Here is a 72,089-nt window from a genome sequence, read left to right on the forward strand (position 1 = left end):
ACATTCTCCATGCAACATTACAATGACAGTATTCACAGTATAATACATCTACCAAAACATTTGAATGAAGGAATAATTGGCTACTTGATTCTATGCCATGAGTAAAACCAAATGCAAACAGTTGGCAATAAAGAAAGACAGCAGATAAGAAGGATAGATGATCTTTTCATCAGACACACATCACTTGTTTGATCAAAATGATGATCATTTTGTGACTCAGTTGTACCTGTGATCTGGCGAGCATGATTTTTACTTCAAGGTCCTGTGGGTCCATGGAACCACTGGATATGAGTAAGGCAATGACAAATATTAGAGCACAAACTATAGCACATTGAGAGTAGAAACATGGTCTGCTCTTTTTAACAAAGCTGTCAAATATGTTTTGAAAGATGGTTGTATATATTGAGTCATTGGATAAAATAGGACATATATACAAGGACATGTTTACCTCTGATCTGTTTTCACATGAAAAACATTGTCAGTCCCTATGCCAAGGAATGCTGCTGCCTTCATCACAGAATAATGACACTACAGAATGTAAAAGATTAACAGAATACTATAATCCAAGATTTCCCAGTTTATCTAAATGCTTTAAATGTTACTGTTTGGGCCAAAGGTCTTTATAATAAAATTGTTGTTCTTACTTCTTGAGAGGTGAAGACAGCAAGCCGTGGCAGAGCCCAGAGTCCTTGCTGTTTCACTTGAGGAAAGGCATGGTAACGTGCCACATTCATGGCAACCATGTTGGACATAGAGCCACCTGGACAGAAGAGGCCGTCGCCACTGGGCCAGCCCACCATTGATATGAGTTTGGTGAGAACCACGTGCTCCATCAGAACAAACACTGGGGCCACCTCATATGTGAATCTGTGCAGATATTAGATCACACTGAACATAATGTATATATGTGGAAAACAAGCAATGATGAAAAGAGTAGCATGGGAGGATGGTGAAATCTCATACAACTGTTTCTCAAACCCCAATGCAACTCTGATTTAAAATGTGTGAATCAGACCACTGGCAAGCCAAAGTAGAAAGTTACGCAACCCAAACTTGGTAAAAAAATAAACAAATGTCACACTAAAATTACTAGCTCATCTTTTGTGTCCTCATTTTAAGTGAGGTACACTTAAGGTACACTTGACAAATACTCATAGTGAGGTATTTCTAATGTTGGCTTATGTTTCTTTGCAAAGAGGGGAACTGGGTTGGTGTCTCAAGTGCAGATGACATAAGTTATAATTTCTTACTGGCTTGTATTGAGAGTTTCTGACAGGAGTCGACCAGCCAGGGCATGGTAGTCAAGGCCAGAAAATAGCTGATTGAAGAACCGTGGATGGTCTGAGACAGAGAAAAAAAGTAATTTCACATCATTTAAACTACACAAAATCCCAAGAGCGAAAACATGTACATTCCTGAAAAAATGTAGGCTGTCGCCGTTAATGCTTGGCATGGCAAATTATTGTTTAGGCTGTAATAAGTAGCACAATAAGTGATAACTGGTTGATTAATTGATTAATAGTAGAGTCATTCCATGTGAAATGAGCCAATGTTGGAAAAGTTGCCGCTCACATTTTCTTTATTCACTGATATTGTGGGCCTTAATTTAGCCATTTTGGAAATTTTAGACTAGCTTTCGGCTAACGACTTTTAGCCCCATAGCACCTGACCCACATGACTGTTTTTGCCACTGATTTGTGTGACTTTTTTTTTTTTTTTCAAATTTGGACACATCCTAAGGGGACAGTAAAAAAGAAACACTTTTAAGCTGTCAAAAAATGGGCTTGCACCTCATTCTGTTCTTCCATGATGATTATAAAGATTTAGGCCACATTTAGGCCATCATCATTTGACAGGTATGACAGATGTCAGGTGTCTGACACATCAATGACACTACAGTTGATTTGACATAGAATTAGCCAGCTTGAATGACCCAGTGTGAATCATCAGATGAACCAATTCATACATTACTATTGTGTTAACTTTTTGGCTTCATAAAGCACTTACTTTTCAGTAAATAAGTTAATTGTGATATGCCTATATTGTTTAAAATACAATTAAGTGCACTCCTGAAAAGATCTCCAATTTAGTAGTCAAAGTACTAAGGCGTTCAATTCAAAATAAAAGTCACTAACTGGTCTTGACGCTGTATTTGGCGACATCTCGGACTCTGGAGAGCAGCTGGTCATGTGACTCTCCACTGTCTCTCAGCTCCAAATCCAGCAGCTCCTCCAACTGCTCTGGATCATGCCAATCACACACCTGCAAGATTATCACCACACACACACACACACACACACACACACACACACACACACACACACACACACACACAAACATCACTGCATGTAATCAGGGTTCTCTACCTTGTAAGGACATACAGTCTATGCAGTTAAAGGGACACCAGGCAACGTTTTCGTGTTAATTACTCATCTTCGTAAGTCTGTATATGGTTAAATGACTTATTACAGGGCGAATGAAGACTCTCTCGCCCGCCCCTACTGCCTGTAGGAAGAATATCCCGCTTGCAAGTTCAGTGTATTGTACCCGGCGACCGAAGCAGTTTCAGTTTCCATCCTGCATCCACAGCACAGAGGGAGGCTAACGAAACGCTAGCGATTGTTGCAAACGTGTGTATAATGGCAGAGCCGGCGAAGAAGCAGCGAAAACCCTTGACAGAAGATGCAAAGAAAAGGAAAAGAGCTTCAGACCGAGCGAGGGGGAGTTTCGTAGAGAAAAAGCATCAGGCTTGCCTGGTGTCCCTTTAAAAGTGAAGGGGGGGTGGGGGGCTGCATGGTTGGTGAAATCAGTTTCTGCCATTCTATACTAGTGCAGTGCCCATTTATACATGCTGTAAAAAACCTGTAGCCCGATTACATGCCCGCAGGTAGGCGTGCTCTAAAAATAGGATGATTTTGAATAGGATTACTGAATGGGGAATACTAAATATTATATTATAATATAATAAATGTGCAGTGAGCAGCAGAGTTTCCGCTTTAAAAAAATGGTGCCGGTCAAAGGGACCGGCAGAGGTTTCGTTTTCCGGACATTTTGATGATATTCCGGTCAAATATCCTATTATCGCTTCTTAATTATTCAAGTTGAGGAAAACTGGAGACAGGCTATGTAGCTTAAAGCTGCAGTTGGCAAGTCTGACAGATTGAGGGGACAAAATGTTGAATGTTTACAACTCTCATGCCCCTCCCCCACTACCACCGAGCACCGTCTCATCGAGTTTGTGCTCGTCAGTGCACACCAGACTGCACCAGACTGTGATTGACAGTCAGATCTTACACAGCCCTGCTCTGATTGGACCAGAAGAACCGGGTGCTGTGGATTTTTGCAAAACAAATAACAGGCTCTAGGTGAAGGTAGAAGTGCGGGTTTTTTTCTAAAACCGGCTGATTTATGTTGTTCTGTCAGAGCATAGTGTCAGTTTCAGTGAATATGATCAAAAAAATCTTGCCAAATGCAGCTTTTAAGAATGATATAATCAGGCCGTATAGAACAGTGTTTCCCAAAGTCTGGGTCGCGACCCACGGGTGGGTCGCAGGAGATTTTATTTGGGTCGCCAGCACATTTTATGTTGTGTTATAGGCTATTATATACCATTTGTCATTTGATACCAGGAAAGCTAACAGTTTTCTATTAGGATGTAGTTTGCTAACTACCACAGTCATGGTTTTGTCATAAAAGCTCATGAAACTGGCGCAAGAAACTGGGGGACGCATGAAACTGGCGGACGAACGCATCTCAGAGGGGGTGCCAGAGCTTGGATATCTACCTCTCAAAATGAAACCGTTCTGTGGGGCGCCTGCCATGTACCTCGCAGCTGCAAACCACAAGGGACATGAATCCGCCTATTTGCACTACCATTAACAGATACCAGCTCCTCAACTTTACCGATTAAAATCTAGTGACCGTGCTGTCAACTAAAGCAGACATCCATAGACGGGACATAAGGCCATTCATTTTGCATGTAGATAGTTTCGATTGTAGATGCAATCTTTAAAGTTAATAGTACCTCCTCACATTCTTATTTCTGATTTAAAATGCACAACAGTGCATTATATTAGGCTACAATTTAAATGGACATTTTAAACACTATTCCTCTCGTTTTCTACCTCGCTATCTCCAAAGTAAAGGCACATTCTTCCGGCTATTGCGCAAAAGCCTCTTGTTCTGATATAACGACTAGGCTATACAAATATAATATAATACAACAATACAATATAACGACTTGAGTTATTTGCTGTTTACATCGGAATTGACGTCCACAGTGTTATGGACCCATTTGTCTGCAAAGCAACGTGGCCTACATAATTTTTTTTTAGAAATACAGGAACAGCTTAGGCCTGCTATGCTGACGAATGCGCAACATGCGAGAATTTCCCCAAACTCTCGGATGCGCATTAAAACGTATCTTTTCAGTAGTCATTTCCAACTTTTCACGCTGATGGTGCTCAAAATGCAACACAACCGTGTTCAAAGCAGGATTTATCTATAGAGATCCTATAGCAATGTATGGTTGGGGAATGCATAGAAAAGTTGGAGAACCTGTGGCCTAAAACAATATCGGTGGTTGCAGGGTAGATTTGAAGTGAAATGGGTCGCGATGGTCTGTCATTTTTAAAAAGTGGGTCCCCAGAAAAAAAGTTTGGGAAACACTGGTATAGAATGCAACATGTTCATTAGCCTAACTTAAACATGCTTAAAGGGGTGGTTCAGGATTTTGAACATAGGACTTCATTTCCAAGTTAGCAAGTGCGATATTTATCAGTGGAGACCGTTTTCAACACGTTTCATCCAGTCCTTCTAGTTGCAGAGTTTGCAGGTGCTAGGCTAGCCTGGCCTTGGCCTGTCTACGTACTTCCGGTCGATTTCTTTTCCCTACAGTACTCCGTCTGGAATAGGTTGATTCACGCTCGTTTACTTCGGCAGTTGGGCAGCCGACCAACCAGCGAACAGAGGGCGTCCCTGAGAGCGATTACGTACTCAGGCATGGTGTTTAGCTACGTCCCGCCCCTGAAGCAGATCGCTTGGAATACATCAACGTAGGGAGCGAAAATTATTTATATTTATGAAATCTTTGAGCAAATGTGAATAATAGTTTAGCCTATTAACAGGAGTGTCACGAACGAAGTGGAGTAGGATGTTATATCGTCAGCTAAACTTTAGTCATAGATTTTGTCACTTGAAATGGGCTACGAACGTACCCGAGTCAAACTCTAGTTTAGTAGGCTACATGGTCGCGTCAAAATCACTATTTTTCAAACACTAAGAAGGCTCGACATAACTTGAAACTTTGATCGAAGCATGCTGCAGAGAAACTTCTCTGTATGACGAAATGCCGGTTGTTAGTGATTGGTTCAAAGCGGTTCAAAGGAACTCCAATGATTTTAAACCTCAAACTGTGCCCTCCCACCCGGAAATAAACGAACGCCTATGGATCTAGGCCAGACTCTCTGCGAAGTCAGAGAGTCTGGTTTCCAGGCTAGTGCTAGGCTAGCGCAAGTCATCAGTATGTGTTAGCCTGCCACTAAAAACAGTCTTACCCACTCCAAAGTACACCGGAGGCAAATTCCAGACAATCGAAGAAGCATGTTAGTGTGTACTTCACCTCACTGTGTGTTCACTGTGTGCTCTGTGTGTTCACTAATTCACAGATGGGATAAATGCAGAGACCAAATTCCTTGTTTACACAAGTATACTTGGACTAGAAACCTGATTTACATTTTACATGTTATATGGCGCAGGAATCGTCATACCACCCGCCTGCATGTATCGAATAATTGCCTTTTTATAAGCAGCCTACATATCTACATGAACACGTATCCAACATGTGCCCAGAATTGGTGCAACATGTACTCATTCTGTTGGAACATGATGGATATACTCAGTACCCTCCAGAATTGGCACCTCTGCTAAGGTTGACTAAAAACCGGTATAAAAAACAATCTGTTGGTGATTTATTGTAATTTCATAATGAAAAAAATTAGGAAAAAATCCAACCTTGAAGGGAAGCAAATTTATCTTGAGAAAAAGGAAAATCTCATAAAGAAATAAATATCTTTAACTAAAACACGTTGCTCACACATATTGGCACCCCTGTAATACCTTCTTAAGCCTTTGCCAATAAAACAGTCTTACAAAATCACCCCAGATTGTCCAGATTCCTAGGTCCACACTTGTGCATTCTCCTCTTTGACTGAGATGGCAATGTCCGAAGCATGATTTTGTGTTCAGCAAACAATATTTGTTTTGATACATTTTAATAAAATGTTAGCTCCCAACAGTTGGTGGGTATGGAAGCATATGTGTAGCTTAATTCAAATGAGAATGCAATCTCCAATATGCAATTCAAAAATACATTACATTATCCAATTGCCTGCCCAACTGTTCTACATAATCAGCCAGAGACCTTAGTGCAGCTGCAAACTCCTCCACTGGGTAAGACGTAAACACAGAAGTGACGTAGCCTAGTTCCCGTCTTGACGAGTGACTTGACAGATTACAGATCGAATTGCCATTTGAATTTTGCAACACAAAGAGCGTGGCAAAGTGCAATGCAATCACGGGGGGCGCTATTTCTTTTCCATTTGAATAAAATGCCTCAAAACGATGGCAAAATTATTGTTTTCAGGCTGGCATTGTCAGTTTTGCCAAATATGTTTTCAAAATGCAATCCTACATTGCACTTTGAATATTAAATTGCAAAACGAATTGACAGTTAAATGATGAAACTGAATATTGAAAATTGAAATGCAAAATGAATTGCCATTTGAATTTTGAGACTGAAGTACCATGGCAAAATGGAATGCAATTCAATCCATGTTTATTCTATTTTTTAACCAAAATTATTCAAATTGATTTTAGGATTGCATTGTCACTTTGCAGATTAAAATACAATTTGTTGGAAATTATTGCAAATTGCAATATTAAATTACATAATGAATTGGCAATTGCATAATGTAATGTCTTTTTGAATTGCATATTGGAGATTGCATTCTCATTTGAATTAAGCTACACATATGCTTCCATAGGTGGGAGCCCAACAGTATTGTTTCAGGAGCACAGAAGACTTTGATTTGAGTTAGCTTGGCATGGTAGTAACATGTTATGGCCCAGTGCTGATGAAAGTGGGTTATGTTCATTCTCCAGGTTAATAAATTGATTATTACAAAAATGTTATAGCTTTTATAGCACAATCTCAAAGACTTAATAGAGTGGTGCAAGACCACATACCTTCTCATTCACATCTGTGGCTTTACAAATAGCCTCCTCGAAGATAACTTTGAAAGCCTCACTTAGAAAGTGCTGGCCCTTTGCATGGCTGAAGTCTGAAATATCTGCATCATGGCTATTAATTCCACTCATCTTCTGCTCTGGGTGCTTATGGAATGGAGAGAATGAGACAATTCACTGTAATTTACTGTAAATAACATTAATTGATTCATCACAATGTATGAACTATAAATAGATAAATGAACTGATAATGTGTAAAATGTCACATAAGTAAGATATTTTAAATGCCCAAGGAACTGCAGGCAACAGCCATTTGTAAAACAATATACATCCTCCATATGGAAATATTATAAACAAAACGATCAATGCCCTAGACATGCAAAAGTTGCTAGATAGTGACCAAGGTTGATTAAGTTCAAAGACAGCTAGAAGGTTATGACCTGACTATCAATTCAGAGAACTTTTATTATATCTAATTCATCATCAAGCACTCTGAACATCATTCATTGCACAAAAATATTCAACCTAACATTATAACCTTGCATTAACACATAGAAAGTGTTTAGTTGTAGCCCATGATATTTGGTCAATATCCTATATGACAGAGATTAATTTATTTCCACTGTCTTAATTAAAAGATCCTCACCTGTCAATGTGTTGTGTAGTCAGCTGCTGGTGGTCCACCTGGTATAAAGGTATTAGAGCAGTGATAGATGGTGATCGATTCCAAATATAAATACAGAACAGGGTAAAAAGGGTAAAAAACATTTTGCTTTCAAGCATTCAATTGGGTTGAGATTCTTGGGGGAGTGACAAAATCTCCTGACAGTATCCTGATATGTCATGTCTTAATGCTGTCCAATAGCTTGGATTATTGCCCATGAGAAATGTCCTCACCAACCCTATGTTTTTTGCATTAAAAAGCCTATTAAGCACCTTTCAAAATCTAAATTCTGAGTGGAATCCTTAAATGACTGTGCAGTGTAGGGCAATCCAAGAGATGAGATCCTAGGATAAGTTAGTTAATTGCTAACTCTTTAGACAGTTCGCCTGCAGAGCAGAGACTATAGATTATTTATTGTGATTCAAGTTCATCTTGGCATCTGTAGGTAGTCTACAGTAAAGGGAACTATCAAAGTAAAATGTGATCAACTTTTTAAAAACACTTTGTTCAATCATATTGTAAAGTCCCTAGACTATTTGAAGGTAGAGTCCACTTTTTGTGGAAAGTTTCTTCATGTTTGAACTTGATGTCCAATAAAATGACACCCTTGCCCTCTAGTTGAGCTTGATGTAGCCTACAATAGCCTACTTGTCTAGTTGAGCTTGATCCTGCTGTCCAATGACACCCTTACCCTTAGGCTACCCTCTGCTCCTAAAACATCATGCTGATTGGCTAGAATAGTTTATGGCTCAATCCAGTCTCTGTGCCATATACATGGGTGATCCATACACGATATAAAAGCTTACACTTATGCGTTGCTGGTGTTTTCCAGTGGGTTGGTGAATTTAAGTTACTGTCAAGAGTTCAAGGAGACTAGGACCCAACTCCCTCCACCACATCCACACATTATAATCACCACTATTAATGCTATCACACATCAGCAGAAAGCAAGATGGAAAGACTGTGGTGTCATTTTTCCCCCCATTGTAGGCCTATTGTTAGTTTGACTGCTCTTCACTGAGTTTTACATAAGAGTTGTGTAGGCTACAGCTGCATTCAAATTCTCAGATATCTGTTTCTGCGGCCTGGCATTACAGATGTAGCTTTCTAGGTTATACTCCAAGAGCTGTTATAGGAGAACTCCTGGCAATTTTAACACGGAGCTCAGTTCACAAAATGCTGTCGGTCGGAAAAAACGTGGGGGGAAAACGGTGCTGTCTGACGCGAGTTAGCCGGCTAGCGGATATAGCAGCCAAATTGAAGCTGTGCTATGTGGATATGTAGCCTACTGTGGCTGTGCCTGTGCCTCCTAACAGACTCAACATGTCATGACAACATGATCAGGGTCCTTACATGACACCACTGCGCGTGTTCAACCCAATAATTGTGAACAGTAAAAATTCTGTGTTTATAAATTAGTCTAAGCTGTCGACCTACCTGTTTCTATAACGATAGTCCCGGTCCTGGATTATGATTGGTTGAATCGCGTTTGACGCTGTTATAAAATCCAACACAAACATACCTGACTTTGACCGCATTTCGTCCCACACGTAAGCTTAGGCCTACTGCATATTGTCACGGATGTGTATGGGTACAATAATGATGGTCAGAACAAAAGATTATTGCAGAACATCACTATCGGGATAGCAGAACTGAAAATGTTGTATCCCACTGATCATATTAAATTAGTAGGAGGTGGAATATGACACCAGATGAATGGGTTGATAAGTGGCCTCCTGGCTTGGTGTAGGCTAATGTAGGCACGGCGCCAGGATTCCAGTTTTGGATGGGCCAGACCAATTATGGGTGGGCCTTAAAAAAAACTGGCTGTGCTTTAGCGCATCTCTCGAATAGACCTCTCGAAGGCCTATATGCTGTAAAAGTGGGAATCTAATATTTCCCCCAAACATAGTTTAGTTCTGTTTGTAGGTCGAATATTTCATTTGTTTTAGGTTTTCAACAATACAGCTCAATCACACTGCCCGACAGTTTTATGCAGGGCAGTTGAAAACATTCGGGGCTTAGCTTCTAGCCCATAGAGTCTAAACGGTTTTCATAATTCCCATTTTGCCTGACTTGCTGCTCACTTTTCATTAATTAATCCACTGACTCAAGCCTCATTTGCACCACATTGATTGAATATTATGGACAATAATATTTTCACAATTAGAGGATGTAATGACATTTAGCTATCTTGACATTTTCTGTTTGCTATTAGCAAGAGTGGCTTTTAAATAGCAATATGCATTATGGTTTGTTATGCTTAGCTTAGGGAGAACGGAACATTGAAGACTCACTCATTCGAACTAAACAAAGTAGGCCACCACTGTTTGGCCAGCTCCAGACTGTGGGCTAGAGGCTATACCTGAACTTGATAACAAACCTGAACTTGTAGGCTAGCCTAAATGACCAGAACAGGATAACTCCACCACCACCTTGTCATTGATGACTTCACGATTTCCTTGTAACGTATACCACATATCAAATGCAAACAATGATATGCCCAACCTCGCGCGCGCACGTAGTCTACGTTCCAAATTATGTGTTATTAAGGTAACGTTCATGTTAAATCTGCTGCATGAAGAAGAGTGAGTTCACCCGTGTTCGCTTGTATGTTAAATGCGTACATCTCATCTCAAAGTTTCAATGCGCGATCGGAATAATGGTTTCATATTTGTTAGTCAACTGTACAAAATACATTCGGGGCTGAAGCCCTGGCAAAATCAGCTGGCGACTACCCCTCCTGCACAGAACTTGTTCATTGACAACGTCATCTGTCATGTAAAACATGCTCCAAAAGAGCTCATAAAAATCAATCACACCCATAGGGAGGGAAAGTGAAAACCAGCGCCCCAAGTGGTTGCGTTCCTATCGAAGAGCAGCTCCAATGTTAAGTCCCATAGACCTATTTTTAAAAAAATACTGTGAAGCCAAATCAGCGATCTTATCCACCAAAAATATTTTTCAGTGTCTATACAGTAATAATCTTCTAACTGTGAAAATGTCAGACCCTATTTTGCCTTATTTAAAAAAATCGAAATTGCTCATTTTGTTTCATAAACGAACTACAAAAAAGCCACGTGACTTTACCCTTCGACGTTACTCACGTAGCATGGTTTGTTTAGTAGCCTGGTTAGCATTGCCACTTAACACTTACTGCCAGCTCATGTGAGTAGAAGCACAACACCAGTTATCCAGACATAAAGGTTATCACCACGCGGTTTACATCACCTTCCGTTATTACAAAAATATGTAAGCCAGTTAAGCAAATTGCCGTATTGATCAATTAGAGATTAAGCGCCCAAACCTGTGACGTCACATGCAACTGTAGTTTGTTATCACCATGTTACGACAAAAACTCAAAACAATTCAACTGATCCTAAAAATAAGGTATGACCACTTGAAGCAATAGAGGTGACCCCAGTGCCTAACATATGGAAGGCATTAAATTAAGATCCCAATGTGCACCGAGATATATTTTTTCTAAAAAAAAATCCCATCCCCTCCGCTAAACTCTAGGAACGCAACCACTAGATGGCGATGAGATTACTTTCCCTCCCTATTAGGCCCTTTAATGCAAATCGGATCAACGATCACAATATCAACAACGTTTGCTGCATTGCAAAAAAAAAAGCATTTAAGCCATTATTAAGCCATAGACATGTGCAACACTGTCCTTTACTAGAAATTATTTTCACACTTTCAGATCACTTGGATCTAGCCTAGCATACCGACAAGCTAACCTGACCCTCGCCAGATGAATTTCGTTCCGCTTAGCTCCGCCTAGCTTCACTCACATCCATCTGGGACCTCTTCCATTGAGAGTGATTTCTGCAACCGACTTTATGGTTCAGCCAATCAGGACGCAGGGCGGAAGTTTCAAAAGCCTGTCAGGACTCTAAAAAGTCCCGGTTTACACCAACCACTATTAAAGTGTCCCGGTTTTTCAGAGATTATAGCCCGATCATTAACTAAACCCATGTAGAAAGACTAGCGGCGTATGATTTCGATAATGTGTGCGTGTGTCAGTCAATCGTAGCAGTCTGCATAATCTTTGCAACCAATGTTACAATGTATCCGTAAACATTGCTGCATGCCTCTTCATATCTGCCTCGTTTTAACGGTTAGGCTACGCTACAACAATGTTGAAGAGAAAGTCATCATTCTCAAAATTACTGTGAGTTAAAGGAATTATCCGGAGTAAAATGCACTTTAGATCGATTTACGGATGATTGGGGGTACATACGTTGAGTTGACATCAAAATCATGTCATTCGGATGTGTTTTGAGAAAGTTCGATTGTACCGTTTTCAGTCACACAACTCGTAGCCTGGAAGTGAGCAGGGCATTTCAATTTCGCCGCTACAAAACGCTATTTTTATACCTCTTCTACAGTTCCAAACAACATAACACTTACGTGGTAGTGAGTAGAGGGTCCCTAAAGCCAAACCGAAGTATCCCGAGGTCTTTATGTGGTCGAATAGAGAGTCCAGAATGAATTTCATCAAGCCAGTACCTTTCCGGAAATGTTGCCATCTTTGCTGTAGGAGTATTATTGCTGGGTGTGTTGTAACATGCTCTGGAAATTCACAATTTCGTCGCCGTTTAAAAAAAAAAAACAACATAGTCCAGTATTTCTTTCGAAATTGAAATTAAGTTGTATGGACTGGACTATGTTTTTTTTTTTTTTTTAAAGGTACTGGCTTGATGAAATTCATTCTGGACTCTCTATTCGACCACATAAAGACCTCGGGATACTTCGGTTTGGCTTTAGGGACCCTCTACTCACTACCACGTAAGTGTTATGTTGTTTGGAACTGTAGAAGAGGTATAAAAATAGCGTTTTGTAGTGGCGAAATTGAAATGCCCTGCTCACTTCCAGGCTACGAGTTGTGTGACTGAAAACGGTACAATGAACTTTCTCAAAACACATCCGAATGACATGATTTTGATGTCAACTCAACGTATGTACCCCCAATCATCCGTAAATCGATCTAAAGTGCATTTTACTCCGGATAATTCCTTTAAGTTAGGCATACAGTACAGGACCTTTTTTTCTGACTGAAAGTGCGCAGAACTTGTGTGTTTGCGTACAATATTTCATACATTTTCTCGGGGGTGATACCCCCGAACCCCTATACCTTTTGGGCTTAAAGAAAAAATATCTGTCTGGGCTAATGGTTAATAGTTTTGTGACAGATAATAATTGAATGGATGTTTGATGGGTATTTAAGGTCCAGGGCCCAGTTTCCCGATTACGACGGAGACACGCTCTTAAGAGGGTTTTCTACGATTCATCTTACGATCGTTCGTTTGGTTTTTCCGACTGTTTCCCGAACATGCTCGTAGCGTGAACGCGCGTGCACTGCTCTTAAGACGCTCTTAAGGGGAGCTGTCCACGTTAATAGTTCTGAAATATCCTCTGATTTGATGGTGATGTCAGGTGACTGCACGTCACAGCTATAGGCCTACCGTTTAAGCTTCGGATCTACACATTAATTCACATCAATACGAAAATAAAAACACTGACATCTGCATGTAAGCATCCCAAGTAGGTTATATACACACAGACATGAATAATTGTTAGATTGTTGCACCATGCAATAGGCTACTTTTTCGCTGTGTCACTTAAAGAGGCCCTATGCAACAATTTTAGCAAAAATGACCTTAATTATGCAGGTTGAGAGTCGTTCTGATGGTTCTACAACACTTTTTGGGTCGTTTGGTGGGTGCTTCGTCTCCCCCTAGTGCTTCTCCGCGGAAAAACCGAATATGCAACTTTCTGGTCACGGTCGGAACACATCCGGATGTAACTCGGTGGAAATACTCGAAAATGTAGTCAGATTTAGTCAGATTGTAGTTTCTAAGAAGACTGCAAAACGGACTCCGACTTGGCTTTGTTGCTGTTGAAATTGTAAGTAGCCTACCTTTGGGTGAACTTGTTTTTGTAATGTGATTTTTGCTCGACCGTTTTATTGTGAGCCCTATGTGTTTAGCTTGGTTTATTGATGCTAGCTCGCTAGCTATAGACCTCTGAAGTTCGCCTACAAAAAAGCTGCCATCTTTGACATCCGGTATCTGGCGATTTTTCCTATGGGAAAATAACATGGGGATTTTGAATTATCGCACCTGCTAAACTCTCGCGGGGATGAAAAAGTCTGAAATGCAGACGTTTTCCTGAACACACTTTTGTCCTCTGCCTTCGAGTGGATATTGTGATCTCCAGTACGTGAAGGCGGCACACTTAGATTTTTGCTACCCCAGAGCTAACTTTCAATGCAACTTGCCATAGGTAGTTAGCGTCAATTAAGAACTGGATCTCCTTATATGGGCAAAGATGGCCGTTTTGGTTCTTTTTTGTAGGCGAACTTCAGAGGTCTATTGGGGGTTTAGCGTAGCAGTCACTTGCTACCGAAGCTGCAGGGGGAGCTATGTCGTGAATAATGCGAGCCCAAATCAGGCGAAAACCCAGAAACAGCGAAGGAATAACCAGACCTGCATAGGGCTTCTTTAAGAACACGTTTGAAGATAAGAAGTCGAGTAAAGTGAGGAAATGTGTAGGCTTAGATTTTGATGCAGTAGGCCTACAGACTAAACCACATGTTCCTTTCTCTGCTTGTACCCTTATAGGCCTAATAAAATATAGCCCTCACTTAGCAAAGATAATGGCAAACTATTCTGGCAACGTCTCGTTTCATAACTTGATTGCATTTTTGTCCGCTTTTCATCACATTGTCATGACCATTAAATGTAGGCTATGCTGTTTTGCACGCTAAAATCTAATTCATCACAGGTAAACACAATAAAGAATGGGAACGTAAGTTGGATTATGTATTCTAAGTTGTAATTCCTCTGTATGTCCTGTTGGTGACCTCAGTGAGAAGTACTGTTAAGACTCTCTTAGCCGGTAACGTCAACTCTGGAGCACTCGTAGATCTACGAGTGTTTTCAAAACGCTCTTAAGCTACGATGGTTTCGGGAAACAGTCGGCAAATCTTAAGACGTTCGTAAGAGGGACTTTATGACGCTCTTAGGCTTAAGATGCTTTCGGGGAACTGGGCCCTGGGTTGAGAGTTATTCATAGAGTTTCATGTAGGCTATGTAGTGAATGTAAAGATTGACAATAAGAATTAAAGCTAATTTGGTTCATGAATATGAGTTAGGCCTATTCCCAGATCTGGTAAAATTTATCGAGAGAGTATAATTAAATATTGCCCTGCTATGCAGGGTTTTTTTTTTTGGATGCATTTGAGAGAGTTGAGAGACAAATTCGCCATTGAACACACACGAAGCAGAAGAGCAGAGGGTGTGAATGATCTTCTTGCCTGCAACACGAACTGCTTCAACTCACCATTTCTTAATTGCATTGTACAGATAAGCGCGACATCTCACCACACTTTAAAAAACATACTAGCCTATCTGGGTAGATGCACTTTGGTTTATTATTTTGGGGTTATTTCATCAGAACTCTAGTCATGTTATTTTATATTTTTCTCAACTTATGTTGAAAAGGAGAAATACTGATTTTCACAACTAAAAGGACATTATGAAGGAAAAGAAAAACAAGGTCATACTGTCTGATCAATTGATGTTTAACTAGATGTACCGCAGAGCGGTACAAAATATGACCGCCACCCAGTCCAGCACATTTTTTCCACAAAAAGAAATCACGCTGAAAGGCCTATATGATTCTAACTGTCTCACTAAATTGCATTATCCACACTCAATTCTCACTGGTATCTGCTAGACAACAAGTACCAAAACATGATTAGTTCATAGATGTGTGTGTGTGTGTGTGTGTGTGTGTGTGTGTGCGTGCTTGTGTGTGTGCCTGCGTATGTGCCTGTGCATGCAAGCGTACATATGTCTACTGTGTGAATATGTGTCATACGTATGATTACTGTGAATGTATGTGTGTGTGTATCTGTTTGTGCACATGTGTGCACATGAAATGGGTTAACATGACCCCTGGAGGCAAACATATGGAAAAAAATGGTCATCCTAGGCCCTACAGTTCTCAAGATATTCACAGAGAACTGTGTCTGCCCTACCCTCCTTTCGGGGGGTCCAGTCCAGCGGGGGGGCTACAGATCAAAACGAAAAATGACGGTTCCATGCTATCCATGTAGGGGTACATGCCCACCAAGTTTTGTGTACCCCGGTCTTTCAGTGTCCCGGGAATCCTTGTTGGTGTACGTCACTAAATGTACACATAAATTATTTTATTGTAAGGCCACCCATGAACGAAAGTACACAAAACTTGGCATGCATTCGGAGGGTGTCATAATGATCCTACACTTTTAATTTTGTGCAGTTTTGACCTTGTCAACCAGAGATATTGCGATGAAAACACCTAATTTTTTGCTTTTAATTTTTAACTAGGTGGCGCTATACATGAAATAAGTGGTAATGGGATGGGTTGACATGCCCTCTTAAGACCAACATACATAAAAAAGGTGGACCTCCTAGGCCCTACGGTTCTCGAGATATTCACAGAAAACTGTCTCCGGCCACCTACAGGCCAGTTGGTGTATAGTAACAAATTAATTTATTGTGTGGCCCCCCATGAACGGAATTCCACAAAACTTGGCGTGCATACAGAGGGTGTCATAATGATCCTACACTTCCAATTTCGTGCAGTTTTGACTATGTTAGGTCACAGATACCTTCGATTACAACACCTAATTTTTACTTTTTTGTGTTTAACTAGGTGGCGCTATACATGAAATTAGTGGTTATGGAATGGGTTGACATGGCCCCTTGAGATCAACATACAAAAAAAAAAAAGGTCCTCCTAAACCCTACGGTTCTCGAGATATTCACAGAAAACTGTGTCTGCCCTACCCTCCTTTCGGGGGGTCCAGTCCAGCGGGGGGGCTACAGATCAAAACGAAAAACAATGGTTCTGTGTCATCCTTGTGGGGCTACATGCCCACCAAGTTTCGTGTACCCCGGTCTTTCAGTGTCCCGGGAATCCTTGATGGAAATTTGGGCATGCGAAAAAGAAAAAAAAAAAGAAAAAAAAAAAGAATCTGACTAAACCTATTTGACCGCAGCTTCGCTGCGCGGCGGTCATAATAAATGCCGGGCTATGTTCTGAGTAAAGACGTAGCAGCAACACAAGTGTTTTTTTTATTTCTCTCTCCTCTTTTGAAAGGTTCCTTAAAAAGGCAGCACTTTATTCTACATTATAACTAGATGTACCGCAGAGCAGTACAAAATTTGACTGCCGCCCAGTCCAGCACATTTTTTCCACAAAAATAAGTCTTGTCAAATTGTGTTCATTTCCTACTTTGTTCCTTTTTTGTGTTTGTAATTGAGTGTGCGCAGAGTGTGTGGTTGTTTTTGTGTATATGTGTGCTTCTGTGTGTGTGTGCCTATACATGTAAGTTTCTTTTTTGTGTGTGTGTGTGTGTTTATGTGTTTGTGTGCGTGTTTGTGCGTGTTTTGTGGGTGCATGTATGTGTGTGTGCATGTGTAGTGTGCTAATCAACTACTTTCTTGACAAGTGCTTCACAGGAGAGGCGGAATCTCACTGGCACCACCAATGTGTAGCACCCATCTGAGTGATGCACAACAGCCATTATGTGCCAAAATGTTCACCACACACTAGTTTCATGAAGGTGGAGAGTGAAGGAGTGAATGAACCAATTACACACTGGGAAGATGATTACAAGGCCAAATTGAATGAACCAGGTTGGGAATTTAGCTAGCAAATCAGGGAACCATCTACTCTTTGCGATAAGTGCCATGAGATCTTTAACAACCATGGTGAGTCAGGACCTCAATTTAACATTCATGCAAAGGAAAACAGGCCACAGGGAAGAGTGCCACCTATTGGCCAGCCACCAACAGCACTTCTAGCAGGAACCTACTCTTCCAAGGAGGTCTCTTATCCAAGTACTAACTAAGCCTGCTTAGCTTGAGTAATTAAGCAAAGTCATGGTATCTGTTGGTCTGGCTGCTGGCTAAAAACAAAAGGTGAAAGGCATATATGATTCTAACTGTCTCACTGAATTGCATTATGCACACTCAATTCTCACTGGTATCTGCTAGAAAACAAGTACCAAAACATGATTAGTTCATAGATTTCACATGTAAAATACATTTTATACAACCCCACTCACATCTTGCCTGTTCATAATTGGCCCCCCATGAACGGAATGCCAAAAAACTTGGTGTGCATTCAGAGGGTGTCATAATGATCCTACACTTCCAATTCCGTGCAGTTTTGACCATGTCCGGTCAGAGATACATATACCTGTGATTACAACATCTCATTTTTGCTTTTTCATTTTTAACTAGGTGGCGCTTTACATGAAATGAGTGGTTATGGGATGGGTTGACATGGCCCCTTAAGACTAACATACAAAAAAAAAAGGTGGTCCTAGGCCCTACAATTCTCGAGATATTCAGAGAAAACTGTGTCCGCCCTACCCTCCTTTCGGGGGTCCAGTCTGGCGGGGGGGGGCGACGGATCAAAACGAAAAACAATGGTTCTGTGTCATCTTTGTGGGGCTACATGCCCACCAAGTTTCATGCACCCCGGTCTTTCAGTGTCCCGGGAATCCTTGACATAAAATTACACATGCTGGAAAAAAAACGGAAGAAAAAACTATACCTAACTATACTAAACCTATATGACCACCGCTTCGCTACACGGCGGTCATAATAAGTTCCCCTTACACCGACAACCAAAATCAATGGCCAGCTTCAGACCGTCGAGCCAGGCCAGGCTAAGGTCATTTGGAGGCCACCTGGTGATAGTTGTCCAGGTCTACAAGGCTCATATCCCTGAGACCTTTGTGTTCAGACTATCAGGCTATTTAGGATTAGCCTACACCTCGACACACCCTCGCTTGTGAAAATGTCACCAATACCGCCCATTTTCAAACAGGACATTAGTAGAAAATCACGTATCCCATGCTATCTAAAGTCACCTATTTCCGCACATGCCGTATTATTTTTCCCCCTTTCACATGTATGTGTCACTTAATATTAATTTCTATACAAACAAGACGGCGGATTCCTAAAGAAATGCAAGCACCCACACCAAGTGTATCTAAGGTACATATTAGGTATGTACCAAAAATGACATTTTACCGTGACTCGAAGAGCTGTAAACAGTGTTGTAAGGCTGCGTGTACAAATCCGCTTGGAGCTCCAGTGGAAATTTGATTTCGCAACAAGAATTCTCGGTCTAACCCTTGGTCTAACCATTGATGAGTATGAGTGGGCGGAAATAGGGCACCCACCAGCCCAGCACCAAACTCCCAGCACAGTAAACAAAATAGGATTTTGAAGGCAGTAAATGCTCCCGTTAAGAACCAAACCAGATTTTGTTCAAGTCTACACACCTATGGCTACTGGAAAATTTAAGGTTCATTTATCAAATGTTATTTTGAAGTATTAAAAAACATCTTTATTTTAGAATTTCATAAGTTCACTTTTTACTGTGCTACATGGCGACCTCTGGACAGAGTTACGGTACGTGTCCATTATCGTAGCAAAGCCCACCACACCGCACATAGCCCATTGATTTCCTATGGAGAGCGGCAAGGCGCCGTTAACTTATCCACAATGCACCTCGGGAAGGCGGCGCAGCCATTCGAGCAGAAGCGGTGCGTCGAGAAGTTGGGCTCTGCCAAAGTCCTTTTAGGCAAGTCCCTCCACTCGGCGGCCATATGACAATGCTTTTTGGGCACTCGTCGGGCATCCATTTCGGCAGAAATGCGCGTGCGCAAGGCTTCACGACACCAATCTTGCTCCAGCGGCGAGATCACAACACATGATTGGCACGATGTCTTCACAACACACCATATGATTGGCTCAATGTATTCACATCACACCACATGATTGGCTCAATGTATCCACATGTCGACGTTTTGCCGAGGAAGGGGTGGGATATGTGTAGACAATGGCCATATTGGCGTGACAAACTAGCCCCATGCATTTCTATGGAGTATTTTTTGAGTGCTGTGTCTCCACATTAGAAAGTCTCTGGCTCTGCTGGACACCTCGGGAAGGCGGCGCAGCCATTCGAGCAGAAGCGGTGCGTCGAGAAGTTGGGCTCTGCTGAACTTTAAGTATAAAGTCTCTGCATTTAACCCAATCGGTGAATTAGTGAAACACAAACAGCACACAGTGTACACACAGTGAGGTGAAGCACACACTAATCCCGGCGCAGTGAGCTGCCTGCTACAACGGCGGCGCTCGGGGAGCAGTGAGGGGTTAGGTGCCTTGCTCAAGGGCACTTCAGCCGCGGCCCACTGGTCGGTTACAAGTCCAGAGTGCTAACCAGTGGGCCACGGCTGCCCACTTTATGCAAATGTGAGCGGTTAACACGAGGCGGTTTGCCATTGAAAGTACATCTTCGGTAAAGAATTTCTCTTCTTTGCTCTAGTCTACCGGTCCGGAACAATAGCCTGCCAGAAATATTTGTTCTGCTTGATAATCGTCTTGGATTGGCACCTGGGAATGACAAGGACCACCCCAGTGATTACTTTGTTTTTCCAACAGGGAGTGTTCATGTGCTTTGCCGTCAGAATGTGTGATAAACACGGATGCCACAACAAAGGTTTAAACATACGCTCACTAATCCTAAATAAACAACTTTATTTGCTTAAAATAAAGACGCTTGTGAAAGAAAGATATGCAGCTTAGATAGATATATAGATACTTTATTGATCCCCAAGGGCAAATTCAAGCTTTCAAGTGACAAAAACGGCAAAGTCCCAAGTTCACATTAAAACTGTTTGAAAGGCCACATGGACTACAAAGGAACTACAACGTAACGACAAAAGTAATGACGAGCCCCTAACTGGGCAACTCTGTTAGCAAAATCTAGCCCTAGTTTCTGACTCACACATTACGTGATGTGAATGATGCGGAATGATGACGTTTTCACTGGGAAAAAGGTTTTTCCGATGCCCATGAACGCTAGGTTACCGTACACACCGCCGCCGACTTGAGCTGCAAAAGATTCAGGAAGTCATTCATTTTCAATGGAAGTCGGCTTTCTCTCAACTGCAAGAAGCGGCAAATCCGTCGGCGTTGTGTTTTGGGCGTCTTGAGCGTCAAGCAGAAAGTTGAAAGTCAGTCAACTTTATGCTAATGAGCTATGACGCAGTTCAGCGGCAAACAACAAGCAACGTAGAATGTTACCACGTCAGAGTTGCCCAACTGTCAAAAGCTTCTCCGTACTTTTTGAAAAGCGTCCTTGACAGGGCGACCAAGTCGGTGGCAGTATGTACATACAGTTAAGTGCAGACGGACGAATCGGGCCCTTATAGCCTAGGCTAATTTATTTCAGAAAGTCAAAATCATCTTTTTCATTTTTATTGTTTTTGAGTTGAGGCTCATAATTTTTTTTCAGCATAGACTTATAGGCCCTGCTTAAGCAAATCAAAAAACACCACCAGGCTACTTATAAATGAAACGTAATAGTAGTAGTAGTAGTAGTAATAGTAATTACTGGGGCCTAGTAATAACATTTTGTTTTATTTTGAGTTTGAGCGAGAGTAACAGACAAAAAGAAAACCCAGGTGCAATCATTAGGCTAATGTGTGTTGCTAATGTGCTGTTTTAAATATTCATGTTACAGATCTTTCCCGAGTCTCTCTATTTCATCAAGACAAAAATCCATGTCTCTTTGAGAGGTCTGTGGAGAGATGACAATCATGCGGAAGAAGTTGACCTGTCCATTCAATGGTTGATATCCCACCATCATTCTTCCCTCCTTTATCATTTGTTCCTTTATGGCTGGGGCCACCTGCCAATAAAGATTTGTGGCGTTATTACCACTTGTTTTTATTCCAAACAGATAAAAAATACACAAGGGATGTTTTTATCTCCGTCACAACCCGATGAAAGGGCTTATGTGGGTTGTTTGCTTATACTGCCTGCATTCTCTTCCCCTCGGACTGTTTCAATTTAGCATTGTTAAAAGAAAACAGCAAACATAATGTGAAACATGTTCTGTTATGTTTGCCAGTCTATATGTTCAAACATGTTATTTTTGTCCCATGATGTCACCTTACCTTTGACAGTCTGTCTTGGTAATCGGCACTGTTCTCCTTCCCCCTCAGACTGGGTGGTATGTACCAAAAGCAAGTATTCACAAATGTTGGCTGCTCACCAGTGGCCCATAAAAGCAACAGGTAGAATAAGACAATGTTTATCACAAAGTGACACCAGACTTGTATTTCTAGTTATTGGGAGTTTCTGGCAGATAACAAACTTGGGCACGTTTCCCAAAACCATAGTTGCTAACAAAGTTAACTTTGTTTGTTGCAATGCAATTTCTCATTGCCAACCAACTAAGTTGCTAACAGGTTAGCAACTATGGTTTTGGGAAACGCACCCCTGATAGCCATCTTCAACAACCTGATGTAAACAGATGTGGAAAAAACTAGTGTTGTTTTGGGCAGGTCAAGACATTCACCTCACTCAACAGTTGAAATCCCTCTCTTTTCTTGATTGCCTCTGCAAGGTACCTGTTTAGAGGAAAATAAAGAAATGTGGTTACTAGCAGTAAGACAAGGCACGTTTATCCATATAGTGCAGTTCATACACAGGAGTAATTCAAAGGGCTTTACATAAACAAAAGCAAAGAAGAATAGTAAATAAAAGCATACAAGGGCAATAGTTAAAATAGTTTAGAATGAAGTAAATACTATTAATAAGACTATAAACAAAAACATAAGTAGAAGAATTAAAAGACATCCGATTAATAGGAAGTGCTTTTGATCACCTGAGAACATTATTCTTAAAGGGATACCAGGCAGTGTTGCGCGGTCTGCCCGAAATTAAGCGGTCGCCCGCGGATGACCGCGGTCACCCGCGGTTATGAGTCATAAACAAAATATTTTAATGATATTCGGGTCATTTGCGGGCGGGTCAGTTAAAATTAATTAAATATATATTTTCTACAAATAGGCCTACTTAAAATATCACGAGAAAGCTAGCATCAATACAGTAAAGCATCAATACAGTAAAGTCAACAGTAAAGAAGCAAGACGCGAGTTAAAATAATAAAGACACCCCTTCAGGAAAAGCGATATAGGCTATGGTTATGGTCTAGGCCTACTTCTTGCGAAGCCATTTAAAAGTATGACAGCCAAAACGGGCAGCCTGCAGGAATAAATGTTATGGCACAGACTACACAGCCATATCTACCGGTATGTATAGGTTCGCGCATGCATAAAAGTTACCTTAGTTCGTTGTGTTTGTGACTTTAAACAGTGGATGTGCTTTAGTAAAGCTTTGTGTTTCATTCAGCATTATAAACCAGTTCTTACGCTAACGTTTTGACCAGCAATGTATCTCTCTTGCCTACCTCGCCTCACCATTTCTGTTTTCGAAAGAAAGATGTATGTCCATGGCCTTCAAATCTTATCCTAGTGTTCTTATCCTTTGTGCGTTGCGTGCGTGCTTGCGCTCTTATTCTCATTCTTTCTCCTGCGCAAACATTATGTCCTGCATGCTTACTGCGTGTAGTTCTACTGCATCAAGTTTCGTAAATAAATTAGTTTGTTTTTACAGAAATGGCCTACTGTCACACTGCATGCAGCCTATAACCAAAAGCACACATTTTGTAAATAAGCGGGTCGGATCGCGGGTCGGGTATAATTTTGTCCTAATTAATATTCGCGGTCCGAGTTGCGGTCGGGTTGATTAAAATATCGGGCGACCGCGGGCCGCTTGTGACCAAACCCGCGCAACACTGATACCAGGCAAGCCTGATGCTTTTTCTCTATGAATCTCCCCCTGCCGTCTGTACGTGTCGATATGTGTGCGAGCCCTCGTTCGGTCTGAAGCTCTTTTCCCTTTCTTTGCATCTTCCGTGAAGAGTTTTCGCTGCTTATTCGCCGGCTCTGCCATTATACACACGTTTGCAACAATCGCTATCGTTTCGTTAGCCTGCCTCTGTGCTGGGGATGCAGGATGTAAACTGATCCTGCTTCTCGCGATGTCTGAGACTTTGTGAGACTGAAGGTCGGCGGGTAGGATACACCGAACTTGCAAGTGGGATATTCTTCCTACAGGCAGTAAGGGCGGGCGAGAGAGCCTTCATTCGCCCCGTAATGAGTCATTTAACCATATACCGACCTACGAAGATAATTAATTAAAGGCACACTATGCAGGTTTTTTAGCTTAATATGCAAGTTTTAGCTTAATTTACCTTCATTTAACAGCTTCAGAGTCATTGGAATGGTTATATGACTTTTTTCGGGTTGAATGGTGGCCGTCTCACTTCCCCCTAGCGCCTGTGAGCGGAAAAAAACACCCTTGCAACTGTGGGCTGGCGGGCCGACAGCCTCAGTGTCAGGAAGTATAACGAGTGTAACAAATTGTTTTACTGCATTCAAATACACGCCAGGCACCGGCTAGAAAAAGGTAGCGATGGAGTTTCTCAGACATTCATCATGACAGAGCCAGCGAAAAAAAACCAGAGAAAACAGTAAGATAATTGCCAATACTGCATAGTTTACCTTTAACACGAAAACGTTGCCTGGTGTCCCTTTAAACCAATTTGAAACTGACTATATTTTGGTTCCACAACTGAACCGCATAGCTTCATCATGTTTACTTCTAACAGCAGGTTTTACCAAAAAGATATTTCTTCTGACACCTGAGAGGTCTGGAAGGTTTGTACTGCTGAAGCATGTCTGATAGGTAATTAGGTGTTGTTCCATTAAGTGATTTACATATGTAATGATCTGGGGCCGTATTCACAAAGCCTTTTATCTTACCACTAGGAGTACTCCTAAATCGCACTAAAAGATTTTAGCTAGGAGTTTTCTCTTAAAAGTTATTCACAAAGCCTTTCAGACCTACTCTTAGTAAGGAAAAATGACAACTCCTAAACTAAGAGTGAGTCTTCATTGCTTCATTACTCATGCACGAGCTTGACTGAAGTGACCACCTTGATTGGCTGATTATTGTAACGCGGGAATGATTCCAAACACCTCCCTTACGATGATGAGTGACAGGTGACAGGTCTGAGAATGCGTGCGCTACACAAGGACGGAAGATGATGAATAACTGAATGAAAAGGCCTAGCCTAAATGAATCAAGAGTAAGGCAAAACAAATAGCCTAGTAGCCTAATGAAACATGCGGATTGATCCAGTATCTTTGCAACATTATTAAATTAACCTGTCACCATAGGCCTATGCTTACGTTTGCAAAGAGGAGAACATTTTAATTTGATTCACAATGAAACATTACATTTAATTTACATGTTGACAATGAGTAGTTTTGGTTGTTGTTGGTGGTGTTATTGCATCCCTGTTATGCCTACAATGCAAAATTGTTCCCTCATGATTGGAAACTCCTGTAGCCGCATACGCATTTCAAAACATCGCAACGTGAAATGCCACAAAAAGGGTTTGTGAATAGGTCTTAGTGAGTTAGGAGTCCTCTCGACTTCTTTTAAGCTGTCCCAGACTTAGGTGCTACTTTTAGGTCTAAAATGCTTCGTGAATTACTTTTAGTAAAAAAAATTAGGAGTCCTAAAGTTAGGAGTGACACACCCATTATTTTTAGGAGTTGCTCCTAAATTCGCCAGTTAGGAGCTACTTTTAGCCTTAAAATTCTTTGTGAATACGGCCCCAGACCTCCATATGACTGCTGAGGTCCTGGGGAGTTTGACACAGATGGTTTGCTTCAATCCCACAATGTCCATGTGCAGACGAGTGTTTTAGTTTAGCCAAGTTGTTGATGTCATCAACTTGTTCCGTCTGTACGGCTACTGAGCACTTATTAGAGGGTCAGATCAATGCCGGCAGAAAAAAGGTTAGGTGATGAAGAGAGAGGCAAAAGTTTTCAGTTTTCAAAAGGTTTCAAGACTTTGGCCCCAATCCAACTGAGTTATGTGCTATTTGGTCTGAAATATTCTCTGCAATTCCAGAAAAAGGTTAAAATTGTGCATTTTGTTTTAACCCAGCTTCAAGGTGATTTGCCATTTAGTTCTGAGAGGCTGACTCACGTAAAGTTTCAAAACTAACCACTAAAGTTAACTAAGTTTGTAAGTAAAATAACAGAATGAAAAAGAATAGAAATCGCCAGAAATGATAGGTCAAGCAGCAGGAGTATGAAAAGTGCCCTACTCGCTTGAGTAAGAGGACATATTTGATTTAATGTCTTAGATTTATTTATGGCTACATAAAGTTTTTGCTGTAGATAATGAATTTGATTAACAATTTCATTTAAACATAATATAAGGGATCATTATTGTTATTATTATTGTTATTATTATCATTATTGTCATTATCATTATTTGAAAGCAATACAAGTGTTACATGAACTGGACCTTGTCAGGGAAAGGGCTCTCTCTACCCTCTCTGCAAGGCCTTTGGTGCCAACTGCTTTCCACATCAGCCATAGTTTCAGACAGTCCACCTTTCGACCACACTGGATAGTCTTGTCGCCTGTGTCCAAGCTCATGTCATAGAACTTATCTTGTTGAAACAAGTATGTGGCACTGGCACAATGACATTTTTGAAGCAGATTCTGTCACAGAGGGGTAAAATGATGCTCAAAAACGGCTGTTCAACTGACGAGTAAAACTTGAATGACTTATCAGGGCTCTCTTACCGCAGTGTCCCTAACAAGGAATGCAGAACACTGCAGACCTGTTGTCAGCATCTTATGTTGGTTCCAAGTCACTGAGTTGGCTCTTGAAACACACACACACACACACACACACACACACACACACCAATAACAAAATTACAAATTGAAATATTTCCAAAATGTGTTCCCCAAATTTATAACAGTAAAAAGCCAATACTATAATAAAAACCTGTAATTCTGTCTCTATTCACCTTTCAATTCCTTTCACAAGATGCTTATGTTTTTTGGAGAAGAGCACACTACCGCCATGAGCAGCCTGTCAAGGGATAACAAGAATACGATTATAACCACTGAACTTATGGAAGTATGATACAGCCAATGGAATTAATGAAAGGGACTTACATCCACATGCATCCATAGGCAATGCTTTTCACAGATGTCGGCAATAGTTTCCAGGGGATCAAAAGCTCCACGTATAGTTGTGCCTGATGTTGCAGTCACAAAGAAAGGGACTGCGCCCTGAAATATATGTAGATATCATGGATGCAATCAGATCTAGGACTACTGATGATACATTCTCCATGCAACATTACAATTACTTTACATTACATTTGGCTGACGCATTTTTAATTTTTAGCCAAAGCGACTAACAACATGGTAAACAGTTTAAGTTTTCTCTCAACAATTTTAGGACAATTTAAAAACGGTAGAGTACATTAAGAATAAGTGCATCAGTGAGTGCTGTTTTTAAACAGTTGAGTGTCAGTTCAAGACAGGTGGTAAGTGCTAGGATCAGCAAGACTTGTTGTAAGTAGTGCTATGAGGAGATGTTCACAGTATTCACAGTATAATATATCTACCAAAACATTTGAATGAATGAATAATTGGCTATTCTATGCCATGAGTAAAACCAAATGCAGCCGTGGCCTGCTGGTTAGTGCTTCGGACTTGTAACCGGAGGGTTGCAGGTTCGAACCCCGACCAGTAGGAATGGCTGAAGTGCCCTTGAGCAAGCCACCTAACCCCTCACTGCTCCCCGAGCGCCGCTGTAGCAGGCAGCTCACTGCGTCGGGATTAGTGTGTGCTTCACCTCACTGTGTGTTCACTGTGTGCTGAATGTGTTTCAAGGATTGGGATAAATGCAGAGACCAAATTTACCTCATGGGAATAAAAGAGTATATTTATACTAAATGCAAACAGTTGGGAATAAAGAAAGACAGCAGAAAAGAAGGATAGATGATCTTTTCATCAGACCACACATCACTTGTTTGATCAAAATGATGATAATTTTGTGACTCAGTAGTACCAGAGACTTTCTAATGAGGAGACAAAATCCTTCATAGAAATGTGATGGCAATTAAATTATTAATAATTTTAACCGTAAAATTATTGCTATGTGGCCCTTCTTGGTTTAAAACAAAGACACCCTCCCCTCCCCCAATCAAATGCTAATGTAGTGGTTCAGGTACACAGGACAAAGGATGTTACCTTGATATAATGTATCCATGTGTCATGAAATGTAAATGTATTCATGTTCGGTATCATTGTGATAGTCTCAGTACAAGGATTGTAATGATTTGATTGTGAGAATGTTTGGAACATTCTATAAGTGATATTTCTGATATATAAGATATCTCTCCTCATGCTATTCTGATAAGAATGGATAGGTGTGTGAGTAGGTGTGTCTGATGCCAACTGGAGAACCAATCATGTGGGCTTGTTTTGGCGCCATTTTCTTCTCTGTTTAAAGCATTTAAAAGTAACTAAACTGCAATGTTTGTGAGATTTAGATTTTTAGACTTGGACTTAGACTAAGACGGAAGTAGAACGGAAGAGAGGAGAAGTTGGCTACAGGCCAACCTACAGTGGGTCCCAGTTAAAAATTGACACTTCATTCACGATCATGGTGAATGGTGAAATGTAAGTACAACTGCAGCCGCTTGGGGGCAGCATAGTCCGCTGTGGAGTTCCACGGTCGAACCAGACGGCGCATTCGACAGCAAGGGCTGTGATTGGCCGAGTTTTCAGTGCGTTTCTCTGTGTTTTTAGCAGCCCCTGCAACATGCTAGTCCACTGTAGCCTAAGCCTTGTACATAATGTTAAACATAGTTTTGGATTCAGTGGCAAGATTTCTTGATTGTACAGTGTCTGTCTCTCAGTAATGTTTTAAAATGAGAGCTTCGTCAGCTGGCAGTAGGCTACTTTGTCGGTAGTCATGAGAAGTTCGCTTGCTAACAGAACATAAATATGCTGCCCAGAAACCTTGTGAATAGTTCTGATTTTTTTTTACTACACTAACGAGGTTGAAATATAGACTTTGCCTACAGCATCTCCTTAACAGTAATGTTGACAAAATGACAGCATTCATATGACAAAGAAAAACGAATTCGGTCACTCAAGACTGTGCCACAGCAACCAGTGTAGGCTACAGTCCTACCCAATAGGCCTACTCGAAGCAGATAGCGTTGTCTGACGGTCGAGTGGGTTAATGCATGTATTTCCAGAACAGGTCTGCAACTTTCAGGCAGTTCTGAGTTCGAATCTAGGCAGGAGCAGAGCCATATAAAGGCCTAGGCCTATTGTTATCATGTGTTGCTCCTGGCAATACTTGTTTATAAGACGTTTGGTGATTAATTGATAGCTGTTTTTGGGACACGTTAAACGTTCTTTATAATGAGCGCATCCGGGGAGTAAAACGACTGTTACGCGCTGTTACAACTGTAGGCTACAATGATTGCAATACAAAAATATGCGCATGTTAGTTTAGTTAGTTTTGCACTTTTGCCTCATGTGTTTTCAGGTTTGAGGGCTTTTTTGGCAAGATTGACCTTGGTTAGACTCTGCATATGTTATTTCTCCGTATGGAAAATAAAGTCAATTTTCGACACACGTCTGTTATTAGTTCAATAACAAGTGTTGCTTGTTAAAACATGTGACTAGTGAAACTCAAATGATTTTAGAAATATTTAGCCAAAGCCAAAGAGTGTTAGAGAAGGAGAGACGCCGGTGCAGCTCAGATGTCTTCTTAATTTTCTTTATTCTTTAGTAAAAGGTGCAGAACATTATTAAACTTTGACTAACGTTTCGATGTTTGTTAGTCAAAAACATCGACACATCGAAATGTTAGTCAAAGTTTAATAATGTTCTGCACCTTTTACTAAAGAATAAAGAAAATTAAGAAGACATCTGAGCTGCACCGGCGTCTCTCCTTCTCTCTAAAATATCTGTCCTGGCCTGGTTGCAACGGATTGTGGCCAAACGACAGAAGCGCGGAGAACCCTCCTTTGTCTACCAAAAAGTGTTACTTTGTGCCCCGCGCTCCCCCACTGTTTGTGAAAGAAGGGGATGGGGGAGGGGGGCTTAACGTGAAAAAGCTTAATGTCACAAAACGGCAACGAGTCGTTTTAGGCTACAGGCCTTCATAATGGTAGGCTACAGGAAGTGGGGGGAGGGTATGGGATGACCAGAGCAGTCATCTATCGTCTTTCCAGGCACACAGCTCGTTATATAGCCTATCGACTGCCTTAACAGATAGGCTTTGCTCTTGGGTTTGGCCTTACAGCGAACTCAATGCTCTTGTTGCTTGCAGTTTGTTAAATAAAGCGATGCAGATTACATTATTTATTTCTGATTAATTGCATCTTTTGATGTATTTTGCAACATTTGCTTGTTAGGCTGGGCTACTGTCAATGTCCTGTACAGGTCAATGTTCGCAAGGGGATGCGAGGCCCTGTGCGAACTTGACACATGCAAGGCCCTTTTCACTTACGTGCATGAAATCATGCGATAGCTTACTTTACACATAGCCAAGGCTACCGTCGGTGTATTTTAATAGTAGCCTAGTCTAATAAGCTACACCAGCTTGCCTTTAAGAGGGGAAATTCAATTGTATAGCCTATAACATTAGCTGAGTCACATATTTGGCCATATGGTGTTTATCATAGGCTACATCACGAAACCAAATAGTGTAACAAAGGCGAACACTTTAACAGGGGGAATTAATTGGGCTTATCACCCGGAGAGAAGAAATACTCTTTTCTGATTGGCTGGCGGGTGGCCTTTAATTCTGAATAACAGGACACCGTTCCATATCAATGCTTATGAATGGTAACTATAACAACCATAGTAGGACGACGGTTGCAGCGCTCTAGAATCTTTTGGTTGCAGGCTTCCCAACAATGGAATCAACTGTAAACAAGCTAACTGTCCATGCTAAAGTTGTACAACATGCAACACGCTGCGCGTCGGGGAGTTTTTGCCCCTCGCCCTCGTCCATTAATTCCGTATAACAGGACACCTCGGCGGCCGTTATCCCTTACATGAATCATTGTGCTGAACGGTATTTGTCAATGAGCAGAAACACACACGACATTCAAACTATTCATAAGATGTACTGGTCTGTATCTATAGGCTAACATTGGACAAATAAATGACACTGACTCGCCATATCCTGACTCAGGAAAAAAAACATTTTCTTGCTTTGCCGCAAACTCAGCAATGAAATCATAGGCCAGTTTGCAGGTAGCCTAACGTCTTTTTCATAGAAGGGAGAGCCCAGTCTCTCCTGTGACATGGAAGTGCGCAAATAGTTTTTAATAGCCTGTTCAACTTCGAAAAGCTTCGTTCACCCGATGCCAGTCACTGATCGCAATTTCAAAGTTCGGAAAGCTTCATCTTTTTAAGTTTTAAGTGCAGTGGCCCCTATCTGCCCCCTTTGGAATTATATCTCGAGCCTATTATAAGGTCCAGTGCGTTATGTCCTGGGATTCGGATGTGCTCAAAAAGAAAAGAAAAAACACTTTTTTATAGATGGTTATGAGGAGCAATGTGAGAGAGAAATTTGATGATCATTGATCGTTGTTTTGGGACGTTAAGCCTTTTCCATAGGCGTCAGTGAAGGAGATTGAAGAATGACCATTTTTTTATACGAAAATATTTCTTAACTACAAAAACTCAGTGTCTAAAAACTCAGTATCATTCAGACTCAACCCTCTTGTTGTTTTATTATCTTTTTCGTTGTCGTTTGAACGTTGGCAAGCAGGCATGTTGCGGTTGCAATTTAAGTGAAATTTCTACAGTAGGCCTACAACATGCTGTTAGGCTGGGCTACTGTCAATGTACTTGTACAGGTAAATGTTCAACAATTGCTGGTGTACAGGTTATATAATCAATTAGCTAAATCATTTGTCCAGCTGTTTAAACATTTTTTCCGCAAAAGGTGCTTTGATATATTTTCGGTTTGAACGTCGGCAAGCAGGCATGCTTTGGTTGCAATGAATGAGGATAATTGCTTTTTTTGCATTATTTTGAATATGACTCGCTCCAGTCTCAACAGCACGTACTTTTTCCACACGCTAAGTTCTAACACACATAGGCCTATCCCCTCTCGCTTTCTCTCTCTCCATCCCTGCACACGGTGCTTTCTTAAAGGAGCTGCACCATTTTACAACAATTGCATCTACATTTTCATATTAGAATGTTTTGTCAAGTGTAAGCTTAAACTACCGTGATCAATTTAAGTTCCCGTGCCCCCGCTGCGTCATGGAAGCAGTAAGTCAGTCGCATCAAAAATAGTAGTGGCACCCAAGTGACACCTTGTGGTTGTTTGTTTCAACTGCAGTTTGTGCCATTTCTGCTGAGAAAATGGGGTGCGTGATTCATGAAGGAACCCGTCCAAACTTAACGGGGACCCACTGTAGGCCTTCCAGGCCTGGGCTAGGCCTACATAGACCATAGACCATTTTTTTGTACCCTTTCTGCTTGTAACAGAATAAACTTGATTCCTGAGTTTTTCCTGAAGTTCGCCAGTCTAAGATTAATATTAAGTAATTATTCACCACAATTGATCTCGCCGCTGGAGCAAGATTGGTGTCGTGAATCCTAGCGCACGCGCATTTCTGCCGAAATAGATGCCCGATAAGTGCCCAAAAAGCGTTGCAATATGGCCGCCGAGTGAAGGGACTTGCCTAAAAGGACTTTGGTAGTACCTGTGATCTGGCGAGCACGATTTTTACTTCAAGGTCTTGTGGGTCCATGGAACCACTGGATATGAGTAAGGCAATGACAAATATTAGAGCACAATCTATATCACATTGAGAGTAGAAACATGGTCTGCTCTATTTAACAAAGCTGTCAAATATGTTTTGAAAGATGGTTGAATATATATTGAGTCATTGGATAAAATAGGACATATATACAAGGACATGTTTACCTCTGATCTGTTTTCACATGAAAAACATTGTCAGTCCCTATGCCAAGGAATGCTGCTGCCTTCATCACAGAATAATGACACTAGAGAATGTAAAAGATTAACAGAATACTATAAATAATAAAGATTTCCCAGTTTATCTAAATGCTTTAAATCAGGGGTGTCAAACATAAGGCCCGGGGGCCAGATCAGGCCCACCAGCAGGATTCATGCGGCCCCCCCAGATGTTTTTGGTAGGAAGAGAACATTAGAGAAAAAAAAGATATTGTAATATGTGTAATAAGCAATATCTCTATGATATGATACATTGATTAAACCATCCTTAAGAAGGAAGTAGCTGAAAAAAACTGACATGGATGTAGGGTATTTTAAGAGAAAAAGAGCAGTATATGACAGCAGTACATGATTTGTACTAGTTTGCTCATAAGTGGGTCTAGTAAAGAAGTATATCATCTAACAACACTCCTATACCCATGCAGAGAGATGATGATAACCACAACAATGACGGCCCTCGTGAGGTCTCATTCCAACAAGACCGGCCCACTGCCTGATATGAGTTTGACACCCCTGCTTTAAATGTTACTGTTTAGGCCAAAGGTCTTTATAATAAAATTGTTGTTCTTACTTCTTGAGAGGTGAAGACAGCAAGCCGTGGCAGAGCCCAGAGTCCTTGCTGTTTCATTTGAGGAAAGGCATGGTAACGTGCCACATTCATGGCAACCATGTTGGACATAGAGCCACCTGGACAGAAGAGGCCGTCGCCACTGGGCCAGCCCACCATTGATATGAGTTTGGTGAGAACCACGTGCTCCATCAGAACAAACACTGGGGCCACCTCATATGTGTATCTGTGCAGATATTAGATCACACTGAACATAATGTATATATGTGGAAAACAAGCAATGATGAAAAGAGTAGCATGGGAGGATGGTGAAATCTCATACAACTGTTTCTCAAACCCCAATGCAACTCTGATTCAAAATGTGTGAATCAGACCACTGGCAAGCCAAAGTAGAAAGTTACGCAACCCAAACTGTAACTCATGATGTCTACCCAGGCTTGGTAAAAAAATAAACAAATGTCACATTAAAATTACTAGCTCATCTTTTGAGTCCTCATTTTAAGTGAGGTTCACTTAAGGTACACTTGACAAATACTCATAGTGAGGTATTTCTAATGTTGGCTTATGTTTCTCTGCAAAGAGGGGAACTGGGTTGGTGTCTCAAGTGCAGGTGACATATTGTTATAATTTCTTACTGGCTTGTATTGAGAGTTTCTGACAGGAGTCGACCAGCCAGGGCATGGTAGTCAAGTCCAGAAAATAGCTGATTAAAGAACCGTGGATGGTCTGAGACAGAGAAGAAAAGTAATTTCACATCCTTTAAACTACACAAAATCCCAAGAGCTAATTAATAACAGCGAAAACATGTACATTCATGAAAAAAATGTAGGCTGTCTCAGTGAATGCTTGGCATGGCAAATTATTGTATAGACAATAAATAGCGCAATAAGTGATAACTGATTGATTAATTGATTAATAGTAGTCATTCCATGTGAAATGAGCCAATGTTGGAAACGTTCACGCTTATGGAGTGAGGATTGTCTCAAAATGATTTAAATATATATAAAAGGATATATATACATATACATACATTTATAAATATCCAAATACAAAATACAAAAATAAAAATGTGACATATAAATAAATAAACAAATTTATATAAATAAACGTATCTTTGTAAATATATTTTCGAGATTTGAAAATAAATATGCTTGACTTTGTATGTGGAATCTGCATTTGTGAATCTCCTTTTTGCTTTCATGTCGATGACGTCATTTTGAGACATTCCTACTGCACACCAAGATCCACAAATAAATACCACTAGATTTGAATGCAAAGACACCCTCCACTGAACAACCAGCAGATGGCAGTGTTGTACAACTTGTCAACTGATAGCAACTGAATCTTTCCGACGCTGTTTTCCCTAGTTCAGTTCAATCAAGTGGTCTATGACTAGCAGGATTAACGACATGGAAGACACTGGATTAAATGGATGGGTAAGTAATAACAACTAGCCAGAACAATTTATTATCGGTTTCGATGTGTAGTGCCGTTTTTAATTTCATAGACTGTATAAATAAATCCATTTAGCAATATTGACATTAATGGCAGTCTGTCAGATTATAGATAGCGATCTCAGCTGAGCTGGCTCTCATGTTACGTTAACTTAGAAGCTATGTTAACATCTGTAACGTAAGATCGGCAACATCTGTAAAACAGCGAACACGAACACAGCCTGTCACTTGAGTTGCAAGACACAATAACTTTAGGGAAAATGACATTTTATTTTAAGGGTATGGAGCTAAATTTGTCTCAATAATATTTGTATATGCGCAGAGGCGGATCCACAAATATTTCTTGATTTGCATGTGTGTTTTGATATCTACAAATAAAAAAAATCATATTTGTAACTCGTATATTGATTTTTACAAATATAGATGTGCATTTGTAAATAAAATGCCATTTGTAAAACCGAAAATTTCATTTGTGAAATGTGATTCTGCATTTGTGGATCACCAGCACACGCATTCTTTGCTTTCCAAAGTTACGTGTTTTTGAGACGTTCTTCACATGAAAGTCACACAAATCCACACGTAAATAGGCCTACTTTAATTCACCGGCACACAGAAATCGCAATCCAGTAGATGGCGACATCCACAAATATTTCTTGACTTGCATTCGTGTTTTGACATCCACAAATAAAAAAAATCATATTTGTAACTTGTAAATTGTTTTTCACAATTGTAGATGTGTTTTTGTAAATGAAATGGCATTTGTAAAACTGAAAATTGCCTTTGTGAAATCTAATTTTGCATTTGTGGATCACCAGCACACACAGTTTTCGTTTTCGCATTTGTGGATCAGCATTTGTGGATCACGTATTTTTGAGACAAACTTTGCGCAGAGAAGCCACCCAGATCCACAAGTAGCCTGCTGACACTTTCTAATCCAGCAGATGGCAGTGTTGTTCTATGGGACTCATAACCAAAGATTCTTTGCTCATAACACACAGAGCTAGCGAACCTAGTTCTTAAATCTAACAAGTTATGCCTTTTACAACAAGCTTTTTGATGGAAAAGTGGTGTTTAATTTCCATAATCTTTGTTTAGTAAACACATAAACCGTCAGTTTGCAAGCGAAATCAAGAATTACGATCTTTGAGTTTGTTTATAGTTACCTAGCAACCTTTCACACTGTCAGTTCTTGCAGTTAAAAAAAAAAACAACAGCTGGCAATGTTAAAACAGCTGTTCAGGTGGGCTCATAGAATTGGAACTGTATATGAAATGTTGCGCTGAGCCTGACCGACAATCCTTGGGGTCAGAGCTCACTCCTCTAACCACTGTGCTACCACATTTCTTGTAGGCCTACATTACAAACTGACGGTTTTATGTGTTTTTTTTTACTCGGTAATGAACTGCAAGAACTGACTGTGTGAAAGGCCCAATTGATCTTTTTCCAAGTTTACACTGAAAAAGGAGAGGTAAATAGGCCTATTATTTAGACAGAAGTAGCTATTGCACTGGTAAATAGATCACATAAATTCCCATTGATAGACTGTATAGCCTACTGATAAGCTTGCTAGCAGGCAAACTAACTTAGCTAACGTTATATTATCACCATTTTTTCTTTTTTCTACCTGTAGGCTATAAGTTAACCCTTTGTTCACGGCCTGCTTAAACACAGCGCATAAGATAGGCTACCAATCACTAATAAGGTCGAGATTTCACTCAAGCGTCTGATGTTCATAACTCTGTTCTAGAATCTTTGGTTTTAACACTTAAAGCCTCGGTTGCTAGGTAACTATAAACAAACTCAAAGATCATAATTCTTGATTTCGCTTGCAAACTGACGGTTTTATGTGTTTACTAAACAAAGATTATGGAAATTAAACACCACTTTTTGATCAAAAAGCTTGTTGTAAAAGGCATAACTTGTTAGAACTAGGTTCGCTAGCTCTGTGTGTTATGAGCAAAGAATCTTTGGTTATGAGTCCCATAGAACAACACTGCCATCTGCTGGATTAGAAAGTGTCAGCAGGCTGCTTGTGGATCTGGGTGGCTTCTCTGCACAAAGTTTGTCTCAAAAATACGTGATCCACAAATGCTGATCCACAAATGCGAAAACTAAAACTGTGTGTGCTGGTGATCCACAAATGCAAAATTAGATTTCACAAAGGCAATTTTCAGTTTTACAAATGCCATTTCATTTACAAATACACATCTACAATTGTGAAAACCAATTTACAAGTTACAAATATGATTTTTTTTATTTGTGGATGTCAAAACACGAATGCAAGTCAAGAAATATTTGTGGATGTCGCCATCTACTGGATTGCGATTTCTGTGTGCCGGTGAATTAAAGTAGGCCTATTTACGTGTGGATTTGTGTGACTTTCATGTGAAGAACGTCTCAAAAACACGTAACTTTGGAAAGCGAAGAATGCGTGTGCTGGTGATCCACAAATGCAGAATCACATTTCACAAATTAAATTTTCGGTTTTACAAATGGCATTTTATTTACAAATGCACATCTATATTTGTAAAAATCAATATACGAGTTACAAATATGATTTTTTTATTTGTAGATATCAAAACACACATGCAAATCAAGAAATATTTGTGGATACCCCTCTGCGCATATACAAATATTATTGAGACAAATTTAGCTCCATAGTAAAACAGCGTCGGAAAGATTCAGTTACTATCAGTTGATAAGAGACATGTTGTACAACACTGCCATCTGCTGGTTGTTCAGTGGAGGGTGTCTTCGCATTCAAATCTAGTGGTATCTATTTGTGGATCTTGGTGTGCCAAGAATGTCTCAAAATTACGTCATCGACATAAAAGTAAAAAGGATATTCACAAATGCAAATTCCACATACAAAGTCAAGCATATTTATTTTCAAATTTCGAAAATATATTTACAAAGACACGTTTATTTATATAAATTTGTTTATTTATTTGTATGTCACATTTTTATATTTGTATTTTGTATTTGGATATTCATAAATTTATGTATATATATCCTTTTATATATATTTAAATCATTTTGAGACAATCCTCACTCCATACCCGCTCGACCCACTCACATTTTCTTTATTCACTGATATTGTGGGCCTTAATTTAGAGTACACCTAATCCAATTTCAGAAATGTAACTGTAGGCCATTTAGAAAATTTCAGACTAGCTTATCTCTGATGATTTTTGGCATGTAAACAGTCAACATAGTTTACATTGTCATTTCAAAATATTCTTTTACCATTCCAAATTTTATATCATATATTAAGTTTTCAGCTCCATAGCACCTGACCCACATGACTGTTTTAATCATTGATTTTTGTGACTTTTTTTTTCCTTTTTCAAATTTGGACACATCCTAAGGGGACAGTAAAAAAGAAACACTTTTAAGCTGTCAAAAAATGGGCTTGCACCTCATTCTGTTCTTCCATGATGATTATAAAGATTTAGGCCACATTTAGGCCATCATCATTTGACAGGTATGACAGATGTCAGGTGTCTGACACATGAATGACACTGTACAGTTGATTTGACATAGAATGAGCCAGCTTGAATGACCCAGTGTGAATCATCAGATGAACCTATCAGTTCATAAATTACTGCTGTGTGAACTTTTTGGCTTCATAAAGCACTTACTTTTTTTGAGCAAATAAGTTCATTGTGATATGCCTATATTGTGCACTCCTGAAAAGATCCAATTTAGTAGTCAAAGTACTAAGGCGTTCAATTCAAAATAAAAGTCACTAACTGGTCTTGACGCTGTATTTGGCGACATCTCGGACTCTGGAGAGCAGCTGGTCATGTGACTCTCCACTGTCTCTCAGCTCCAAATCCAGCAGCTCCTTCAACTGCTCTGGATCATGCCAATCACACACCTGCAAGATTATCACCACACACACACACACACCTTGTAAGGACATTTATACAGTCTATGCAGTTAAAAATGAAAAGGGGGGGGGGGGGGGTAAGCATTTGGTAATGAATGCTGAATATTATGATATAATAAATGTACAGTGAGCAGAATTTAAGCATGGCTGCATGTCACATCTTTTGCAGATCAAAATGACATACGCCTAACAGCTGTTTTGAGTCCAGGCTATATGTTTAACCTATTGAATAACTTGATGAAAGAGAAGACAAACCATTTTGTGGAATGTTGCATCATCATATGAAATTTGTAACAATCAGCACACTTTCATGCAGCTAATAAACGGTTTCGAATCAGTTTATTGGGAATAAACCGAATATGCATGTGTCTTGTACACTGCAAAAAATGATATCTTACCAAGTGTACCTTATTAAGATAATAGCGGCAGGTTCAAACACACCTGGCTCCACAGGAAACAAACAAGCTCCCCAAGAGCCTTTCGTGCAACTAGTCCATTGAGCACATTAGTGCCTCATCCAAGCTATAAACAGCCAAATGTTCCCAACAATTGGTGGGAGCCCCACAGTATTGTTCCAGGAGCACAGAAGGCAAGGTTATAATTTGATTTGTGTTAGCTTGGCATAACATTTTATGGCCCAGTTCTGTTGAAGGGTTATGTTCATTCTTTAGGTTAATAAATTGATTTTTACAAAAATGTTATAGCTTTTATAGCAGAATCTCAAGGAAGGTAGCTTAGACCACATTTCATACCTTCTCATTCACATCTGTGGCTTTACAAATAGCCTCCTCGAAGATAACTTTGAAAGCCTCACTTAGAAAGTGCTGGCCCTTTGCATGGCTGAAGTCTGAAATATCTGCATCATGGCCATTAATTCCATTCATCTTCTGCTCTGGATGCTTATGGAAAGGAGAGAATGAGACAATTTACTGTAAATAACATTAATTGATTCACCACAATGTATGAAATAGACAAATAAACTGATAATGTGTAAAATGTCACATAAGTAAGATATTTTAAATGCTCAAGGACCTGCAGGCAACAGCTATTTTTAAAATAATATCCTCCATATGGAAATATTATAAACAAAACTATCATTGCCCTAGACATGCAAAAGTTGCATAGTGACCAAGGTTGATTAAGTTCAAAGACAGCTAGGCTAGTAGGTTATCACCAGACTATCAATTCTGAGAACTCTTAGTGTATCTTATTCGTAATCAAGCACTCTGAAAATCATTCATTGCACAAAAATATTCAACCTAACATTATAAACTTGCATTAACACATAGAAAGTGTTTAGTTGTAGCCCATGATATTCAATATATATGGTAGGCTACAGATTAATTTATTTCCACTGTCTTAATTAAAAGATCCTAACCTGTCAACGTGTTGTGTAGCCAGCTGCTGCTTGTCCACCTGGTATAAAGGTATTAGAGCAATGATAGATGGTGATCGATTCCAAATATAAATAGAGAACAGGGTCAAAAAGCGTTTTACTTTCAAGCATGCAATTGGGTTGAAATTCTTGGGGGTGTGACAATATCCCCTGATATTATGATGCAATGTCTTCGTGAATAGCTCGGATTATTGCCCATGAGAAACTTCTTCATCCCTGTGTTTTTCCATTAAGAAGCCCATTAAATAGGGCCCTATATGATTTCCGCTATGCGGGAAACGCGGCGGATTCACTGAATGCTACACATGAAAACGGAATTATCTTATAAACATGGAATTGCATGGACAAATGAAATTTTTGCGTAGTTTACATAAAAACTAAAAGCATATAAGTAGGTATCTACCTAACCCGTGGCCGAAAGACATTGTTAAACGTAATCATATCTCGAATATTCCAGTTTCCCGTTGAATAATTTCCCGTTCACGTTTGTTGATTGGTGCGTGACAAAGATAATAAGTGATCAGTGGCTCCCGGCAACGGTGGCTAAAAATGAAACTGCTTGACTGCTAGATAACGGTGCTGAACAATACCCCAATGACTAGGCTACTATGAGTCTGAAAACAACTACAGTAGTTTGCATTGACGTGACTCGCAAAAGTTAGACAGAAATTGGCAGATTCGCAAGATTCGTGAAGCGTTTTTTTTTTTACTTGCGTAGTTTACATAAAAACAAAAAGCATATAAGAAGGTATCTGCCTAACTCGTGGCCGAAATACATTGTTAAACGTAATCATATCTCGAATATTCCGTGCGTTTGTAGATTGGTGCGTGACAAAGAAAATAAGCGATCAATGGCTCCCGGCAACGGTGGCTAAAAATGAAACTGCTTGACTGCTAGATAACGGTGCTGAACAATACCCCAATGACTAGGCTACTATGAGTCTGAAAACAACTACAGTAGTTTGCATTGACGTGACTCGCAAAAGTTGGACAGAAATGGGCAGACTCGCGTTTTGCGTTTCAATAAATCATACGAGAAACGTTTTCATTGCATAGCCTAGCCTACTAGAGAGCTCTATCTTACCGTAGTAAGGTAGACAACAAGCTACAACCCGGTTTTCATCCGAAAGAACCGTGTACATATGTGGATAAATAAAACGCATCCCTGTGAGCATTCTGCTTTCAGCCGAGCGTCTAGGGACCGTCTACAAAGTGCAAAACCGAAAGTGGATACAAATACATTTAAATAGCTTCACTGTTATTGAGCCTAGTGCTTTCAAAATCATAGCACACAGCTAGTGCTTCCCTAGCAACACACTACACTTGCCAATTACGGGAATAACGGACTCACCCTATTTATAATATATTTTTATTTGCTAGTGAGGCCCTAGATGTGGGTTATGATTTTGGAAGCAATAGGCTCAATGACAATGAAGCTATTGAATTTTACCCCCATTAAAAATATATTATAAATAGGGTGAGTCAATTTTTCCATAATTAGCTGCTGTAGCATGTTGCTTGGGAGGCCCTATATGTGTTTTTGATTTTGGAAGGAGTAGGCTCAATAACAGTGAAGCTATTGAATTTTTCAACCATTAAAAATAGATTATAAATAGGGTGAGTCAGTTTTTCCCGTAATTGGCAGGTGTAGTGTGTTGCTAGTGAAGCACTAGCTGTGTGCTATGATTTTGGAAGCACTAGGCTCAATAACAGTGATGTATTTGTATCCACTTTCGGTTTTGCACTTTGTAGACGGTCCCTAGACGCTCGGCTGAAAGCAGAATGCTCATAGGGATGCGTTTTATTTATTAGTAGGCCTACATATGTACACGGTTCTTTCGGATGAAAACGGGCTGTAGCTTGTTGTCTACCCTACTACGGTTAGATAGAGCTCTCTATTGTGCAATGAAAACATTTCTCCTATGATTTATTGAACCGCAAAACGCGAATCTTGCGAATCTGCCAATTTCTGTCTATTACCGAAGTTCGCAAAGACACATGTATCGACCATAGAATCAAAAGGAAAATTTAAGAACAAAATCCACTGCGGGCAAATCCCTCCAGTGACAATGACAAAATCAGTATATGAAAGACGTGAGCTTGTGGAAGATTGTAGCAGTGCAGAAGCTGACATAGGCCTACCACTATGTCAGTTTCTTGAAACATTGCAAGCAGTCCCATTCCGAGACGCGAATGTCAGCAGCCTCAGGCAGACGCGCACACACCTGCTGTGGGTCTTGACCATTCAAAAAGTGCTGCAAGAGATTCTAACTGACGAGAGAGCACAACATCAAGCGCTTTACCATCATGTAGCCATACTTCAATGGAGATGTGTGCTAAAGATGGTAGGCTAAATGCTCTAAAAAGCAACACATATTTAAAATGAAACATGAATACAAGAAGTAGGCTACTTTTAAGTTGTGGAAAATGTTGAGCTACAAAGTGCCCTTTTATTGGGATCTAAACTTGCAGCCTATGGACATGTAGGTCCTAACTTGTTTTTGCGATAGAGAGATTTGTTGAATGTTTGGCTAAATGTTGGAAAATTGGCTTTGCTGAATATTTAAGCAGTCTTCACCTATAAAAACTCAGACAGACAAAATTCAGCTTTTTTAAAGTAGCCTAAAAAAAAAAAAACATCCGAAACAACTAAAATTAAATCCGAAAAAACGGAATTTGAGACTAAATAAAAACGGAATTTTGAAAATAATAAAAACAGATTTCATAGGGCCCTATTAAATTAAGCACCTCTCCTTTGGGTCAAAATTCTGAGAAGAAAGAATGCTTTATGCTTGTATGGCAATCCAGCAGATGAGATTCTAGGATAAGTTAGTTAATCGGTAACACTTTACTTAGACAGTTCGCCTACAGAGACTTTTCTTCCCTATTTTTTTTTCCTTGAGTGATTTAATGTCAATGATTCCTGGGACACTGAAGAATCATTATGACACCCTCTGAATGCATGCCAAGTTTCATGGCATTCCGTTCATGGGGGGCTATAGAATAATTATGACCGCCGCTAGCGAAGCGGTCATATAGGGATTGTCAAAGTTTTTTTAGTTTTTTTTTTGTCATCTACTTCCTGAATTTTTGGTCAACGATACCCGGGACACCGAACCACTGGGACACATGAAATTTGGTGGGTATGTAGCCCTACTAGACTTTTACGGACCCCCCCCCCCCCCCCCCCCCGCGCGCTGGGCCCCCCGAAACCCAAAAAATGCAGTTTTTCCTAAATAACTACCTGAACCGTGGCACCGAGGATGAAGACATTTTTATGGTATGTTGGTCTCAAGGGCCCACATCAAACTAGCCCATAATCACTGCATGGGAATGCAATATCATTCTGCTTTAAAGCAACACCAAACAGTTTTTTATATCTTAAAATAATGTTTCCAAAATCGTTTCAGTGGTTCATCAACTCGTAACAGGGTGAACGGCACTTCTGCATTCGCTTCGCGGCCCTCTATCGGCTATAACCGCACTATGTAAGTTTGCCAGATCGGGTAGCGGGTTTGTAGTTCGATGGAATGAGACATGAGAAACTACAAATTTGACTTGCATGATGTCGCAATACATCGTACTTTCACAAAATCATGCAACATATTCTACCTTGTCTATGGACATCGTTATTTGCAAAGCCTTTGCTGGATAAACAAATAGCGTGCGTGCGACAGAGGAAAAGTTCTTTGGTGTTGCTTTAATCGCCCCTCTCTTCAGTTAAGATGTTCAGAACTGCACCAAATTTTATGTGTATGATTAACCTGACATTCTCTGGGGGTATGCCAAGTTTCGTAGAATTTCATCCTTGGGGGGATCTGAAAAAATGTACATTTAGTGACTGTACACTCAATGGCCTGTAGATGGTGGTGCACACATATACACACGTACACACACACACACACACGCACATACCATCAGTATCGGCAATTAGAACGGCCGATACATAATTACAAATTCAGTAGGATTAAAGGAAAACCAAATATTAATCATAATAATTTGGCTGCATTTCCAGTATTGGCGTCACGTAGTCGTTTGTCCACCAGATGGCGCACCGTTGCAGTGAGACTTAATTTTGTTGGAAGTTAATCTAAAGTGGGTTGGAAAGACACTACGCTTCCTATAAGGACAAGACTGTAGTTTACCGCAGAGAACGTCTAAGGGTAGGATGATTTCTGCATGACATGTAATTCCCATTTCTTCTTGAAGCCGAAATAAATCTGAGAATGTTTATCCGACATGCTTGGTTTTTATGCAGGTAGGCTACGTTAATCTTAAGTTATATCAATAGCCTAGGACGTAGGTAAAATAATGTTACCATTAGCATTGGTTGAGTGATGGAGGCCAATTTGATTATCGATGTATTTGTAGAAAATCATAAATGCGGTTATAGGCTATGTCGTGGAAAATTAACCACTTTCTCGAACGTCCAATCTCAATAAGCACTCTGATGTCAAAGAACCCGAAGGAGAACACCAAGACGAGAGATGCTGAAGACTGTTGTTCTTTATTTGCCGTCTTGCAGTGAAGATACAATTCTAACAGCGTCAGGACTGGACCGTCAGGCAAGAGAGCGATGGGTAACAGCTGCTTCCCCGATGAGATCTGATCTGAATGTGCCTGCGCTCTATCTTTTATGCTTCTAGGGGCCTGGGAGATGTCTCTTTCTCCTAAGAACCCAGGCCCCTTTTTAGCCAATCAGAACGTTTCTCGAACTTGGGATATTGGTGGAAACTCCTCCTCATTTAGACATTAAAAATATGTATTGGCCAGGTTCTATGTGTAATTACTTGTTGCTAGGTAGGGCCTGTATTCATTTTGGCTCTGTGAAGCACTGTCACCTAATTTTATTTCCTCTTTTTACCTGCCTTGACATTTCAATCTTATGACTTCCAGACAGTCCAGTCTTATGACTTAGTCTCATAATTTTTCAGCAAATGTTGCATGACATTGTACAAACAGTATTACATCAATTTTCTGGTAAATCAAATCAGCATACAAACACATGTATATGATCAAATAAAATCACCACACATTAGATAGTATTACATCAATTTTCTGGTGAATCAATCAGCATACACACACATGTATATGATCAAATAAAATCACCACACATTGCACAAACAATATTACATCAATTTTCTGGTAAATCAATCAGTATACACACACATGTATTTATGATCAAATAAAATCAGCAGAATGCACTTAGCCAGGTTATATTGTGTAATTACTTGTTGCTAGGTAGGGCCTGTATTCGTTTTGGCTCTGTGTGTCACTTTCACCTAATTCTACTTCCTCTTTTTACCTGCCTTGACATTTCAATCTTAGTCTCATGATTTCCAGACAGTCCTGCCTTTTCGAACATGAGATATTGGTGGAAACTCCTCCTCATTTAGACATTAAAAATATGTATTGGCCAGGTTCTATGTGTAATTACTTGTTGCTAGGTAGGGCCTGTATTCGTTTTGGCTCTGTGAAGCACTGTCACCTAATTTTACTTCCTCTTTTTACTTGCCTTGACATTTCAATCTTATGACTTAGTCTCATAATTTTTCCAGCAAATGTTGCATGACATTGTACAAACAGTATTAAATCAATTTTCTGGTAAATCAAATCAGCATACACACACATGTATATGATCAAATAAAATCACCACACATTGCACAGACAGTATTACATCAATTCTCTGGTAAATCAAATCAGCATACATACACATGTATATGATCAAATAAAATCACCACACATTGCACAAACAGTATTACATCAATTTTCTGGTAAATCAATCAGTATACACACACATGTATTTATGATCAAATAAAATCAGCAGAATGCACTTGTTACTAGGTAGGGCCTGTATTCGTTTTGGCTCTGTGTGTCACTTTCACCTAATTCTACTTCCTCTTTTTACCTGCCTTGACATTTCAATCTTATGACTTAGTTTCATGATTTCCAGACAGTCCTGCCTTTTCAATCTTGAGATATTGGTGGAAACTCCTCCTCATTTAGACATTAAAAATATGCATTGGCCAATGGCCAGGTTCTATGTGTAATTACTTGTTGCTAGGTAGGGCCTGTATTCGTTTTGGCTCTGTGAAGCACTGTCACCTAATTTTACTTCCTCTTTTTACCTGCCTTGACATTTCAATCTTACGACTTCCAGACAGTCCAGTCTTATGACTTAGTCTCATAATTTTTCAGCAAATGTTGCATGACATTGTACAAACAGTATTACATCAATTTTCTGGTAAATCAAATCAGCATACATATGATACACATACATATGATCAAATAAAATCACCACAGCTACCAAGCAAATTGATAACAGCACTAATTGTATCTTTCGACTGTCATCTCATTTGCTTATGACCATAACCTAGGCTATTAACAGGAGCTAAGTGAGTTAGCCACAACACGTTCGCTACGTGATGGTTTTCTAATGGAAAATATATAGGCTACCTGAAAGATAACCTGTCTATGATGCATCCTAAACACCGGGCTGGGACATTTCTGCTCAAAGTCTCAAAAAGCATCTGAGTCAACGTTCATTCCCAAACACCCATATAGGCTACTTCAATCCTCTATTTTCAAAGGTGATTCAAGTAAGGAAGAGCATGGCTCAAAGTAAAGTAACTAGGACTGAAACTACATAAATTCGTCAAGGTGAATAATTTGTGTCAACTCGCCGCAATGTAGATTTATTAACGCACCCGTGATGATCTACATCTCCATTTTAACCAAATGTTTTCGAGCGCACGTTGAGAGATGTATCCAGGGCAGGGCTGCACCTACACATGTTGCACGTGCTACAAAAATCATTCTTTGCGATGGATGATTTAGCAACGTTACACCGGTCCGATACAGTTTTGCCTATGGCTATACCGTGAGACTGAGACGCTTTTTGTTTGTTCGAAGTGCGTGTTTAGGGTGTGAGAGGGGAGTCGATGTGCTTTGATTCCAGCTTGGTAGTTGTAGTCTATGCGATTAAAAAACACGTGTGTGTGAAGTATCCAAACAATGATAACGCTTTCATTATGGCTGCTTTAGCCACAGACCTTGAACTACTGTACAGTGGGTTGGGTTCCATTTAGAAATGTCCACTTCATTCGCGCTTTCCGTGATTCACACAGCTGCGTGAAATGTATTACTACTGATATGCAAAACTATTAATTTTTTGCCAAGAGGTGGCAGCTTAAGTCCGCAGGTTCCCAAAGGAGATTTTATTTGGGTCGCCAGCATAGCCTAGTGACAATTTATGTTGTGTAATAGGCCTAGCATAGGGCCTACCTTATATAGCTTATAGTTTGTTAACAGTCACGGTTTTGTCATAACTCCCTCTATGCATTTTGGCATTTAGAATAGCTCGGAAAGCTAGCGGGGGGCGAACACATCGCAGGGGGGGCACCAGTGCATGGATATCTCAATCGCAAAATTAAACAATATTTCTGTCGGGCGCCTACGATGGACTAGGCTGGGTGAACTCAGCCTGATCTGCCGGCGATTCCTTTTCGATTTCTTAAAAGATTGAGCTTGGTCTGGCGAAAGCCAGACTAACCATGGACCTCATAGTTGCAAAATGCAAGGGAACATGAATCAGCATATTATTTGCACAAACAATAACGGACAGTAGCTCTTCAACTTGGCCCGTTAAAATGTGTATGAACAGTCTAGCAACACATTTCATGAAGGCCCTTTTGGACATGTCAGTTATTTGCACCACTGGGTAAAACGGCATTTTGTTTTAGACTATTGGTATTTAATTTGTGCATTGACAATAAAGCTGAATATCATATGAACTAGATGACTAAACTTATGCATATGTAGAAGAAGAAACATTCACAAAAATCCATGACATGACCTCTCTGCTTGATAGCTGTTGAAAACTGCATGGAACTGACAGGGATTGTTTTGTTTAATAATAAATAAATAAATACATTATGCTGCTACCTTCTGCTTTTCCCAAATACAATGTAGCCTACAGGTGTACCTTTCATCAGTCCAGTTGCAATGGATGGACTGTGATGAACTGCCCTACTTGTGATTGTTTAGAGATTTTAAAGGTTTTATAACAATGCTAAAAAATTTTTGGCAAGCGCTACAAATCTATTCACCTTTGCAGCGCCAGTAGGCTACTTTGTGTGCGGCCCGCAAACACACATTCCAAACAAGCATACACAAAAGTTTCAAGAGTGGGGGATGGAGTAGAAGATGGAGACAAATTTATTAATATGATTTATTTTCGCGGAATGGATGTACAGGACTGAGCGGCGGTCATATTTTGCTATGCGGTACATCTAGTTAATTTATGTGTAGCCTACATTTAGTGACTGTACACCAACTGTGTACCTTTAGTGACTGTAGACTATGCATGCAACACACACACACACATTCATGAACACATGCAAAGACAAACACATTAAGATACATGCACACAAATGTAGGCACACACACACACACACAGGTACGCACATGCATGCACACACACATGCATAAACACACACACATAAATACACACACACACACAAAGACAGACACGCAGACACACACATACATACACACACAGTAGACATATGGCATACAGTATGCACGCACATGCATACACACAGGTACACACGCACAGACTCACACAGACAAGCGCACACACACACACACACACACATAAACACAAACACGTACATGCACGCATGAACAAACATACCCACACGCACACACACAGACCTAAACACATCCACACACGCACATACAGGCACATGCACATACACACACACCCCATTACAGCCACACACACACACACTCACAAGCGAACATACACACACACATGGACAGACAGATATAAAACACAGACAAATGCAGGCAAGCAGACACAAATTATTATGCAAATTACATTTTTCTCAGATTTTCATAAATAGTTGACACAAATGACAGTCGGTATAATTATGTCCGCCGCGCAGCGAAGTGGCGGTGAATAAACAGCTAAACAGTGGCTAGTTTTCAAAATCCCTGTTTTCTTTCTAGAAATGGAGATACAGTGCATATAAAAAGTCTTCAGCCCCATGCTAAAGTTGACTAAAAAGAGGAATAAAAAAAAAATCGGTAACACTTTACGGTAAGGGTACATGAATTATCATGAATTAATGCATGAATTAATTCATGAGTTATGCATTACTTCATTCCTTTATATCTTATGAATTATCAGGAATTCATGAGTTCATAGTCTCTCATTCATGACCTCATGCATGAACACATCAACTAAAGCATTAGGTACGATGGCTACATCATTATGATTTATGATTTATTAAGCATGATCATCATGATTACATGAATGTAATAGCTCATGAGTACATCATGTTTGTGGCCCCTCAACTAAAGTGTTAACAATGGCATGTGTTTAGATAGCTGCACAAGCTGTGCTCAAATCAGAATTTGAGTAGTGATGACCACATTTTTGGCAGAAAAAGAAATCATGATCATTCTTAATAAATCATAAATCATAATGATGTGCCCACCATACTTAATGCTTTAGTTGATGTGTTGTTCATGTATGAGGTCACAAATAACAGAATATGAACTCATATACATTTCTGATGATTCATGAGATATTAAGGAATTAAGTAATACATAAATCATTAATTAATTCATGCATGAATTCATGATAATTCATGTACCCTTACCGTAAAGTGTTACCAAAAAAAAAAATCTTTTGGAAATGGATCTTAATTCCTTAATTACAAAAATGAGGGAAAATCCAACCTTTAAGGACACCAATTTTCTTTGTGAATGAATAATGTATCGTAAATAAATAAATGTTCTTCATTAAAATACAGGGTGCATATATTTAATATGAAATGTGGCGATTTTCTAGGCTGATTTGACATGGAACTATACTCTCACTCAGGCGTAATAATCCAGTCACTAACCAATTTGTCTGCTGCAGCTCAACCTTGTTGGTGGAAGTTAGCCTACGGGGACTATTTTTTAAGGTGCTGCATGATATCATCGTGCTGCTGTGCCAATGGTGTTCCTTGATTATTATGCTAGAATGAGAGTATAGTTCCATGTCAAACCAGCCTAGAAAATTGCCACGTTTCATTTTCCATTGGTCTTATTAAACTTTCTAACTTGAGAGGAGACAAGTTTTAAATAGGAAAATTACCGGAAATCTTTTACTTTTAAACGTGATGCTAGCAGGCGAGATGCTAATGGTCTAATATGATTCAATGATCTATGCTAGGCTGGAGCTAAAAGTGGTATCACCAGACTCAGAGAACAGTTGGATGAACTGGAGAAAGGTAAAAATCAATTGTTTAACTCAAGGGGAGGTGGAAAATGAGTGTAATTCCACAAATGGTGGAATATCCCTCTTTGCAGGATGTCAGAATAGCCTCCCAGAGCTGCTGATTGGATGTGAACTGCCTCCCACCCTCATAGATCTTTTGCTTGATGATGCTCGAAAGGTTCTCAATAGGGTTGAGGTCGGGGGAAGATGAGGGCCACACCATGAGTTTCTCTCCTTTGCCCATAGCCAGGGTCGGACTGGGAGCAAAATTCGGCCCTGGCAATTTTCTCCTGGACCGGCCCACCACTGGACCGAAAAATATAGGCTACTGAACATGGACATCGTCATAGTTGACAGAAATTACGTTTTGTGCCAACATGTTGTATAAACACAAACACAGCCTTTATTTGGTGCAAATCTTCTCCTTTACTTTGGTTATAGTCCGCACACATCATCACATTTTGCAAAATTAGGCTACCTTTGTTAACCTACCAGTTGATAGCCTACTTTTTATCTGCATCGACTCGCGATTGATTTTGCATCTAATGTAACACTCGGTGGAGAGACCACTTTCCAAGTTTCACTTTCACTGTGAGCTAAAAGGCTAGGCCTACTATATGGGAAATACTTTGAAGTTTCTTTTGAGTAGGATCAGCTCCAAAAATGAATGGGTTTTCTTTAACCTATGCTACACTTTTCCACCAAGTTGTGCGAAAATTGTAGGCTACCCGTAGTTTTTTTTTTATGTTGACAGAACCGCACTACAGTAGCCTACATGGTGGTAAATGGAAGCTCTTGGTAGCGCGTGCAACTAACATATATAAAAACAATATATTTATGGAATAAAACTAGACCTCTGATTGCTGTTTACGGTTAAACTGCGATAATGTGAACACCAGCCAGCAAGGGCACTTATACAGCCTATACCATGCACTCGAACTAGCGGCTGCTTGGACAAATCCACTTGAGGGGTGGGGCAGGGGGGCGCGATCGTAACACACACTGAACCTGTCATGAAGAGGCCAAAAGGATTGACCTGTCACCCCCCAAGCCAAATGGATGCAACTGCATTTATAGGCTAGGCCTAGGCCTACATGACGGGCCACAAATAGGCTAAATAACTTTAAAAAAAAAAAAAATCCCGGAGGTCACCGGCCCACATGTGGACTGGCCCACCGGCAAATGCCCGGTTGTACAGATTACCAGTCCGAGCCTGCCCATAGCAGAGGTACCCAGAGGTATTCTTTGCAGTATGAGATGGTGCATTGCCATGCATAAAGATGATTTTGCTACGGAAGGTACGGTTTTTCTTTTTGTACCACGGAAGAAAGTGGTCAGTCAGAAACTCTACATACTTTGTCGAGGTCATGTTCACACCGTCAGGGACCCTAAAGGGGCCTACCAGCTAACTCCCCATGATTCCGGCCCAAAACATGACTCCGCCACCTCCTTGCTGACGTCTCAGCCTTGTTGGGACATGGTGGCCATTCACCAACTATCCATTACTCCATCCATCTGGATCATCTAGGGTTGCACGGCACTCATCCTTAAACAAAACTGTTTGAAAATGAGTCTTCATGTATTCCTGAGCCCACTGCAACCGTTTCTGACACATTCGTTTTAAGAGTGTAGGTTCAAACTTGTGCATTCTCCTCTTTGACTCACCCCACTGTTTTTCTATGGAGTTTAGAACAGGGGACTGAGATGGCAATGGCCGAAGCTTGATTTTGTGTTCAGCATATGCATAGCCACGGGCGGGCCTGGACAGGCCTAGGGCCGTCAACTTGTCAGTCTTGCCCGTCCAATTAGAGGGCTTTCCTTCGTTTACGTTCACCATCTAAAAAAGACGCACAAGTCAACACTGCGCTGAGAGCTCAAGAATCAGTCAAATCGCGAACAGCCGGCAGCTCCGTTTAATTGTAATTGTCAATTGTTGAAATGTAATGATATTCCACTTTTTATGTCATAAACGTTACATGCCTTTGGAAAGGCTTTGCAATAGGATTGTCCAATGGTCAAGCTGTTGTTTCAATTTGTGTTTTAATTTATGCGACACAACCGATGCTAGGTTCATGAAGTTTTGGGCAAGTTTGAAATGTTTAGCCGACTGTGTAATTTGTCTAACATGTAACATGCCTATGATAAGGCTTTGCAGTTATCCAATATGGTCAATCTATTGTCTCAATTGTGTGACGCGCCGAAGCTACATTCATGCATTGTTTTGCTCCAGTTGAAAATGTGTCTGCGTAATTTGTCAGCTGTGACAAATGCGTTCAATAAATTCCACTTTTATGTCATAAATATAACATGCCTATGATTAATGTTTGTATGGTGTATCTCATATAGGCCTCTCTTAAGTTCAATCAAATTGGCTTTGCCCATCCGTTTTTTTCTGTGCCCACCCATTTGAACATTTCTGGCTACACTGGTGTTCAGTAAACGATATTTGTTTTGATCTGGACATTTGTTTTGGATCATTGACCTGATGAATGATCCAATCACGACCAACTTGGTGTCTGACAGATTTCCTTTGAAAATATTCAGGTTTTTCTTGATGTTCATGATACCATAGACCATAGATTTCCAAGGCCCCACAATAGCACAGCCCCTCCACCATAATTCTCATTAGGTATGGGGTTCTTTTCAGTCCGTCGGTGCTCGGGCCCTAAGCGAAGCCTTATTGTTTTTGTAAGGATTCTTCTTCTTCTTCTTCACTTTTTTGAGACATGACTTTCCCTCTTTTGAGGTGGTTCCCATAGTCGAAAACGCATGAAATTTGGTGCACACATCAGTCGTAGCCCATTACTTAGTTACTGAGGCTTTGGCCCCGGATGTGGCCCACAGACTCCGTAGTGCCCTCTTAGGTGATTGATCCCATGGTTGGCATATACTTTCAGCTACACACACCAAATTTGGTAGATGTGTGTATCTCCCCAAGATTTTGTATGTACAATGCCATTGGTATGCCATTAGTATTTGGGATTTTGTGCACACTAACATATGGCTTAGGAACATAGGCTAGGTGCTCGGGTCCGCCATTGCCACTTGTGGCTATATTTTAAATTTATTGCATTCTCTAGTCTTTCAAACGTTGAAAAATTAATAGAGGATTTAGCCTCTGTGTCACTTTATTTTCATACTTTAGTGAAAAAGAAAGTCATGTACTACTTCTGAAAGTTCACAGACACTCTGATTAACTTAAATAAGTTGAAATTAGATAGGAAAATGCTTCTGAATATTTTTTATACCTGTACTTTACAACTTTACAAAAGGTGCCAATAATTCTAGAGGGTACTGTAGACAAGTAAGAGGTTTAGAGAATTCTTATTTTTTATTTTTACTCTCAACTAACTCTTATTTTAGACTCTGTCTTGACTTGGACTCAAGCGACTTTGGACTTGATACTCTTTTGACTAAGTCTTGACTTGGTCTCCATTAGTCCTGGTCTTGGACTCGACAAAGGTGGTCGTGACCACAGCTCTGACTATAGGAGAAAGAAGCCATAGGGCTCCCCTACTAGGAATTTTACCACTACTCTACTTATCTAGGTTACAGTTATAAGTTAGGTTACTAGTCATAAAGCACATACTGTACTTCAAACACTCCCAAAAGTGCACACGGGTGAAACCACATGAACTGTCTGGGTGCATCAGGGTGAAACAACGTGATATTTCCTAGAAAACAAAGCTTATCATAATCTACTGCAAGATAACTGCATGAGTAGGCATCTATGCACACCTGTACAGTCGTTTGCGGTATTTTCCATGGAAAAGTTTCAGGTTATTTTTTCATTTTCCCAATTTTTCATTTTATTTTTGTTTTGTGTGTGTTTTCCAGTTTTTTAAACTTAATTACAACTAAAAACATTAAAATAATAATTAAATAATAATAGTCCTGCACATTGCCATCGCAAAAATAGATCACACTTGTCAATTTGTCTCCATCTCTTACTCCATTCCCTACTCTTGCAACTTTTGTGTATGTAAATGAGTGTGTGCATGTGTGTGTTTGCTTTTGTGTATACAGTGGCTTGCAAAAGTATTCATACCCCTTGGATATTTCCCCTTTTATTGCTTTAATAAATGGAATCTTTGTCCATTTAATTTAGCATTTTTTACTATAATTTACAAAAATCCCCTCTTTAATATCAAAGTGAAAGGACATTTGTACAAAGTAATGTTAATTAATAAAAAATATATAATGCAAAATAAGTGATTGCAGAAATATTCATCCCCCTTAAAGTGTCTGACCTAAATCAACAGCGGTCCTGCCAATTGGTGCTAATAGTCTCACAATTAGTGAAATGAGGACTGCCTGAGTGCAGTGAATGTGTATAGTATAGTAATATAAAGACACCTGCATCTGGAAGGTCCAGTCACTGGTCAATCGGTATTCCTGGCTATAATTCCACCATTAAGACAAAAGAACACTCCAAACAACTCAGTGAAAAGGTTATTGAAAAGCATAAGTGAGAGGATGGGTGCAAAAAATTTTTAGGTAACTGAACATCCTCTGGAGTTCAGTGAAATCCATAATTAAGGAATGTAAGGAATATCGCAAATGTGCAAATCTGCCTAGACCAGGCCGTCACCACAAACTGAATGACCTAAATATATTATTTCCATGTGCCACATTTCATATTCTTCATGATTTAGGCTACCTTTATGACAACTTTGCCAATAATTGATAATAAAAAATCCAACTTCATTCTTTTCAATTAAAATCAGTGAAAGACAAGCAGCTAACAAATGCTCACAATGTCTGGGAAATCCAGTGTGTGTGTGTGTGTGTGGGGGGGGGGGGGGGGGGGGATCCATCAAGACTGTTGGAAATCCATTCCAGCTGACTATATAAAGTTGGTTGAGAGACTGAGCAAAAGGTCTGTACCTTGAAGAATTTAAAATATTGAAAATGTAGCTTTATTTACACTTTTTGTTTCCTTACAACATGAATCCATGTGGGTCATAATAATAACCACCTAATCAGATAAATATAGATATAAAGACATAAATTTGAGTTAGTGCATCCAAACTTTTAACTGGTAGTGTTTGTGCATGCATACGTATGCCTACATGTCTACTGTGTGTCCATGTGTGTGTGTGTGTGTGTGTACATGCGTGTTTGTGCTTATGTGTGTACGAATTTATGTGAAAATGTAGTGAATCTACACTAACTGGCCTGTAGATGGCCAGACACAGTTTTCTGTGAATATCTCGAGAACTGTAGGGCCTAGGATGACAATTTTCTTTGTATATTGGCCTCCAGGGGCCATGTCAACCCATGTCTTAAAAACAAATAAACTACACAGGTTGTGTGGGCTTAGGCTAGAGTTAAATGTTAAGAAAAAAAATGTTTATAATACAAAAATAGCAGGAAAAGTAGTGGTCCAATAAGATTATGTCGCCCTCCCTTGATGACTTGGAGTTGGCTCACAGTACAAGGGTGACAATCGGTGAACACGCGTGAACTATCCGGGTGAAACAGCGTCAGGGTGAAACAATGTGATACTTGTCGAGAGAACAAAGTTCACAGCACGTCACAGTCAGGTCAGATGGATTATTTAGTCGTAAAGCAAAGGTGCACCTTCTCCCTTAAAATCATTACCCTTAAAAGGTTATTGTATTGCCACTTTATTGGTCATATAGTTCTATGCTTTATATTTTTGTTAAACAAAATAAAAAAAACTATGAAAGTTTAAAAGTTAAAATTTAGTTGGCAGGCTGGTTGGCTAGCTCGCTAGCCACCGGTCAGTAACTGGCAGCTGCATGGTCTGATATGAAGTTATGTGTTTCCAAATCTGAACACTAACAAATTACACTATTAGGCTTGAGCTGATCATGAACATGTTCAGATTACGACAAATGTTTCCAAAAACCCTCAGCTATTCCAGAAAGACATAATGACCAATTAATTGATGAAATTCCACAAGTCTCCCATTGACTTTAGTGCAGCGAAGTCTTACTCCTGTCTACACAAAGGTGGATTTTTCCTTTGAGAATGGATAGAGACACAGAGAAAAAGGGGGATTTTCCCTTTGAGAATGGATAGAGACACAGAGAAAAAGTTCCTTATGTGGCTGCACAGTCAATCAATTAATTAATCAAGTCACAGGTGCACTGATCCTTAAGGGGGGAATTCTCCCATGTGGGTAAAGGTGCGTAAGTTTAAAAAAAGCGCATAACTACACAATTCACAATTTACCCTGCGCAAATTCTCCCCTCTGTCATTTACGCAATAAGATTATGTCGCCCTCCCTTGTGCATGTGTGTATGTGAGTGTGTGCATACCTGTGTGTGTGTGTGTGTGCTTGTGTGTTTATGTGTGTGTGTGTGCCTACGTGTGTGCACATATATTTTTGTGTGTGTTCATGAGTGTGTGTGTGTATGTGCATACGTAGTGTACAGTCACTAAATGTACACATATATTCATTTATTGTATGGTCCCCCATGAACGGAATTCCACAATACTTGGCATGCATTCAGAGGGTGTCAGAATGATCCTCCACCTCCAGTGTTCTGCAGTTTTGACCCTGTCAGCCAGAGATACCTGCGATTACAAAACCTAATTTTTGCTTTTTCATTTTTAATTAGGTGGCACTATACATCAAATGAGTGGTTAAGGGATGGGTTGACATGCCCCCTTGAGATCAACATATGTGGAAAAAATGTGGTCGTCCTAGGCCCTACGGTTCTCGAGATATTCAGAGAAAACTGTGTCCGCCCTACCCTCCTTTCGGGGGGTCCAGTCCGGCGGGGGGGGCGACGGATCAAAACAAAAAACAACGGTTCTGTGTTATCCTTGTGGGCAAGTTTCGTGCACCCTGGTTTTTCAGTGTCCCGGTATCGTCAAAATCACAAAAAAAAAAAATCTGGAAAGAAAAAAAATCTTCGCTGCATAGCGGTCATAATAAGACCTAATCCAATATACTGTACAGCATAGGTCAAATGTTAAAAAAATAATAAATAATAAATATAATAATAAAATATAAAAAAAAGAATCGCAGCTTGGCAAATATCTGCTCCACTAGGTAGCAGTGTTGTAATGTAATGAGTACAAATACTTCGTTACTGTACTTAAGTAGAAATTTCACGTATCTGTACTTTACTTCGCTATTTAAATTTATGTCAACTTTCACTTTTACTCCACTACATTTCCTAGATAAAATGTATACTTTTACTCCGTTATATTTCCACTAAGCATCTTCGTTACTCGTTACTAAAACATACAATTTGAAGAAATGTGTGCGACTGCAATAAGCGAGGTTTGGCGAATCACTGCTCCTAGATTGCATTACGCACGCTCCGCACGCTGCGCGCTCTATTTCAGCTCTTGTTTGTTGCTAAAGGAGGAGGACGCACAACTGAAACCACTATGGAAGCACGAGCACCTACTGGAGGACCTCCCGTTATCATAGACAACCACCCCGACGATAGTGGTGAACTCGGTGAACAGGGTAGTGGTGAAGATAACGTCATACACCCGTGGCCGTATTTGCAAGAAATGTTTCTGTACATTGGCAGCTTTCTGTGAAGCTGAACACTCCGCTACCTGCCTCAGCGGCCTGTGAAAGGCTATTTAGCATCACAGGACTTGTCTTCAGTCCAAGCAGGGATGGATTACTGAACGGGCCTACCAGGCCCAGGCCCAGGGGCCCAAGGGCTCAGGGGGCCCCGAAGCTCAAGCCTCTGTGTGAAATCACTATTATGTTCTCCACCCCTGATATCTGAATAGGCCCACACAGGTCACACTATTTGTGATAATCCAGAATTCCGCTGGCCTTTTTTGAGATTGTTTTTTTTGCTTTCTATAGTACTTTATACAACACTGCTAGGTAGCAAGGGTTGTCCTCAACAATCTGCTCCAACTTTATTGTTGAGATACCCAAGGCCACTCTGCCAAACTGCTTCCAAGACCGTCCCATATTGCTTGCAACCAGCATCAACTGCTTTTCAGTCACAACCGCAGTAAATGAATCGCAACATAAGAGTTGTGTATTTGCTTGACAGTGGAATTCAAAAATTCAGAAATCTCTGTTTCTGCAGCCTGACATTAGCCTGCAATACAGATGTAGCTTTCTAGGGATTTATCTCCAGGAGCTATTAACAGCTACCCATAACTGATATACTTAATCTTGCCTATCAGAGAGATATCTATATGACATAATAAAATAATAAAAACTGATAGAATTATCCGTCACCACAATGCCCTTCTCACAACGGGGTAAAACATTAAACAGCCTAAATAAACGTTAACGTCTTAAAAACAAATAAACTACACAGGTTGTGTGGGCTTAGGCTAGAGTTGAATGTTGAATGAAAAAAAAACCTTTATAATACAAAAATAGCAGGAAAAGTAGTGGTCCAATAAGATTATGTCGCCCTCCCTTGATTTGGAGTTGGCTCACAGTACAAGGGTGACAATTGGGTTAACACGTGTGAACCATCCGGGTGAAACAGCGTCAGGGTGAAACAATGTGATACTTGTCGAGAGAACAAAGTTCACAGCACGTCACAGTCAGGTCAGCTGGATTACTTAGTCGTAAAGCAAAGGTGCACCTTCTCCCTTAAAATCATTACCCTTAAAAGGTTATTGTATTGCCACTTTATTGGTCATATAGTTCTATGCTTTATATTTTTGTTAAACAAAAAAAAAAAAAAAAACTAGCTCGCTAGCCACCAGTCAGTAACTGGCAGCTGCATGGTCTGATATTAAGTTACAACCCCAAAACAGAAAAAGTTGGGACGTTGTGTAAAATGCAAATAAAAACAGTGTGATAATATACAAGTCACGTAAACCCATATTTAGCAGCAAAAAGGACACAGACAACATATCAAATGTTGGAAATGAAAATTTGGACTATTTCATGGAAAATATATGTTCATTTTGAATTTGATGCCAGCAACATGTTTCAAACAAAGTTGAGACGGGAGCATGTTTACCACTGTGCTGCTTCACCTCTTCATTTAACAAAATTCTGTAAATGTTTAGGAACTGAGGAGACCATTTGCTAGTGTTTTGAGAATGAAATGTTGTCCCATTACTCCCCAATATAGGACTTCTTTGCTCAACAGTATGGTGTATTCTTAGTCATGTTTTTCTTCCATTATGCACCTATTTTAACAATTCTGGACTGCAGACAGGCCATCTTAGCACCCGGACTATTCCTCTATGGAGAAATACTATTTAAATATGTGCAGAATTTTGGCATTGTTTACCTGAAATATTCAAGGTCTTCCCTGGAAAAGACATTGCCTGGATGGCAGTGTTGCTCAAAACCTGTATACATCATTCAGAATTGATTGTACTTTGCCAAATGTGCAAGATGCCCATGCTGTAGGCACTAATGCTCCTCCACACCATCATAGATGTTGGGTATCGAACTGAGCACTAAAACAAGTTGGATAGGCTGGATACTTGGATAGGCCCTCTCCTCTTTAGCCCTGATGAGTCCATGATTTCCAAAAAGAATGGCACATTTTGATTGGTCTAACCACAGGACCTTTTTCCATGTTACCTCAGTCCATTTTAAACAAACACAGGCCCAGATAAGAGTGGTATTTTCTGTATCATGTCTCAATACAATAATAGATGTTACAATTTTGGCTGCAGTTTTTAAATTGAATATCAAACTATGCACATAGACAATGTCAGAGGTTTTCCTGAGCCCATACAATGACAGGTCTGGAAACAGGTCACTGGTCTTGATGCAGTGCCATCTAAGTTCCAAAAGACCACTGCCATCCAATTTGTTTTCAGCTCTTTGTCTTGTTTGCAAAGATTTCTCTGGATTCTCTGAATGTTTTAATAATATTATATCCTGTAGATGATGAACTCCCCAAATACTTCACAATTTCATGTTAAGAAGCATTACAATTATATTGTTTCATCATTTGTGCACACAGGTTTACACAGAGGGATAAATACCCCTGCCTCTCTGGGATGCTCTTGTTCATACCCAACTTTTTTTGAAACATGTTGCTGGTATTAAATTCAAATTGAACATATATTTTCCATGAAATAGTCAAATTTGTCATTTTCAACATTTGATATGTTGTCTGTGTCCTTTTTGCAAATAAATATGAGTTTAAGAGATTTGCAGATTATTACATTCTGTTTTTATTCACATTTTACACAACGTCCCAACTTTTTCTGTTTTGAGGTTGTATTTGTTTCCAAATCCGAACACTAACAAATTACACTATTAGGCTTGAGCTGATCACAAACATGTCCGGATTATGACAAATGTTTCCAAAAACCCTCAGCCATTCCAGAAAGACGTCATTTTGGTGGCAGCCGTGGCCTACTGGTTGCCGGTTTGAACCCCGACCAGTGGGAACAGCTGAAGTGCCCTTGAGCAAGGCACCTAACCCCTCACTGCTCCCCGAGCGCCGCTGTAGCAGGCAGCTCACTGCGTCGGCATTAGTGTGTGCTTCACCTCACTGTGTGTTCACTGTGTGCTGAGTGTGTTTCACTAATTCACGGATTGGGATAAATTCAGAGACCAAATTTCCCTCACGGGATCAAAAGAGTATATATACTTATACTTATACTTATCTCATGCTGCAAAGAATACCTCTGGGTCATTGGCTGCTATGGGCATAAAAGGAGAGAAACTCATGTTGTGGCCCCCATCTTCCCTTGACCTCAACTCTTTTGAGAACCTTTGGAGCATCATCAAGCAAAAGATCAATGAGGGTGGGAGGCAGTTCACATCCAAGCAGCAGCTCTGGGAGGCTATTCTGACACCCTGCAAAGACATTAAAGCAGAAACTCTCCAAGAACTCACAAGTTTAATGGATGCAAGAATTGTGAAGGTGATATCAATGAAGGGGTCCTACAGTATGTTAACATGTAACTTGGCCTGCTAAGATGTTTTTGTTTGAAATATTTTTTTATTTAATTTATGACCTCTTAATGCTGTAAATTCAACAAATGGCCATTTTTAGTTCTTTCCAACCTATAAAATGTCTTGAAAATAATCATTTGGAACAGTGCATTTTGAGGTTTTTTTTATTTTTTGAAAAAAAATAAATACTGTTAGCATTGGGAGGTTTGCTCAATAAAATTCAAATTATACTCTAACGGTTGATGACTTGAAAATTATACTGACTGTCTGAAAATTATACTGATTTAGGAAAATCTGAGAAAAATGTAATTTGCATAATAATTTGGAATGCAGTGTATGTGATTAGAAGCAAATAAAGGTAGCTCAGCATACAGCCAAAGCTCCGCTTTAACCCTCTCTGATACAGCTCTGGCTAAGCTCATACCTCAGATGTTCTAGAATGTCCATAGAATGCCCCAGAGCCCTAGACAGAAGGCTCTGGAATGCCCATATTTCTGGTATTTTGATTAGTGGAATAGCAATGCAGTAGAATCTTTGCCTTTTGTGAGAGACAGCTACAGTACGGGCTTCTTTCATCCATCAATTCCTTCATCCATCCTTTCATTCATTCAACATTCATTCAGCCAGCTAGCTCTGACGAGTACAAGTAGTAGCCTACAAGATATGAGTGGCTAGGTAAAGCAAAGGTGTTCTTAAGTGTTATTGTTATACAATGGTGGGCATATACCCTCAATATGGGTATAGACATCCCACCCTCCTTCTTACTGTGCTGCCCATGCATAATACATTGGGTACATAAATCCGGTGTAAGGCTAAAACATTTGGCCCTTCTTCATTAAGGGAAAACAGATTCAACCACCTAAAGCAGGAGTGGGCAAACTGCGGCCCGCGGGCCGGATCCGGCCCGCCAAGCACTTTCATCCGGCCCGCCGAGCATTTCATTTAGTTATCAGGCTGCTCGCTATTTTTTTCCTGCGATAGAGACGACGTTGGTTAGCTTTACTGCAAACTGCTTTTCACTCTCCTTAGATAACGTTTACAATGTCAATGTCAAAACATCATGTTAAATACAGATAACATCATGTTAAACTAAGTTAACTCTTAGTTATCTCCTTTGCAGCAGATCTAACGTGAACATTATGCAATCCATTTAATTAGGAACGCGTCTGCACTCACGAGAGGGAGAGAGAGCCGCAGGTTCCAGCTGGCTTGTGATTGTTGATAATTGATATCTTCTTCTTATAAGAAAGTTTTAAAAGGAAATCATGAAGGCAACAGTAGTTCCCACTACTGACCATTTAAAAACTGTGAGAGGGCCCAGCCGTAGGTACAGCACTAGCCATAGTGGAGCAGGCAGAAGATCATTGAGAAATAAACGTGAATTAAAGCGTCTGTCTTAAAGCGACAGTGCACAATTTATACATTTGTTAAACAGCATAAAATTAGCAATATTTTTAAGCAATTAATATTTTAAAACAAATACTTTTCATACTAAATTATAGGCTATAAAAAAAATATTTTTTTATGCGTGTGTCGTGGGGGGGTTGTTGTGCGGCCCGCCGGCCAATTTTCAAAACCCAATGTGGCCCTTGAGCCAAAAAGTTTGCCCACCCCTGACCTAAAGCATATATTTTCTGAAAGCATATACCCTCAAGTTGTCATGCAACATGAACTGTGGCATGTTCCATCCTCTTCCTTAATTTGTTGCCCATAATATATTGGAGATACGTAAATCGGGTGTACATTTGGGCCAGCACCAGCACCATTATTTTCTGAAACGTTATAGCCTCAAGATGTCATATAACATGTGTTTAGACATGTCCCACCGTCCTAATTATTTTGTTGCCCATGCATAATACATCGGGTATGGGAAAATTTGAGTGTATGACTGATAAGTTTTGCCCTGAGTACTATGAAAGGAAAACTGATTCAACCCTCCAAACCATGCACTGTAAAAATAAGTCAGAAGAAGCCACAGAATAGCAATACAGTGCATTGCTTTGCACATACTGTAATAAAAGCTTTCTGTTGCTCAATAAGAGTGCCATACTTATAATGAACATAACATATTTGAGTTTAAGTCCCAGTAGTTGTGTAAATATAAATATTTTATAATTGGTTCAATAGTAAACTTGTTTTACAGAGTAATTTAGAAAAAGTACTGAGCATAATTAAGAAAAATAACTTGCATATTGCAGGAGTACTTGTAAGTATACTTGCATATTGCAGGAGCTTTAGACCAACACTTGACGTCAATTTCTTGATTACTCTGAACATTACAATTATATGACACTATGTTACATTCCTCATAAATAAATTCTAAAATTCTGTAAGCTGACTAATCAGTCCAAACAATCTGCTCAATGTCTGAACTCTTTTGCGCTGCAGAGATTCTCAGGGCCGTAATCTATTCTCAGGGCCGTAAGCTATTCTCCACATTGGGGATGGTGTTTTGGTGGTTGAAATTTTCACTCCATCCCAAAATGGATCACTTGGTCATCATGGACGCTGATCATGGATCACTCTTCTCCAATCTTGAATTTCCCCTGGGGATCAATAAAGTATCTATCTATCTATCTATCTATCTATCTATCTAAACATGCACAACTCAGCTAAACCTTTATAAGGGCACATCTGGACAAATAATTTAGTTTTCACTGGATTTTTGACCATGAGACATGGCCTGAGATTGGTATAAAAAAAGAAGCATTAAATCCCAATGACGCCATGTCCATTTCAACTGTGGGGGTGAGAAAATTATTATTTTGGGATGTTTTTCAATCAGGGGTACCTGGTGACCTTATCAAAGTAAACGGTAACACTAATGCAAGAGGCTACACTAAGATTCTGGAGGAAAAGATCACGCAGTGTCCCGAGAGGCCTGCCACAATAGGCATCATTGGACCATGAAACCATACAATGATCCAAAACATACAGCCACAATAGGCATCATTGGACCATGAAACCATACAATGATCCAAAACATACAGCCACAATAGGCATCATTGGACCATGAAACCATACAATGATCCAAAACATACAGCCACAATAGGCATCATTGGACCATTAAACCATACAATGATCCAAAACATACAGCCACAATAGGCATCCAATAGGCATCATTGGACCATTAAACCATACAATGATCCAAAACATACAGCCACAATAGGCATCATTGGACCATTAAACCATACAATGATCCAAAACATACAGCCACAATAGGCATCATTGGACCATTAAACCATACAATGATCCAAAACATACAGCCAAACAAGGCAAGAAATGGTTAACAGAGAACAATGTCAACATTTTAGAGTGGCCCAGTCAGAGTCCAGACCTCAATCCGTCAAAAAAGGCCAGAGTGATTGGCAAATAATTGTTCCTGCCTCAAAACCCGGATTGCTGCTAAAAAGGTGCGGTCTACAATCATTGTGGAGACATGGAGAGGCTTGGTAGGTATTATAAGAACCATTTTGAGAGCTTTGCTGGCAAATAAAGATGTTTCCATTGATTATTTATTGAGGGTAAAAATATTATTTTTTGATGTTTCTACCACATTGTCTTAGGCTACAACCTTTTGGCATGTGGCAGTGTCATTTTCAGTCAGAACAAACATATTGGTCAAGAGAAAATCAACATTAAATCAATATTTGCCAGGGGTATGAATAATTATGTTCTTAACTGTAGCTAAGGTTGTAATTTGTTCAACCCTCAATGGCATAAGATAGAATGGCATACGAAAAGGAGACACAAACAGTATCTCCTGTTCTCGCGCCTACTCGCTGGAATCAAGATGGGTACCGAGGCTGCCAGAACCGATGTGTGACCACCCGATAATAACTGTTTTCTCATCTTGAAAGTTGAATTTACGCATTGTAAATGGTAGGAAGTTAGTCATCTTCTTGGTAAGATTGAAATAGAAGCATGTTAAACTATCGTTAGGGTGCAAATGTTCGAAATGTGTAAGTTTGAAAAGGCTCATGGGATAGTAGTTCCTTCACTCGGAATTTAAAATATGTACACAGTCTTGTAAATTTGCTTTTTTTTGGATGTTCTGTTTGTTTTTTACTCTCAATGATATGTTGTGTGATTATGAGTCATGTCGTAGCTGGTTAGCCTAAGACACAGTCTAAAACTCTTTATATACGGAATTTTCAAGATGTCGATTGGAGAAGTTAATGGGAAACTTACTTCCGGGAAGACCTTTCGGAGGAGGGGCGGGACTATAGGGCTCCCCTACTTGGAATTTTACCACTTCTCTACTTATCTAGCTTAAAGTTATAGGTTAGGTTATTAGGTCATAAAGAACATACTTCAAACACTCTCAAAAGTGCACACGGGTGAAACCACATGAACTGTCCGGGTGCATCAGGGTGAAACAACGTGATATATCCTAGAAAACAAAGTTTATCACATCATAATCTACTGCAAGATAACTGCATGAGTAGGCATCTTTGCACACATGTACACACGTTTGTGGTATTTTCCATGGAAAAGTTTCAGGTTATTTTATACCAATTTTACTTTTTTGTGTGTTTTCCAGTTTTTAAACTTAATTACAACTAAAAACATTAAAAATAAGACCTAATCCAATATGCAACACAGGTCATTTGTTTGTGAAATAAAATAAAAAAAACACTGAAACCCTCTGTACATAATGATTGTATCATCATTCTGAATAACTAAATGACATATAAAAAAGTACTTTTGGTCACTTGTGGTGGTAGTATGGAATTAGGGTAGAATTGATCAGTTCTGTTCTGTGTGGAGTGTTGCCATGGTGAATTAGTTTTCCCTTCAACTGCCATCAAGGAGGAAATTAATGCTCTCAGGAGGCAGTGCCCAGTCACCTTGAGAAAGCAGGCCATGAAGGCGTTTGGCAGTGGCCTCTGACCGTTCACGCATGCTCCAGAATCGCAGCATGGCAAATATCTGCTCCACTAGGTAGCAAGGGTTGTCCTCAACAATCTGCTCCAACTTTATTGTTGAGATACCCAAGGCCACTCTGCCAAACTGCTTCCAAGACCGACCCATATTGCTTGCAACCAGCATCAATTGCTTTTCAGTCACAACCGCTGTAAATGAATGAAAACAGAAAACAAGTTACAGAATAAAATAAAGACACTGTGATTTACTGTTGTAATAGTTATATGTAATGTTAATTACTCGCCATTTGTGCATAACTGCTTCGAAGGTGATTCTTCCACATCCATTGTCTGTTTTCTTTTGACTCCACAGTTCTGTGTCAGAAACATTTCTAGGCATAACATGAACCGTAACTTAGTTTTAGTCTTATCAATAAATTATGTGGGACTTTGAGATCTGTAATACATTATAAGTACTGTATTAGGGCCTACCAATGATCTTTTCATTTTGGGTTAGCTCCTTCAGGAAAATGAGTCTTGGGAAAGTTTCCTGCATTTCTTTTTCTTGTAGGAGATGTATAAGGCCCCATGATTTGGAACTCCCTTTTTGGATAACATAATCCAAAAGCTCGCGCACTTTATTTGACGGATTGGTGATAGACTTGACGTGTGTATACTCTCGACGTGTGAGCAATCCCTGAGAGTCGGTGTGTTGCAGAAGTAGATCAGTATCTGCTGTCAGGATATCGATCAGTTTGGGTTTCAGTTTCCGCAGGAGAACGTCGCCACCTACTGGTCCACCTTCCATACCTTCACTGAGTGTTTTTTCAGTGTATCCGAGTAACACAAAACTATGCCCTTAGGTTTTAGCCTATAAGCTGTAAGTGATACTAAAATACACAAGTCTTGTATAATAAAACTAGAATGGGCTGTTAACAAGCTATCTGCCAAATCCAGTAACGTTAGGCTTCTAAAACAAACGACAGAGCTAATTAGCGTTGATGCTATCCTGCCTTACACAAGTGGCACACTCGTCATTATCAGTAGTCATGTCATACTCGAATAGATCTCTATTGTGTTTACTGATGCAGCTTCCAAACAATGTTGAACTTGAAGTTAACTTTCAACTCGCAGACTGTGAAACTTCTCAATCAGTTTCCCAACCAAAACCTGGATCACTTTAAATCGATTGTTTTCGCCCATACACACATCATAAATTAGACAACAAAGTTCATAGAATTTATTCTATTGGGCTATTATTACTCATCCATCCCAAGGCATCTGTTCTGTTTCTGTTCTGTCTCCAGAAACCATCAGAAAACAAACAAAACTGAATTGTCTCATTCTGTGGTATGAACGGACAAACCTGACTGGATTATTGCTATACTGCCATCAGGCGGGTGGAGTAAGTAATTAAGTCATCACGAACATGGGATATCAGAGAGGGTTGAAGCCGATTAGTTAGTAATCAAGGAGCGAGAAGAAAAATAAAAGCAACAAAATACGTTTGAAAAATGTAAAATACCTATGAGGGTTGTTATTCAATGTCATCATACTAATTTGTCACATATCTGAACATTATATTTTCCATGATAATGACTGGGAATAATAGTAGATGATAGCTCTCATATAACAGAAACAGAATTTTTACACACTGTATGTATGGCTAAAATAACTATTAGGATTAGCTTAATGTATTTTCACATTTGCTGTAGTATTGCCGATGGGTTTAATAACACATCAAGGGGGTCCTTGGCCAGAACCTAGTCAAAAGGGGAGTTCGACTTGCGGCAGATCTGTGCAGATCTGACTTGATGTGATGCATGCTGGGTTGAACACAACAGGGGAGTTCGACTTGCGGCAGATCTGTGCAGATCTGACTTGATGTGATGCATGCTGGGTTGAACACAATGCATACTGGGATGGACGCAATGCATACTGGTTAGAAATTCTGTCCGACTTCTGTCAGCCGGGGAGGGACTTACCACCGTGACACCATGTCACATGGCCTTAAAATATCGCGGGAGTCTTAGCCTGCAGACAGATCTTGCAGTTGCCTTCCACGAGCTGCACGAGCTGAAATACGCCATCATGACGTCAGTTCAAAGACGTGATAGGGCCATTTGGGAGGAATGTCCTCATGACGATTATGACTAGAGGCTCATGCTGCTTCCTTATGTTGGAATATGCGAAAATAAACAGAAATCGAAGGGATACCTTCTTATACGTGATTTCTGCAACAATGGTAGGCTAGCCTACTGAAAACTTTTGGATATTCTGTTATTTTCTGCTGTTGGCTAAATAGATAGACACACATATAGGGGAAACACTTGATATTGAATGTATGTGCTACAATGCAGGCCTGTTAACTGTATGACAACAGTGGTTTATTTAAACTACATCATAAGAATTTATTTCGTCAGTCATCATGCTCATTTTAATGAGTAAGAATGAAAGTTCTGCTGTGTTTATTGCAAACAACATTCCGCGATATCTCCCGCGATGTCTCCCGCGAGTCACGTCAGGCAGACTGTAGCCTTTCTGTCCGGGATGAGCTGCCCTCTGTTGTAGCTCCTCCCGGCTAGGCTCTGAAGATCACGTTTACGTAGTAAGCCAGACCAAGTCAGACTCAGCCGAAGTCAAACAAGCCTAATGCAGAGCCCGTCTACGGAGAGCCTTGCCACTCCGTATTAAGTCCCATTGTACCGAATTTTCCACCATATTTCCACTGGGGGCGATCGCCATGAGTGCAGAATGAATGGGAGTCAATGGAGCTAGACGGCTAAATTTGTCTCTTTCACCTGATTGTCGTTGACAAATCTCAGATTTGATTGTAGTTTGTATAACTTCAACATGGGTTATAGGTCAAAAGTTGAATGAACGAGTACTTATGTCCTTTTGATTTCTTACAGTTTGGGTCGTTGTTGCCCATAACACGCTAGCATTGTGCTAATGAGTGACGTCATTGACACGTTTGAAAGGCTTTTTAGAACAATTAAGTGACTTTAAAAAATATAATACTCCACCAAGTGTATTTTCTTTGCCTCCCCTTTCGAATACAATATTCAAATTACTTGAAAAAAAATTATATCCCGAGAAAAGTGGATTTTGAGGGGTACAGCTCCATAGACCTCCTGCGATATTTAAGGCCATGTGGACATGTGTCACGGTGGTAAGTCCCTCCCCGGCTGACAGAAGTCGAACAGGAAGTTTCTAGACCGAGTGGCATTCGTCCATTCCCATTATGCATCTGCCTAATGCATACTGGGATGGACGCAATGCATACTGGTTAGAAATTCTGTCCGACTTCTGTCAGCCGGGGAGGGACTTACCACCGTGACACCATGTCACATGGCCTTAAAATATCGCAGGAGTCTTAGGGTGCATTCAGAGCACCTCGGAATGACAAGGACCGCCCCCATGGCTACTTTAGGCTTGTTTGACTTCGGCTGAGTCTGACTTGGTCTGGCTTACTACGTAAACGTGATCTTCAGAGCCTAGCTACAACAGAGGGCAGCTCATCCCGGACAGAAAGGCTACAGTCTGCCTGACGTGACTCGCGGGAGACATCGCGGGAGATATCGCGGAATGTTGTTTGCAATAAACACAGCAGAACTTTCATTCTTACTCATTAAAATGAGCATGATGACTGACGAAATAAATTCTTATGATGTAGTTTAAATAAACCACTGTTGTCATACAGTTAACAGGCCTGCATTGTAGCACATAAAATCAATATCAAGTGTTTTCCCTATATGTGTGTCTATCTATTTAGCCAACAGCAGAAAATAACAGAATATCCAAACGTTTTCAGTAGGCTAGCCTACCATTGTTGCAGAAATCACGTATAAGAAGGTATCCCTTCGATTTCTGTTTATTTTCGCATATTCCAACATAAGGAAGCAGCATGAGCCTCTAGTCATAATCGTCATGAGGACATTCCTTCCAAATGGCCCTATCACGTCTTTGAACTGACGTCATGAGGGCGTGTTTCAGCTCGTGCAGCTCGTGGAAGGCAACTGCAAGATCTGTCTGCAGGCTAAGACTCCCGCGATATTTTAAGGCCATGTGACATGGTGTCACGGTGGTAAGTCCCTCCCCGGCTGACAGAAGTCGGACAGAATTTCTAACCAGTATGCATTGCGTCCATCCCAGTATGCATTGTGTTCAACCCAGCATGCATCACATCAAGTCAGATCTGCACAGATCTGCCGCAAGTCGAACTCCCCTTTTGTTTTTCCGACAGCAAGTGTTCAAGTGCTTAGCCATCGAATGTGTGACAAACACGGATGCCACAACAAAGGTTAAAACATACAGTCACTAATCCTAAACAAACAACTGTATTTGCTTAAAATATAGTGTAAGATGCTCGTGAAAGAAAGATATGCAGCTTTTCAAGTGATAAAAAGGGCAAATTCCCAAGTTCACATTAAAACTGTTGGACATGAAAGGCCACATGGACTACAAACGAACTACAACGTGACGACAAAAGTGATGACGAGCCCCTAACTGGGCAACTCTGTTAGCAAAATCTAGCCCCAGTTTCCGACCTCTGACTCACACATTAAGTGACGTGAATGACGCGGAATGATGATGTTTTCACTCGGAGAAAGGTTTTTACGAAGCCCATGAACGCTAGGTTAGCCTGCAGACAGATCTTGCAGTTGCCTTCCACGAGCTTCACGAGCTGAAACACGCCCTCATGACGTCAGTTCAAAGACGTGATAGGGCCATTTGGGAGGAATGTCCTCATGACGATTATGACTAGAGGCTCATGCTGCTTTCTTATGTTGGAATATGCGAAAATAAACAGAAATCGAAGGGATACCTTCTTATACGTGATTTCTGCAACAATGGTAGGCTAGCCTACTGAAAACGTTTGGATATTCTGTTATTTTCTGCTGTTGGCTAAATAGATAGACACACATATAGGGGAAACACTTGATATTGAATTTATGTGCTACAATGCAGGCCTGTTAACTGTATGACAACAGTGGTTTATTTAAACTACATCATAAGAATTTATTTCGTCAGTCATCATGCTCATTTTAATGAGTAAGAATGAAAGTTCTGCTGTGTTTATTGCAAACAACATTCCGCGATATCTCCCGCGAGTCACGTCAGGCAGACTGTAGCCTTTCTGTCCGGGATGAGCTGCCCTCTGTTGTAGCTCCTCCCGGCTAGGCTCTGAAGATCACGTTTACGTAGTAAGCCAGACCAAGTCAGACTCAGCCGAAGTCAAACAAGCCTATTGTTAAGGCGGAGCAAGATACTTCGTCGTAGTTCATGTCTATGGGCGCGAAATGGGGATCGAATCCTGTCTGCATAAAGAGGAGAGGGAGTTAAGTCATTTTCCGACGAATGACCGTCGCAGGAAGTTGCGTCATAACAAAGGGACGCCAGACCCTCTTGTAACAGCTACTCGGTGATACTGCAGACTCGTAAAAGTAGTTAGAAAATAAGGCAGAAAAACGACAAGTTTCCTCATGCTGCTTCCTTATGTTGGAATATGCAAAAATGTACAAACAATCAAGAGGATGCTTTCTTGTATGTGATTTCTGCAACAGTGATACTGCAAACGTGTTGATAGCCTATTGTTGAGCCTATTTTTTTATGCTGTAGCCTAGTGTAAAGCATGTCACACTAGACTAGCCTACAGAAAACTAATTGATGTGATATAATGATAACTTGTATGCCTACAATGGTTTATTAAACATCGTAGTCATTTATTTAGTCAGTCATCATGTTCATGTTAATGAATAGGAAGGACATCTATAACGATACCAACATTTAAATAAACCAACATTTCGCGCAATATCTGCCGTGAGTCCCTATGCGTGAGTCACGAGCTCCTCCCAGCTGACTGGCAGATCACGTGGACAGTCAGTCGCGATCGATTATTTAATAAATACATGTGAATTACGAATAATAATAAAAAGATTCTACCTAATGTGACTATTTTTTCCATGAACTGTAAAAGAAAACACGTTTTTCCCCACTGTATTCTCCATAAAGAGTAAAGTAAATTCTGTACTTATTTCTGGAAT

General features: G+C 40.1%; 3 protein-coding genes across 6 annotated transcripts in view; all 3 read right to left on the reverse strand.

The window, feature by feature from the left end:
• LOC143114671 (cysteine sulfinic acid decarboxylase-like) overlaps positions 1-9,575 on the reverse strand; it is a 12,256-nt gene extending 2,681 nt beyond the window's left edge. Inside the window, exons 1-8 of one of the 2 annotated variants that reach the window (XM_076276387.1) lie at positions 9,432-9,575; positions 7,892-7,929; positions 7,246-7,392; positions 2,136-2,262; positions 1,251-1,341; positions 645-867; positions 449-528; positions 227-281 (exon numbers count right to left, since the gene is read on the reverse strand). In XM_076276387.1, the coding sequence (XP_076132502.1) occupies positions 227-281; positions 449-528; positions 645-867; positions 1,251-1,341; positions 2,136-2,262; positions 7,246-7,377 (708 nt within the window). In that variant the 5' untranslated portion in view covers positions 7,378-7,392; positions 7,892-7,929; positions 9,432-9,575. Of the gene's footprint in view, positions 1-226; positions 282-448; positions 529-644; positions 868-1,250; positions 1,342-2,135; positions 2,263-7,245; positions 7,393-7,891; positions 7,930-9,346 lie in introns of both variants that reach the window. The other variant, XM_076276386.1, reaches the window with a different exon arrangement.
• Positions 9,576-20,603: 11,028 nt separating this feature from the next.
• Positions 20,604-41,243, reverse strand: LOC143114161 (cysteine sulfinic acid decarboxylase-like). Of its 3 annotated transcripts, XM_076275647.1 has the most exons (15): positions 41,143-41,243; positions 40,041-40,078; positions 39,415-39,561; positions 38,524-38,650; positions 33,952-34,042; positions 33,320-33,542; positions 32,698-32,777; positions 32,474-32,528; positions 26,889-27,005; positions 26,738-26,802; positions 26,508-26,589; positions 26,224-26,423; positions 22,352-22,403; positions 21,948-22,037; positions 20,604-21,679 (listed from the first exon to the last, which is right to left on the reverse strand). In XM_076275647.1, the coding sequence occupies exons 3-15, from the start codon at positions 39,544-39,546 to the stop codon at positions 21,506-21,508; spliced, it is 1,488 nt and encodes a 495-aa protein (XP_076131762.1). In that variant the 5' UTR covers positions 39,547-39,561; positions 40,041-40,078; positions 41,143-41,243; the 3' UTR covers positions 20,604-21,505. The 3 variants fall into 3 exon arrangements, with proteins under 3 accessions (XP_076131762.1, XP_076131763.1, XP_076131764.1); XM_076275649.1 differs by lacking the exons at positions 20,604-21,679; positions 26,224-26,423; XM_076275648.1 differs by lacking the exons at positions 33,952-34,042; positions 39,415-39,561; positions 40,041-40,078; positions 41,143-41,243 and having other exon boundaries at positions 38,524-38,613.
• Positions 41,244-62,941: 21,698 nt separating this feature from the next.
• LOC143115041 (uncharacterized) lies at positions 62,942-67,377 on the reverse strand. Its single transcript, XM_076276891.1, has 3 exons — positions 66,535-67,377; positions 66,348-66,434; positions 62,942-66,252 (listed from the first exon to the last, which is right to left on the reverse strand). The coding sequence occupies exons 1-3, from the start codon at positions 66,848-66,850 to the stop codon at positions 65,975-65,977; spliced, it is 681 nt and encodes a 226-aa protein (XP_076133006.1). The 5' UTR covers positions 66,851-67,377; the 3' UTR covers positions 62,942-65,974.
• Positions 67,378-72,089: the final 4,712 nt, after the last annotated feature.

The sequence above is a fragment of the Alosa pseudoharengus genome, unplaced genomic scaffold (assembly GCF_046254945.1).
Source record: "Alosa pseudoharengus isolate Yale_2024_CS ecotype anadromous, Long Island Sound unplaced genomic scaffold, YU_APseudo_1.1 YU_APseudo_1.1_scf_9, whole genome shotgun sequence".
Taxonomy (NCBI): Eukaryota; Metazoa; Chordata; class Actinopteri; order Clupeiformes; family Clupeidae; genus Alosa; species Alosa pseudoharengus.

Excerpts from the sequence above, each read along its gene's own strand:
- LOC143114161 (XM_076275647.1), bottom strand. The coding sequence starts at position 39,546 with ATGAATGGAATTAATGGCCATGATGCAGATATTTCAGACTTCAGCCAT. Across the intron at positions 26,424-26,507 it reads TCCTTGTTAGGGACACTGCG|AATCTGCTTCAAAAATGTCA; the intron begins GTAAGAGAGCCC and ends CCTCTGTGACAG. Across the intron at positions 22,404-26,223 it reads AGAGCCCTTTCCCTGACAAG|GTACCTTGCAGAGGCAATCA; the intron begins GTCCAGTTCATG and ends TCCTCTAAACAG.
- LOC143115041 (XM_076276891.1), bottom strand. The coding sequence starts at position 66,850 with ATGGAAGGTGGACCAGTAGGTGGCGACGTTCTCCTGCGGAAACTGAAA. Across the intron at positions 66,435-66,534 it reads CCAAAATGAAAAGATCATTG|AAATGTTTCTGACACAGAAC; the intron begins GTAGGCCCTAAT and ends TGTTATGCCTAG. Across the intron at positions 66,253-66,347 it reads GAAGCAGTTATGCACAAATG|CGGTTGTGACTGAAAAGCAA; the intron begins GCGAGTAATTAA and ends ATTCATTTACAG.